We start from the raw sequence: 72,089 nt of genomic DNA, 5'->3' as shown, positions 1-72,089 counted from the left end.
ACATGAGGAAGTATTACTGTTCAGAAAGGGTGGTCAGGCACTGGAATGGATGCCCAGGGAGGTGGTGGAGTCACCAACCCTGGGGGTGTTCAAGGAAAGGCTGGATGTTGTGATGAGGGACATGGTTTAGTAGGAGCTATTGGGAATAGGTGAATGGTTGGACTGGATGAGCTTTTAGGTCTTTTCCAACCTTGGTGATTCTATGATTCTATGATTCTATGATCTACTATTCTACTGCTTTTTGTATGACAGATTGTGCATAGCAGTTCTGGGGGGGGTTCATCAGGGAAGTTTCTGATTAAGAAGAAATATCTGGCTGAAATGAACTGTTATTCACTGCTGTATTTACAGATATAAAGGTTTGGAGGGTCTGCATTTGCCTGCTGTTGTATGTTAATGCTAATTTTAATTTGGCAGCTTTCCACTCGGACGTGACTTGAATTTTCGGTTAATATATTTATATTTATTCTACAGTATATAAACCACCTTTTCTCCTCACATTACCCTGCCCCTACCCACTGCATACAGCATCATCGTTGTTAATAATTATGAATGCCTGCAATGGTGGGCAGTCTACTTTGAAGATGAAACTTCTTACAGAGGTTCTGATTCAGCTTATCAGCTTGGTGTTCTCATTATCATACAGATATGCTAGAGTAGGGCAGGATATTGACTTCAGGGCAGACTGGAGGTTTTGCAGACCATGTTTATTTCTGACAGTTAACTTGCTGTGTGTGTGCATTTTGGTACTGGTTTTCAGGTATTGTCACTTAAAAATTATGAAAAATTCTGAGGCAGCCTTCTACCTTGTTTATTTTGAGAGAAACACTTGTCTATCTAGCTTTATTTTCTATTTAGAGTGGTAGAAACGAATTTTTAATTCACCAAATCTAAAAAATATTCATCAAAAACATTTTTGAAGCTCTGGATGTATTTGTATACTTTCACCTTTTAAATGAAACGAAACTATTTTCTTGTCCAGAGGTATTTATTACTTTTTTCTTTTTTTTTAAGAGATTTATTATATAATTCCTGTCACATTCATCATGCTTCTTACTGCTGCTTCAAGTGTTTCCTGTGGAGCAATCTGACTCTCACTACCTGTGGTTGCTTTCTTGTTCTCCCTCAATATCCAATAAGATAAATATGTCACTATTATTAAATGCATTATCTGGTTCTAAGGCTGTACATGTCTGTGGATCATTTAAGGTGCATAAAATTTGCTATTGATATCTGTGGCACTGCTTGAGTAAACTAATATGCTATCTAAATTTGTGCCTTTTTATTGCACAGCAGAAGAAATGATGCTATTTCTCCACTGTGCCAAGCCTGTTGACAGAACCTTTCATTCGGTTGTCGTTTGAGGTTGGCCTCTTCTCCAAACAAACTGTGTTCATATGAAATTTCTGAGTTTTCCTCTTTTGGGCTGAAAATTTCACTGCAAACTTTAAATTTAAGTAGGCATTTGCCTGTTTGGGAAATATTTTTGAGAATTCTTTTGCCCACAGTATGAAGGTTTTTTTGTTTTTTGTTTTTTTTCCTTAGAGAATGTAAATTTGATTGATGCATCAAATTAAAAAAAAACAAAAACACTTTTCCTAAAATCCTTTGTGTTAAAATGAAAATTGTCATCATATTTCTTGAAAAGCCAAGAAAAACAGTGAAGATCATTCGAAAAAGGAATTAATCTTTCAATAATTAATTCTTCTATGTGTTCTTTTTTTTTTTTTCAAAATGAAGCGCACAAGCTAGAGTTTTATTGTAGAATATTGTATTCTACAATATTCTACATACTGTAGAATAAATGAGTATTAATACATACGAAAATTAACTAATTTAATTATTATTTCTCAGAGTGAATTTTTATTTTGGAGAGAACTAGAACATATGATTGTAAATGAGCATTCTTTTAGTGTGTTTAACCAGGCAAAAGTAAATGCTTATGTAATGAATAATTCAGACAGCCTATTCATAAAACCATTCATTGAATTTGTTTTTTTTCCTGAGAACGTGGCTCAGTATTTGTTGATAAAGCAGCTTTCTTCCCCACAGATGGTAGAGCTGAAGCAACCCAAGAGCAGGTGAGAAATTACACAAATGTAGGTCTGCTCCATCTTAGGGCAAAAAATACTGCACAAAACATATGCTGAACTCTTTTTTGCTCTAAACCATGCTTCATTCACACTGAGAATTAATGACTGTGGCTTGAAAGTATAAATAACGAATTCTATTTGTTTGGAAGAGGTGGATTTTCTTTATCATATGACACTGAATTGCGGATACTTGGTCTGAGAAGATAAATGAGCATACAAAATCTAGTTTTTCAGTTCTAAAACGATGCACTTTCTGCTTAGCTTTAAGAAATAGATATATGAAAGATAATGGAGGAAACAGTTGAAATTTTACATTTAATATAGATCTTCCTATCCAAAGCATCTGATGCAGTTTCTGTTAAAGTCCCTTCAGTTTGCCACTGTCAGAGAGCATGTACCACGTCTGTAATTGCTGAAGGTGTTAACCTCGTGCGTTATCTGCCTGCTTGGTGGGTGTCTAAGTTGTGGTATGTGCAAATACAGACCAGTGGCATTAAAGGTGATGGAGGACACTTCTTGTCTAAATGATTTGGATAGATAAATGCATCAGCGTTCCAAGAGAATCAGATCATTTGTAGAAGCAAGAGAATGAAGAAGAGCAGAAAGAGAAACTTGTCTTCTGAGAATTGTGGACTCCTTTCACACCTCTGAACCACTTCAATTAAATTGACTGGTATTTGCAATTTATATTCATAATCTGTATGTAATCTCATACAGGTTTTATTAGTGTGTAAAGGTATACTTTATATAGACTTTTTTTTTCCTGGCAGAAAAATGTATTTTCATTAATTGCACGACTCATCACGTCCATGTGCTCCAGGGGAACAAAAGTAATTTTATAAACATCTGGCAAAGTTACAATGCTTATCAAAATAGTAAATTATTGGGGCTTAGACTGCAAATTCAGGGTATATCAAATTTTTGCATCACTTGAACTTTATTTTAAAAAATAGTTGCATATTTTTTGTGAGCAACATTGGTAGAAAAACGTTTTTCTGCTATCTCAAGTTGCTTTTTGTGACTTCTTAAATGTTATAAATAAGGTAAGGGCTATTTCTGCTAATGCAAATCAGTTTTCATTTTAGAGAGCCCTTTAATTAGGGATAATTCTGGGTGGATGTAAGTCTTGGTATATTGTGGACCATTTATATAAGGCAATCTGGCGGAAAGAGGAGTTGTGGTGGTGAGAATATCAAAGGCAAAGTATGCTGCAGGGTGATTGAAAGCCTTAAGGTGGATCAGCAATTAAAGTCATAGTTTAATATTTGTCCAGGGGTGAAATTAGTGCAGAATGGTTGCCACACTGCAAATTGCGAGCTTCCCAAGAAAATCAACCCTAAGATGCACTTCTGTTCATGTCAGCCCACTAGAAGCTGAAGTAGGAAGCCAGGAAGTAGGAAGACATCCATACTCTGTAGACTGTTGGCGTCCACCTTTCATAGGATCACAGAATGGTTTGGGTTGGAAGGAACCTTTAAGATCATATAGTTCCAACCCCCTGCTATAGGCAGGGACACCTCTCTCTAGCTCAAAGCCCATCCAGCCTGGCCTTGACTGCCTCAAGGATGGGGTCATCCACAACCTCTATGGGCAACCTGTTCCTGTGTCTCACCACCCTCACAGTAAAGCATTTCTTCCTAATATCTAGTCTAAATCTTCTCTCTTCCAGTTCAAAGCCATGTCCCCTCATCCTGTCACTACACACCCTTATAGGAAGTCCCTCTTCAGCTTTCCTATAGGCCTCCTTCTTGCTAGTATCTGAATCTGTTTTCTGAAATTCAGTTTTGTTTCTCTGTCAGAACAGCGGCATCTGGGAAACGTTGGCCAGAAACAGAGCTTATGAGGAACAGTGAAAAAATATTCCTGATCTTTTAGCTGGCAGAAGGATACCTTCCTAGAGAGGATTCTCATCCCTAGGATGTTAGATCCAGGTGAAATCTACATTTTTATTAGCTGGAATATTTATTTCAGTTTATTGACAAATTAGAAACAAAAAAATCATTTCATTTGCCTACTCAGTTTTTTTTACTGCAATGCCAAATTAGAGTTTCAAAAGAAAAGTGGTCATTATTAAAAATAATTTTAAGAAAAGCTTATTGTTCTTAGATATTTTAATGCTTTCTTGATAAATTAAGACTTTGCAGTTAGTCTTTTGTTTGAATAACAAAACATAGGCTGAAATTCACTTCCACTTTTCACTTTCAGCACTGGGAAAGAACTGCTGAGACTTGATTTCAGTTCTTCGGAATAAAAGCACTTGTAACTGTGCTTTACTCTTCCTCCTGTTCTCTTTATGACTGATTCCACAAGAGCACGAGTGACATCTCTGTTCTTTTTTTTTTTTTTTTTTTTACAGAATAGTTTAAGACCATTAAGATGATTTTTCTTGGTCTGTGGCTCCAACCACTGCAATTCATCTTCTAGATTTGCAAGTGCTACCATTCACCAAATTTAATTTTAAATGATGGAATATATTGCCATTCATTTACGAATAACAAACAACTGCTATAAACCCAGAGGGAAAATAGCTGGAAGAAATTGATGGTGTAATCATGCATATGCCACTCCCAGCCTCTTCTCCTCAGGCTGTCTGTGTGCTTTTCTGCTGTACTAGTCAATCAAACAGTATTGCATTGGAAAAGCTTCTTGAGATATTAAGCAATGCACTTTAATGATATTTTTATGGCTTTTACACATACAGAATGGGCCAGTGCAGCTTTACTGAGTTTCATCATTTTTTTTTAAGTGCACATTCTTGCAACAGACCATATTAATCAGAACATGAAGGTCTAACAGTTCAAACTGCCCAGCGTAAGGCCGTAAGGCTGCATGTTCCCTTGATATCCTGTTTGACTCCAGTGTATCACATAGGCAAGCCTTTTTTTTTTTATAGCAATCAGTGAACATAGAACTTAGAACAGATCCTGATTTCATTTTCAACAACATAAAAGGGAAGTTAACTCCTTTGAAGTATGTAGGTCTATACTGGGCTCTGCAAACAGAATGATATTTCAAACATGGGAGAATATTACAAGCTACTTGTTATCATCATGTGGCTACTCAAAGGTTGCAGGTTGCCTTTTGTTCTTGGAAGTCAAGTTTGAAGGTGCTGCCTTTTCTTGTGATCCAGTATAGGACCCAGATTGCCAACCTGACTATTTTAAAGGCATTGTGCAAGTCTGAGTGAAGGCTGTAGCATCTGAAACCTGGATACTATATCCAGTAATGGTAAATATAACTTTGCTCAATTTATCAGCTATTTAATGTGTTTAAAAGTTAAGAATCCCATGAATTTCAGAAAAGAAAAGTCCTGGTTCCCACTCATTTTTAACACAAGCAACTGCAGTCAGCTCACCGGGAATCCGATCCGGCTGAAAGCCAAAATGTGAAATATGTTGTACATGGCTGGGGAGCTGCTCTGCCTCCTCGAGAACCAGAGTTAAGTTTGTGAACAGGCTGTCTGCGTAGCTGCTGTAGCACTACATCTGGTGCAGAGCATGTGAATGTTCTGGAGACAGACTGATTATTCTAATTTCCAACATGAGAATTTTTCCTTCCGACCTCAAGCTGTAACTGTCCTCTTACCACCTGGAACACTAAAAGCAGCTGTGGATGCATAGGGCGCCTTCCTCAGTGAACAACCGCTGAAAGAAATGGCAGCACAGACAAAATGTGTTGGGGAGACTTTTCATTGCCATTGGTGGTCTTCACATGCATTCTGCTTGCTTTATTTGGCTCAAGTAGAAGAAAACAGACAATGTTGTGGAATGAGCAGGAAACAAGTTTTCTTACCATTCCCTTCAAAACTGTAATCAAATTCAAAATGAAAACATATCCTTTGCCATTGGTCATGTTAAAATTAATACATAGACTTAATAGAAAATACATTTTCTGAAGTATTTTTTGAAGGAAAAGAAAAAAAAAGTTTCTTATTTCTTAACTCCTTTTTCTTGCTGTATTTATGTGCTAGAGTTCAATTTTTATTAGAACAGGGCCAAATCCCTAATGACCTCTGCTATTTTTTCTCTGAGATATAAAAAGAAATGCTTATGGTGCTGTAAAGGTTAGATTGAGGATTTTGAATTCTCTTTCCACTTGGATAGGTTTTACTATAATATTGTTCCATTGCCTTCTGTGCATTTACTTTTGATTTCAAATTCTATGTGAGGAAATTGAGGCCATAAGATAGAATGGAGGAAGTGAGGCAGCAAAAAATGCAGTGCTGAACTCTTCTCAGCAAATGATTTCTGTTCCTAGACATTTGTGATTCCTGTTGCGTGCCATAAACTTCAGATCATTACTAATGTAGTTATATCAAGAATCTTATTTTCATTTTTCAGATATGATATCAAATATTACGCAGTAGAGCATCAGAATGTAGAATTATCTCTAAGCCCAGACTTAATTCAGCTCTTGAAAACAGTTTCTGTACAGTTACCTGAGTGCAACACCCTACTTTTGCTGATTTACCCACCTGAGAAATCAAGCTGAGCTTTTGAAGGTTCTGCTCTTGACTGTCTTCATTCTATATAGCAACAAATTTCAGTAGCCTCTTCTGTGTTCCATTTGCACAGTGAAAGATACTGTAAGCTTTGTATGACAAAAGGACTTGGCTTACATCTCCAGCTCTTTTCCCTTACCTCACTCATAGCCTTTCTTTTTTTTTTTTTTTTTTGGTAATGGTATTCAGTGTTCCCTTCAGTGCTTTTTGATAGTGTCTAGTGATTCAGTCTGGAAACCAGAATCTAGTTGTCTATAAAGATCAAGCGATTCATTTTCTTTGCCATCTAGTAGGATGCATAGGTATATCCTTCCATTAGCAAAACAGCAAAAAAAGCCCACAAACAAAGCAAGCCAAAAACAAAACCAAAAACAACTTGGTGGGAGGAGGAGGAACCCAAGGCATCACAGAAAGGAGATCAGATCATCATTTTAGAAGTTAGTTACAAATAGACCTCCAGCTTTAGTGGGAATCAAACCTCAAAACAATCTAGCATGCAATAGAATGGAGTGGTGAGGTAGTTTAGGGAAAAACTCACCTGCAGTAAGTAATCCACGCTTCTCCTCCAGTTTTTTTCTCCTAACATTCATCTTCATAACTGCATTCAGTTCTCGGGGATTTGTAGTGATGGAGGGTGTGCTAAGAATAGTTCTGATAAAATCAGTATTTGTAAAGTTAGTAAGATATAACTGAACTACATTTCTAAATGCTTCTATTTTGCCCAGATTTTGTAAGTAAGGCCATAAAATGTACCAGAGCTGACTGCATTGCATTGACTGATCTAACTGCATACACAGGTGTATATATTACATACAGGATGCAGGCATTTTGAATAATTCTTTTTCTTATATAACATTCATTTGTTTTCTAAGTTTCAAGGCTGATGACAGTAAATGGCTATCATGCCATTCTATGAGTGCTGCTCCAAATGTAATGCCTCCTGTTTTATTTTGTTGGCTCACAACAGCAGAGGCAGATATAGGTGGTATGGCAGTAAAGGCTGAACCTTCCCAATGGCATTCCATTACGTGTTGTTGCTGGGTGACAGATAGCAGCAGAGAGGCACTCTGACAGAATTGCACCTGACAAGGAAGTGTGGATGAAGCAAAGGTGTGTCGCTGAATTCCTCCATGAGTCAAAAATTGCAGCTGCTGACAATTCAGCGATGCTTGGTGAATGTTTATGGAGACCAAGCAGTGGATGTGAGCACAGTGAGGGGTGGGTGATGTGTTTCAGCAGTGGTAGCAGAGACAGGTGTCCTGGTGCAGATCTATGTGAATGTGGCATGCAGGCTCTTATTCATCAGTGGGGAAAATGCATAGTTAATAGTAGTGGCAATGTTGAAAAACAGTGGTTTGCAGATGAGGTTTTTTTTTCTATCAAATAATGTTATTGTGCTCTTTGTATCTGTAGTGTTTTCCATGGAAATAAATAGCAGCACTGCTTTCAGGGCAATATATGTACATAGGAAGGTCATTATGAAGCATACTTTGTCTATGTAATTGCACATATTATTACTCTTTTCTGGTAGAATGTATTTCTGTCATTTTCTTCATGTACAGTCACTTTTTATACAACTTTTCTCTGCAGTCATGTTGTCTAGTTGGGAAATGCTATCTGAAATTTATTTGGATTGCTTGAACAACTAGAACTGTGACGTCTATCTGTGCCAAAAATGGCAAAGTAGAACATCTGGAGTGGCTTAGTTAGAAAACAGACTTTAGAAATTTAATTAGGAGAAGGACCTGACAAAATAGCAAGACATCTTTATGGCTGAAAGAATGCACAGTATTTTTTCAGGCTGTTGAGATAGAGGTCAAATAAATCTTCTTGAGCTCAGGAAGGCATTTCTGAGACTGTGTATGAATGCATATTTGGTCTAACTTTTGTTTAAGTAGAGCAATAACTGGGCTGGAATTGCCTGTATTGCAGGTGATGTACTGGGCTCTTCTGGCAGGATTCCAGTATTTGGATACACTGAAGTGTTTTAGTTTGATATTAAAAACCTCAAACTCTCACTTTATTTTTTTCCATCATACCACCACGTTTTGTAGAAGAGATTCATGTTTCTCATGTAAGATTTTTCTCTACAATCTTGTTTCTTCAGCAAGATTGTGTTGTCTGTTCAGATCTTCTCCAAAGTGATAGATACTGAGCCATTCTGATAGTATTAGTGAAAATAAATTGCCCGTTTATTCTGGTAAGAAATAGTGATGACAAGGCTTAGGCTACTGTGGATCTTTAGATAAGCATTTTCTAAGAAAGAAAAAAAAGTTCTTCTGTAATTAGGTTAATGGATAAAATAATCTACTCTATTTGCCTTTTGCTTGTAATGGTCCCGATTAATCTCACCCTTAGTCTGGTTCCCGAAAAATATCAAGGGAGCATAAAACAGGAACAAAGTATAGGTGAATTGGACCCTATATATACATATATATAAAATAGGAGATTTTGTCTCCTAAAGTTGTTACAGAAACGTGGGCATAAACTTTCTTTTACAAAGATTACACTACTGAGAAAATACATTTTTCCATCACAGTAATATTTTTCCCTTCTTTTTTCCACTGTTGTAATTTAAAATAGATAGGATTGCTACACAGAAAAACTCCCACTAGTGACTTTTTGGGTTATTTCTGTACTTGCAGTCTTTCTTTTCAGTCATATAGTTGTTGATACATGGATGTGCCAAAAGTTTCCTGCGCTGGAATCTCAAAAACTCAGCTAATGCATCAGAAGCAAGTTTGTCCTTGAGGATGACTGAGCTCCACAAATTAACCGGGCTGCACGTTGAATGTAAGAAGCAGCTTTATTCTTAGTGCTATTGGCTTGGGGAACTTACTTCTATTTAAGAAATAGCTAGATTTCTATTTGTAGCTCATTGTGGTTTAAAAGAGGGAGTAGGGTTAGGAAGTCAATTTAAGTAGACACTACTTTATCTTTTTTTATGTTTTCTTGTCAGCGTTTCACAATTTTTACTGTTGGGTTGTTTTCTAATGTCTTGCTTAAGTCTTACTTGCCTTCTTACGGAGTGCAAGAGTGTCCTGCTCACTCTGAACACAGATAATAGACTATTTTGAAACAGCAGGAAAGAAAAGCAGCAAACTGAGATTTTGAGAAAAGGAACACTTGGGGCTGAGCAACAAGACAGGTAATTAGTGAGTAGCAGATCAGACCTGGGCTGAGATTTGGAGAAGAGCTGTCAAAATATACTACTCTGTAGGGAATTTTATCTTACCCACTTGCTTTGCTGAAACTGGAACTCTTCTGCTGGTTTGCCATCCTTAGAATTCTCTAAGATTATTTTCACAGTTTTGAGGAAGAAACCACTTCATGGAGGCTTAATTTTAGAGTGAAAAAAAAAAAAAAAAAAAGGCTGGTAGTGAAATCCTCTCAAGGCTAAGGAAAGAAAAATACCATATTGCTGGCTGTCCTGCAATATGTTGCCTGCTAAAGCATGAACAGAAGCAGAGTTTTGTTACAGGTTGCAAATTTCTTTTTATGTCCTTGAAAATCTCCACAGCAGTGCCTACACTGTTCTTCATTTACAAATTGTTAAAGACATTACCTTGCCAGTATTGCCTTATCTTATCCTAATTTCTTCAGCTTGTAATAGCTGTGGCCTATTTACTTTAGAGGTCTAAATAATCATGGTTACCTGGGGCAGTTTCTATTCCCTCTGGAAGCATGCTTTTATGACTATGATGTTTATAAGCCTCAAGCAAGTTGTTGGGAGGGCAGTGCAGCACTCAACTCCATTTGGCCCAGTTTCAGCGCTACCAGCATAATTTTTTATTTTTATTTTTTTTTCTTTTATACGAACATCCAAAACTTTTATTTTCTGCTGAGGTTTTCCTTATTGGTTGTTTCTTTCTTAGTCAGCGTGACCTTTCAAGATGTCGATGTCAAGGTTGTTTGCTGAAATATAGAAGAGCTGAGTAGCCTGTAAAACCTTTAATGCCTCTTGCTTTTTTGGAAGCCATGAGAACATTGTCTGACCATTAGAAAACCAAAGTAGTAACATTTTTGGTTTGGCTACTAAGTCAACGTGGTTTGCTAAACTTTGGCTTAGGAATTCTTCTATTTTGTATGGTCAAATACAAGAGACTTATGCTGAGGATGGGCTAATGAACTAGAAATATTTTCCCTGCAGCTCATGCTCATCAGTCTTCATATTTTATTACTTTTCTCTGCTCAGTTTCGGTCCATTTGAAAGTAGTGAAAACCTGTTCAATCCTTGCACTGTTGTAAAACATGCCTGTGAAGAAACAGGCTGCTTAAAAGAGAAGTGGTGAGACACCACTACTGCCATGTTCTGGGAAGAGCTCTACGTCAGCAGCACAAGTATAAGCATGATGCCAGGTGTCCTGAAAATTTCCTTGGGTCCCTCTTTCTGAAAGTTCAGGAGTGAGAGGAGCTGATTTGGTTTAAAAAAAGTGAGCTTTGGTCTCCTGAATTTTAGTCTCATTTTTCTTATCTCCCTAACTGCTATGAGCTCTAACAATACTGTTAATGTTATATTTTTGCCTTTTTGAATCATATCAACTCACTGCCCCTTCTCCAAGGGAAAGAATTCTTTACACTCTCCAGCTGAAGTTCTGTGGACACTTTTGGTATCTTTTTAGCAGGTGTTTACATAGCATGTCAGTTGCAGTCGAGAAATTCATCTGGCATTCTCTGTGCAGTTTTATTTCTATTTATTCAACTAGACGAGTTCAGATCTCAGTCACAAATGCAGTGTATGTAAGCAATTTCTTGCAAACAAGATTTCCCAACTTCTCCTTCGTTTCATGGGATAAAATTAACTTTTTTCTTAATTAAATGCTGAAAAAAATACATTGCAATCCTGCAATGCATGTGGCAATAGATTACAAGCCTTGTTTTCTGTATATTAAAATATTTGCTGAATTGGTAAATTGGAATTTCCATTTGAATCTGTGTTCAGCTGGGTGACTCTGTTGTTCTTAGTTGTTATCTCTTGTTCCTTAATATTATGTCATATTATCTTCAAGTAACTACAATGAAACCATAGGACTCTGTATTTTTTCCTACATACACTGAGCATTTGCCTTATAGGTCAGCTGCAAACTATAGATCTTGCATGGGGGCACATTTAGTCTAGGAAGGGATTTACAGGCATGAGGTTCTTAGTACCCAAACAACTCTGTCAGCTGGCAGACATCATGTTCTTGAAGAGTCCACTAAATTCTGGATGTCACTCCTTTTAAAGTTTTTGTTCTTTCTGTCTGGTTACTTTTTATATAAAAGCCTTGTGCTTCAGTCTCATTTATCCTACACGTTAATGGCATAGTATTCCATAGTTTTATTGTGTTTAAATTTTACTTGTCATTGGACCTTTGATTGTTATCTCCTTTTTTACCCTTTACCTTTCTGATGTGTTTTTTTCTTCTTGCTGACTGGAAAAAAGCACTTGGAATTTTATCCCATATCAGTCCAAAGACTGAAATGTGCCTCATTGTTTCAGAGTGTGCTTTAATTTTCAATGAATACCATTCAAAGTATTTCTGACAACCATTGGGTGTTGATGGTTTTAGCTGGGATTCGTATTCATTTGGCACTATTTCCCTGTCTATCTGTGCTATAAACCTCCTTTGATTTTAGCTTCATACTTTAAAAAATGAGTAACATGGATTTGTTCCTTGGTTACAGTTTATTAAAACTTTTTAAGGAAAGGATCATATTGCTTAGCTCAAAGAAGTCACCAGCTAAACAAACTGAGGTAGGCAAAAACAAACGAAGCAACTGTTAATTACTATTAGTATACTTTGAGTTCACTCCTCTTCTTACAACTCACTTGAGATAGATGGCATACGTAAGTATTCAGTCAGTATTTTCAATGAAAACACAAAATATTGTTTGCAAAGAATGTCTCTGTCAGACCAGACTGTTAGGCATTTGTTATTCAGTGATTTCTCACATGTCTGCAGTGTTTGCATTGATTACCTAGGTTCAGCAGCAAAATATGGTAGATGAAGGAGATGTCTAGCAAATGATAAATAGGTTAAAGCAAGGAACACAATTCCCTTTCAGAATTAAGTCAGAGACAGCTTTTTAAATTCTCCAAATTCTTTCGTGTGTGTGCGTGCGTACGCACAGGAGTGTGAACAAAAACAATAAAATACATTGCAAATGTAACCAAATTATGCAGTCCAAATTCTTTTTGTGTTTACACAGAACGAGCTCAGTAGCTGCCTAGCTTTGAAAACCAGTTCCTAGTGGTGTAGTGATTTTACACTATTGGGAAATTCAATGCTTCCAAGTCATCTGGTACTAGCCACTGTCACAGAAGCTGTTAGACCAGATGGGGACATCCTCCTTTTATTTATTTACTTCTCTATACAAAGGCATTCTTTGAAGTTTAATTGAACAGGCACATTCACATGTTAGCAGTATGCTCCCTATAGAGTGCTGAGATGAGCAGGGACAGATATACACATGTAAGTGTATATAAATTCAAGATGCTGACAGATGTGTTCTTTATTTTGGTATTTCAAAACAGTACCTTTTCTGCAATAAAAATGCAAAATGATTGCAAGTGTTACTTGCAAGTAGACAGGAAAAGCAAAACCAAAGACAAACAAAAACAAACAAACAAAACCCCCACAACAATATATTCATATTTTTCCAATGTTTATGTGGGCAGAATATTGTTAAGTATCTTACCTGCATGTAGAGCAAAGACCATAGGCTATTTTGACATATTTTGGGTTATTAACCAAGGTTTTATTCAGAATCTACTGAATACTCCAGCAACTTACGCTTTGATGTGAAGGGCAGTAGTATAGTTGGCTTTTTTATAAAATTTATTTAATTTTTTCCTCCTTTGGAACCTGATTTTTGTAGATAAGCTCCGAGAAGTCCTACTGTGGTGAGTCCTGCAGGTGGGCCAGCTCAGTGAATACTCTGTGAATCTCAAAGAACCGTTTTCATGGCAGAAGAAGTCATTGCCACTTGGCCTTCTCAAAGTGGGATGCATAAGGAATGTCTGTGACAAACATAGAGATGGCTAGGGAATTTTAATCGTCCAAACTGAGAGCTTGATAAAATTTAAAAATGTGGAAGTTCAGATGTTACTTGCTTCAAATTCAAATTCTAGAGACTAGAAAGCACATGAATGGAGTCTTTAGATTTCACAGTTTTGAACTGGATTGCCTAATGTGATCCACGGGCACTTAAAATCCATTCATGTTATCTGAGGATCAAATTCTTATTTTTGGTGAATACTATCCTGTGATTTATCCCAAGGAAATATCCAGAGAGTATGCTGATGTTCAAGGAGTTTCTCTTTCCACTGAACTCAGATATTATTCTCATTCAGAAAACAGCGACTGGTGGAACCTGCCCCATTTCACTTGAAACCTGCCTTTAGGTAAAGCACATAAATTGTTCTGTATAATTAAATACTGATGGCAGGTAATCAAGAAAGTTGGATCATAGGCATCTTCTTTGTAAGCTGGTAATGATCTTAGTCCTTCTCACTCCTGAAAGTCTTGAAACGTCTACTTACGAGCATGGGATTTTACACTCGAAGTTGCAAAGCAGTTGTCCTAGGCTATGTTCACAGCTAGAATTGACATTTGACCATAGCTGAGCACATTCCTGAATATCAATCTCCTAAGTGTCCTGACTTTCATGCTATGAGATCATGCTATGAGCTTTCGCTGTGCTTCAATGAAGCTATTTAAATACCAACACAAACATGCAGTGACTCTGCAGAAGTTCTGACTGCATACAAATCCATCTTTCCAGCAACAAAATTCTGCTGGTCTTTGCACTCCCTTCCTCCCAGCATCATGGTATAAAATTACGCTTACTTTTCCTGCAGGATACTTAGTTAATCTGCCAAGAGTTTAGCCAACCTGAGGTAGATCTACTGAATTCTTTTTGCTCTGTCTCTCAAGGAGAATACAGTATTTGTGGCATGATGGGAGCTTGCTTCTCGACTCTGAACACACACAGAAACACTGCTGAAAGGAAGATTGCAAACAAAATCCTTCCGCTTTTCTAGGTGTGTTCTCTTGGTGTTGGTATCCTCCCAATTTGGTATGAGTGAGCTGTCCTTCTCACATAAAGATATTCCCCTTTTCCTCTCAGGAATTTTTGAGCAATATTGATTTTGATGAAAGTTAATTTTAAAATGGACTTTATGAATTGTTTCAGCATATTTTTCAATCTCTCTCAATCATAATTAATAGTAACTCCAGCATGGAGGTTTGATCTGTCATCATGCAAAATGCTTCACTACTGTATTAAAACTTTTCGCCAGGTCAGAAAGATTTTCTTGTTAAGAGGGCAGGAAAAGAGCACAAATACAGTCAGTTCCCAGTCCTCTACTAGCAAATGTTGGCATTCTTTCCTGTGGTAATGCAGTCACTTCTGATCAGTGAACGTACCTTTAAATGCCTAAGTCTATTAGTGGATTAAATGCTGGAAGATTGAACACCTTTTCATAATAATTTTTTTTAAATGTGTACCAAATTCAAGGGGAATTAACAATTAAATTTTCTAACCCTTTAATCATCCATGGGTGATCCTGTCAGTTCTTGTTGCTGCTGTTCCTTGTACAATTGTTTAAGGAGCATTTTAGAAACGGTAACGGCTTGACTGTTCAACAGCAGCATGATTTCTAGAGGTCAGCACAAGTTGTCAGTTCTGCTTGCAGTTGTCTTGTGCCCACTAGTCTCCTCTGATTGCACACAGGACTTTCACAGTGTAGAAAAATCACATGACATATTCTGATTGATTAAGAATCCATCACTGCATGATTGTTTTCACACTATTATTATTTTTTTAATGTTTGCACTGCAACCAAAAATTTGCATTTAAAAGGCTGCTTGTGTTTAATATTGTGACATGTACATTATCATTTACTTTGCAGTGCTTCCAGCTAAATTTAGGAAGACAGTTTTGGGTCATGAAGTCTAGAGAAACGTTTCAAATACTGAAAAAGAAGAATTTGTACAATTAATATGCCATGTATGAATTTATGTGGATAAAATTTGAAATAGAAATTGCTCACTATACTCCATCTTGGCATATTTAATTGTAGTGGATTATTCATTCTTTTGGTTGGAACGTTACACATGCGCACGTGTATGAGCACACACAGCATTTACTAAATGCAGTTGTCCAAGGCTGGGCATCCTGTAGTGTTTAGGGTGGATTTAGTTAATCAGCATTGATTTACAGAACTCAGCTTGCAACAGGAAAGGTCTGCTATGTCAAACAGAGAATAAAGTTAACCAGAATACCATCCTAATTTTTTATCTGTGGCACTTTTATGGTATAGTTAGAAATTGTGTTGTACAAGAAATAGTTTCTACGTTCTCAGTCACTGTAATTTATCTGCAGAGAAATAGGATAGAACAGAATGTAACAGAATTAACTGAACCGAGAATGGTATCAGTACTGAAATCAATGCTGAACTGACAGTGGCATACGGAATACAAAAATCAAGGATGGCTGGTCAAAACTTTCTGGGTCATAAGACTTACAGTGCAGGTAGCCAGGGAAGAGAATTGGGAACTATAAGGTTTCCACTGAAAATAGTTTCCTCTAATTTACAAGAGTTTCATCAGTCTCATAAATGCAATGGTAATAATTACTGGACTTGTATTTAGTTCGGACTAATTTACTGGAAAATAATGATTTCTCCTCTCTTGTTCCTATCTGTGTACTATTAACACTTTCCTTAGATTTGTCAGCATCTTTTTTTCATAATGACATATATGCATTATTTTGTATACACATGCATACAAGCACAAATATGCACAAATGTATATCTATGTACACAAGTATATATATATGCATATTAACCTAGGCACATACACTTCAGCCCTTCATATTTTTACATTTGGGGATATTTCATTGCCTTCTATACCTTAGAAGTTTTCTATGCCAGTTATAAAAATATGTATGTATATATATAGTCAAATTCTACAAATGAGATATCATTATCTCTAAATTGGAGAGAGAGAGACTTGAAAGCTATATAAAGTCAATAAATAATTGGTTGCATGGTCATAGTCAGAGAGCTGTTGTTAATGGCTTGATGTCCAGGTGGTGGTGCAGGGCATCCATGAGTGGCGTCCCCTAGGGATCCATCTTGGGACCAGTGCTCTCCAGTGTCTTTGTCAACAACACAGACACTGGGATTGATCGCACCCTCCGCAAGGCTGCTGATGGCACCAAGCTGAGTGGTGTGGTTGATACAGTTGAAGAGTGATAGGACAAGAGAGAATGGGTTTAAACTAAAAGCGGGGAGATTTAGATGTCAGGAGGAAATCTTTTACTCAGAGGATGGTGAGGTGTTGGATCAAGTTGCCCACAGAGATTGTGAATGCCCCATCTCTTCAAGCATTCAAGACCATGTTGGATTGAGCCCTGGGTAGCCTGATCCACTGTTGGCAATCCTGTCAGTGGCAGGGAATTTGAGCTAGATGATGTGTGTGATCTCCTCCATCCAAAGCCGTTATATGCTTCTGTAGAAAACTCTAATATAGAAGGCCTCTTGCCATGTTTTGTATGTTCAATCGTTTCTCATATGCATGACCATGAGAAAAGATCTTCTTTGTTTAGATGGATAGTACTCAGTACAGACAGTTAGGGAGAAGCTGAAATTGAAATAAATTTCAGCTAACTAGCTCTGGCTGCTCTTTAGAGAACATCTAGTGCATTTTTCTTACTTTGAGAGCTGAAGTGAATCATGTGGCTTTGAGTTGGTTGTTTTTTTTTTTAAAAAAAAAGTAATTTATGAGCTCTAGAAAGCTCAAAAAAAAAGTGTTCTAGATTACAATAATCCTTGTATCTAGTAGTAGAAGGAAATGTCACGCACTTACATTCCTAAAACTTTCAAGTTGAGTCTGGAAGAAGAAATCAGGCAAATACATACTGTAAGCTAAGATTTCTTTATTCTAGTAAATGGTAGTTCTCATTTGCATACTTTCCTTTCTGGGTGTCGGTCCGTGAACTGAAGCTTTCAATTATTCATTATTTTAATATGATGAGTTTAAACTTATCAGTTCCTATAGCTCATGAAACTTCTGTTACTATCAAATACCAGTGTTTTAATACTTAGAACTGTCTCACTGTTTCCCTCTGCTGTTCTACTGAGACATTGCTTGTTTTTCCAAGCTAAACTCCATGACTGGGAAACACCTCCTAGCTGTTTGAAATTTGATTTGGCTTTACTTTAAAGCCAAGTTATATTATTTTCGTTGTCTGCCAACATCTTGCAGAAGATCTTCAGAACGATTAAAACATTCCTTATGATGTGTAAACAATACAGGAACAGAGAGGGAAGTAGAAATGTAGAAATACATAAGCAGTAAGCAGAGGATGGCTTTTTTTGAATCATATAGCCAGGAGTGATGGAGATGTTCCAGTTGCTTGGTTAAAACTTCCTTCAACTAAAATTGAGATGTGCTAGGAGGAAAGCAGAAAAAGGAAACACTTTAACTGCATGCTGCTTTTCCATTAAGGGCATCTGCAGATAATCATAGCCTAGGGTCTGCAAACCCCTGTGAGAAGACAGAATGGGATGGGAGATGACAGAAGAGGAATGTTTCCACATAATTCCCCAAGATCTGTTGCTGTGGATTGAAACTTTCAGATTTGTCTTCTTTCTTTTCAGTAGAAAAGAAAATTTTATCGGAGCAGAATAAAAATATCACTTAGCTTTATTTTCATTAGGGAAAGGATAAGGTCTTCAGAGAAGGCAGGAAAGTTAACCATTACTTAAAATAAGCTTTGATTTACAAATGTAATGTTTAGGTTGGGCGGTTTGCTAAGGTTTACTTTACTCTATCTCATCCCTGCCTCTGCTGTCTGAGATGTGTAAGTTGTTTGTAAACTGAGGTAATTCATGAGTTAGCTGACAACAGAGCAGGTTTTATATTTCAACAGATGTCAGTGCTAATAGTCTAAAAATATTTGAGAAGAGATTTTTCCAAATTCTCTTGCGTTCTTAAAAAGAAAAATAAAAAAACCAACAACTTTTTAACCTAAATAGAATATTTTTCAGAAGGTGTGCTGAGCCATCTTTGTTTTGCAAATCTAAGTCTAATTTAAGAATTTAACTGCCAATCAGTGCACATTTAATTCTCTTCAAAATATTTGGTGAATCTTCTTTTAAAGGTGACAGAAATTTAGTTTGGCGTAGATATCTGTCCTATATTTCTTTTCAGTAGAATTCTACTTCTAAAATCAACTTAGCTCCAACACTGCTGCATTTTTTCTACTGCAAATACAGTATTTTCTTTTTAGCTTGACTATTTTAATTTATTAACCTATTTTTCCTCAAAACAACTAAGTTTACTATAATGATTGTATTTCAAAGCATCTTTTTCTTTGTTAATGGCATAGGGCAATCCTATACATATTTTTACTGATAACTCTTTTCAAGAGCAGGTTTTTTTCTGGTTTGTGTAAAAAGTCAATGATGTTTGCTTTTTTAAAGCAGTTCTCTGTCTTAGTGCTAAAGGATTTTTAAATAAGTCTCCAAATTTCCTTTTTTCTTTTTAATTGAAGATAAATAGATGTATTTCAGCAAACAAGCTGCCTACAAACTGTGTGATACATTACTTTTTTGTGTGTGTAATTTCTGTTAGGATTTAGGCTGCAATAGAGCACCTAAAGCACAAGGTATTACTATTGTGAAATTCTAGTGTTAGTACAGCAGTGCCACTAATGCTAGTTGCTACAACGAACTCAAGGGTGCATGCTTCTGATTTCCACTCTCCACAATTATCTTAATGATAAGTGGGACAAGCAATAGCTGGGGGCTAGGAGGAATTTGAAAAACAAACAAACAAGGTTATGTCTAATATTTTACCAGAAATACCAGGATAAAAGCAGACTGATCAGACTTCCTTTAGGGTTGTATTCCTGTCTCTGACTTTCACTCTAAAGATATTCAGCCTCTGCATATTTATTTTTGACATCCTTGTCTTTATTCTATTCACCCTTCCTCAGTGTCTTAACACTGGCTGTTTTACACTTTAGTAAATACAAAATTTAAAAAAAGAAAAAAAAAAAAGTTAGAACTTGGGACTGGCAAAGACCAAGAGTGGCTTAGTGTGCTGCCTCAGTAGGAGATTCTGTAGTGCTGTACACTGTTGGCTAAGAAGTGTTTTTTCTAATGGAAGGATTCCACTGTGTTCTGTGATCTTTTCCAAAGATAGGACAGAATAGAAGAGTGAGAAACGTGAGTATTCAGAAAGTGGAAACAGTTTTATGAGCATCTAGAGCACGAGCAGATCTTGTTGAGGCATTTGTGTGTGAGTTAAAGGAGTTTCTTATCTGTTTCTTATTACTGTGTAAAGTGTCTGGATTTCATGAAGTTGTAAGTGGTGACATCCAGAAGGACATTTTCAAGTGCAAATAAGAGACATTGTTTCAGTATTTTGTGACTCAGGAAAATGCATCCGTTGGGGTGCCATGAAGAAGGAATATATCGATGCTCATTTTGCAGTGATATGCAGGATGTTGTGTCTGCCCAACAGTCTCTGGAAGCGACAGTGAAAAAAAATCTACCTTCACTGAAGACTTGTTTTCAAGACCTGAAATATCTAAGCAATACACGTTAAATAAAACAAACATAAATAAGTGACTAAGAATTAGTGCTGACTCTTGTTCAACCAGCCACCATAACTTTTTGCTGTGAACTGTATAGAGAAATGTGTGCCAGAGAGACAAAAGAGTCAATAAGAACAATAGAGTAACCAAAAAATAGGAGGGATTTGGACTGAATTGCTTATGCTCTGTTACAGTAACAGGGGCACCATCAGTACATGAAAATTCCACTGCAATGAGAAGCAATTTCATGGTAATTCATGCAAACATTGCTCTCGTCTTCTGGCAAGGTTATCTAGGGATAAAAGTTATAAAAAGAAGGTATTCAAATGAACTTCTTGCTTTAATTGACTGGAGGTCCATACAGCATCTCTTGTACTTATCTCTTTGCATTTATACTTAAAAAAAAAAAAGAAGTATTAAAATGAGGATCTTTTTTTTTTTTTTTTGCATTTAGTAGTCGAGAAGAAGCAAAATACTACATTACACAGTGAAAAATTAAAGGACTGAATTCTGAATGATGACTTATGCAATGCTATACATATATATACAGAATATACATAATGTACTTGCAGACATATGCATAATACACACGTGATTCTGAAGTCTGTGTTTTGGGAATTGATTGTTATTAGATCACTTGATCTACATGATGCCAGTAAAACTTCATGTAACTGATTTGTTTTATGAATCTGCACAGTAGGTTTTGCATACTGTGAAAATCACACCACTGTAGATTTGCAATCAGACTGGCTTTTAAAGACTGTCTACTATAGAAGCTGTGGGGAAAATGGCCAAACTTCAAACTCTTGATCAATTCTTAAAATATCACTTTGGTTGCAAGTTAAAACAAACAAACAAAAAACCCACAAAAGCAACAAAACCAAGACTAAACACATTCAGATTTCTCTTACTCTTTGCCTTTTGTGTATCCTACTGCAACTGTAATCCCAAATTTTCACCTCCTCCTTCACTTCTGAAAATATTTGTTTGGTGGTACTCTTCTGCTAAAAAACATCTCTTGATTTTACCAAGAGAGAGCATATGAGTCTTGATATTTATGCAGAGAAAGTTAAGAAATATCATTATTTTGAACACGACTCTTAGCAAGATTAATAATAATAATTATCTATGAAAAAGTCACGACTGAGAGAAAGACTCCTGCTAGTATGCAGTAAATAAATACTTCTGTCAATTTTAGATGGGTCTTGACAGTTGTTTTTTTTCTTAGTGTCTCCATCTTAAAAGAAAAAAAATATTTAATACTTCTCAGTCTATTATCTGCCAATCTTAGGACTGTTTATAACTACAGAAAGGCATGCTTAGAATACTAGATTTCACCAGATTAAAAGCCTTTGTGTTGCTTTGTTCACAAGCTATTTCAGAAGATGAAATGAACCTGTGGTAGGTGTTCATGGGATTATTTTACGTTCCTGCTACAATTTATATGACACTCTCAAAGCTGAAGCATTAAGGCATATGTTTCTTCTGACAAGGAATTTTAAAATGTTTTACTGTGAAAATGAAGAAGGTTAAGGCTCTAATTTCCCTCTTTTCTATCCTCCTTCTGCTCTTCTTTCTATTCCTCTTGCCACTCTTTCCTGTTGTTTATCTTTTCATTGGTAAATAATAACAGCTTATCAGCATATTTACTTCTCTTATGCAAGTTACAATGGCACAGGTCATTGCCAGAGAGCTGTTGCACTAAACCACTTAAAATAGCAATAGCAGTAGCAGAGCCAATACTGTCAATATTTGTGGTGTTCCTTTGGGATTTTGGCTTCACATGGGAGAAGTGTGTTCTGTGTGGATGGCAAATACGTCTTTGACAAATTGACTATCTTCCTTTTTAATGTAGGGGGAAAAAAAAGCCCTGAAATGAGTATCTGTATCCCCTGATTTCTATTTCCATGTAATTACTCAGTGGCACAAGTATTCTGTCTTAAACTGCAATTTAACTTTCAGAAGGAGAAACAATCTGTATTGTGAGAAGAGGGAGCATCTACAGTAACTTTGCCATCTTTCAGCTTATTTGATATGACTGAAACTACTGCGCTCTAGGCAAGTAGCAGTGCTACCCTCTGGCAGTATGTGCATTCAGGACTTTACCCTTCCTCCCCTTCATGCAAAGCTATTGATCTCCTATTCAAATCCTGAAATGGGTCAAATTAAAAGACAATGAGTGACTTCCTTGCTAGGGAGGATCTTGGGGCAGGGTGGCTGCAAGGTTGGTTGATGATCAGTGTGCCCAGGCAGCAAAAAAGGCCAATGACATCCTAGTTTGTAGAAGAAGTAGTGCTGCCAGCAGGAGCGGGGAAGTTATCGTCCCTCTGTACTTCAGCTCTGCTGAGTCCTCACCTTGAGTACTGTGTTCAGTGTTGGCAGGGCAGTGAGGCTGTGAGGGGTCTGGAGCACAAGTGTTATGGGGATTGGCTGATGGAACTGCAATTATTCAGCCTGGACAAGAGGAGGCTCAGGGGTGACCTTATCTTTCTCTGCAACTACCTGGAGAGAGATTGTGATGAGATGTAGATCAGCCTCTTCTCTCACATAACTAGTGGTAGGACTAGGGGAAACGGCCTCCAGATGTGCCGGGGGATGTTCAGGTTGGTTATTCTTCTCTGGCTGGAATTTCTTCTCTAAAAGATTGGTCTGGTGCTGGCACAGGCTGCCCAGGGAGGTGGCGGAGTCACTGTCCCTGGAGGTGTTCATATGCTGAGAGTAAGGGACGTGGTTAAATGGGAAAGTATAGGTGGTGGGTGCATGGTTGGACTAGATGATCTTGGAGATCTTTTAAGACCCTGGTGGTTCTATGATCTTCTACCAAGCACCTTCTGCATTTGTAAGGAAGGGCTAAGAAGCGTTAGCTGTAATTTCCTTAAGGATTACCCTACCTGGGAGAAATGAGTCTTCAAAGACTTTCTTATAGGAGTATAAGGATCCCTTTGAACTTTTCTATTCACCATACTTAAGGCATTTTATATGTAATACTGAAGGTGTCTGATGGGACCAGTAAAACTTTACATCTGCTCTCTAGAGCTACATCTGGCATAGGCTGGCAGAAATGACTGACATTGCCATTTTGCCCAGATCCCACTGTTTAATTTTCACTCAGACTGTCTGGGCTAGTCTAATGCCTTGAGAATATCTAAGACAAGTATTTAATTAGAGTGTGTCTTTCTTCGGGGGAAAAAAAAAAACACAGGAGTGGTTAATGAGACCTCTTCGTTGATCCTTCAACACTAGTAAAGTTGCTTTACAGTGATTAAGACTGAAAAACAAGGAGTGTGAAAATATGCTGAGGAGCTGTGAAAGCAAGAGTTTCAAATATCAAGCATGTTATGTCTGGTGCTGTATTGAAGTAGGCCACCTGTAGAAATGGCAAGTGCGTTATGAAACATTAGTAGTAATTTTGCAGGAGTATCGAAAGGATGAATAATCCAGCTACTGAAAGTGAGCAGAGATGCCCACTTACATCCAGCATTGTATCATACAGAACAATTAAAATGATAAATATTGAAATTTTACATGAAAGGGAAAATAAGTCTGAAAAAACACTTTAAAACACTTTTTTTTCTCCCCCCAACGTTTGTGATACTTTTGAAGGCATTACTGAAGCAATGTCTGTTTAAAATGAAGCAATCCAAGTTAGCTGAAATGAGCCAGTAGTTGACTGCTTACAGCACTTCTGTTGGTCTTCAGGGATTTTGCCAGCTTTGCAGGTGGCCAGATTACAAACACAGAGTTAATGTCATCCTGTCTCAGCAAATATGGTAAAAACAGAGAATCTTCCCAACAGAAGAGCCAAAAAAAAAAAAAGCTTAAGGAGACTTTTAATTTTTTTTTTTTCTCCAAAATTGGCAGTGAGGAATTCCAATGTGGTGTGTTAATTGCCTTAAATACTCTGACTCAGAGCAGTAATACATCATTAATTTTTACTCAGAAGAAAAAAACCCTAAAAAGCTTGTGTAAGTTTTACTTTCATCTTGTGTGTGAGCATTGGTCTATAATTATTTTTGTTTATCTATTCTGTGGAAGAGTAGATATCTAATCTGTACGATCCCATCTAAGTTTTTGCCTTTTGTGAGGCAGAACTGATACTCAAGTAGACAGAGTCTGAGTCTGACCTAACGCTCATTTTAGTCAGTGGAAAGACTGACGAACTCTTTTTCATCAGAGGTTAATGAGAGGAAAATAATGCTCTTTGGAGTCAGGGTCAAGAATCGTGTGCTGGCTGTTCCCTTCCATTTTCAGCTGGGTTAGCAGTACGTATTGCACTGTTTTTTTTGTTTCTCAGTTATTCCTTGTAATGGCAAGATTTTCAGAAGTTCCACAGTAAGTGAAATTAAGATTCTAAAGATATTTGACTTAGATATTAGTCATCTCCATATTTTTTTTTTGTTAATCTAAATTTAGAGGGAGGTGCAAATAACTTTTTGTAAGCATTGTCCAGCTTGTGTATATAGTCTAAGAACTCTAAGACTATGACAGTTACAGCAGTAAGGCATCAGATTGAAATCAGACTTTTTATTTTAGTCCTACACTGCTCTTTTGACATGATTCAAAATATCTGAGAATACCTTCTTCGAGTGGACAGAGGTACTTCCACAAAAACGTGTGCTATTGCCAGAAGGATGAAGCAGATTGGTTGGTAAGTGTGGCTGACCCGTGTTTGGTGCAAATGTCTGAGGGAATGGGAAGAGAACTGACTGTTGCCCATACTCATGCTCGTTTCTGAGGTGAAGCAGGAGGCTCCTTGGAGAGGTTCTTGCACCCAGCCGTATGCACCCACGTAGGGTGAGAATGGCGCTGCAGTTTATAATTTCATGCAACAGTCTGAAATGCCTTTCATACAGTTTGCAGTCATATACTGGGCTGAGGATGGCATTGAATTCATATTATTTGTAGAATCATGTAACAGCTTGGGTTGAAAAGTACAATAAACATCACCTGGCTTCAACCCTCTTGCCATTGTCAGTGATACCTTCAACTAAATCAGGTTGCCAGAAGACCTATCCAGCCTGGCCTTGAACACTTTCATGTTTCTGCTCTACTAATGGAGCTATGGGGATAGCTGCTGTCAGCAGAGGACAATGCAAACAGTGTATTCTTTGAGTGCATGAGCAGGTGTTAGAAAAGCTAACATCAGTAATTGGCAGTGACTCCAAATAATTCAACTCTTGAAGGTCAGCTGGATGGAGAAGAAACTGGGCAGTGATATGCCTGACAAGGTAGCACACTGGCACAGAGCAGAATTACCTCATCGGCAAGTAAAGGTCTATTGTGTTTAGTTGTCATGAGTCAGAAGCATAGAATTAGGTTTGTATACATAAGAACTAGGCTTACTTTCTCTAGGTTGAAGTTTAGACAAATCGCATTGCATTCTTTTTCTTCAGCCAGTGTTGGAATAATTTTCACTTTCTATCTATTTTATAGCTACGTAGATTTGGCATTTAATGTTTCCTGAGAGTATAGTTAATAAAAATATAACTTAACATTTTAAATTATGCGGGTGTAGAAACTGGCTCTGAAATGCATTTATTGCTACTTTGGTGATTTTAAATAGTATCCTCTATGTCAACACCTCAGTGGTTGTTGAGGTGAGTGAATAAGTGCAATCAGGGTCAGGAATCTCCTGTAATGAGCAAATAGAAGTCAGTTTCTCAGCAGGAGTATGGTCAGCTAATTCACTTAAAGCTCTGACATAACAGCACTCAGTTTAGAGAGCTATTTCAAAATTCGGTTTCCTTAGTGGTATTTTTCAAAGAGAAATGGTCTTGTATTTTCTTAGCATGATAAGTTGCCACGTTTTTGAAGCTGAATGCATTATGCATTAATTCCTGCTCTATCTTAAAGAGTTCTAGTCTAATAATTGGCTTTTAGAAAGGTAGCTAAGAATTTGGTGGAATAGTACATACTTGGAATATCTTCAGGGGAAGTTTCAGAAGCCACTGAAGGTTGTTTTGTTTTTTCCTTCTTGAAAGAAAGAGTTACTGAATGGGCTCTGTGAACATTTTCAAGAGGGTGCATAAGTTTTTGCTACTCAAATTTTTGCAGTACAGTTCAGTAGCTGACATTCAACTAGAAGGATTCTACAGTAGGGAATGGTACAGAAGATGTTTGTTCCTCTTTCTCACAAAGCCTTCTGAGTTGCATTATTGAAATGATGTAAAACTGCTTCTTGTGCTCAAAGAGCTAAAAAACAGAAAGCATAACAGAAACCCAAACAATAAAAAACAAAGAGTACATAAATATGTAACTAGATTTGATATGATCTCAAATGAAATGAAAGGAAAAATGTGCTATAACCAAGTGTGATATTGTTTATATTATTTATGGACTGAAAACTAGTCAAAATCATGACAGTCAAAAGCAATTGGAAATATCTGACCTTCTTTTAGACATTAAACTAATTTTTCACAGTCCGTCCTGAGTGTTCAGGAATCATCAGTCAACTGACACATTCCTCTGAGAAGCAATAGGGATAAAATGTTTTTCAAAATATATTGTCTTTGTTTGGTTGTTTGTTTTTGTTATTTGCTAAAAATGTGTTGTATATACAAAGAGAGCATTACAGAGCTACAGTGATTTCAAATAGAAAGGATTAAGAGAGTCCTAATTCCCAAACTGCTATTTACTTATTAGCCAATATCACTTTCATATGATATGCACATTCTAACCAGAATCCCCAGAGATGAGGCCCAGAGGGAGCAGCTGTCTGTACAAAATGAGAACCAGTAGCAGAGTTTGCAATTAACCTTAGCTTCTTGGCGGATAATGAAGTTTCATACATTTTTTATTGTGAGTTATTAATCCAAATATTAATGTCTATGGGGAATACAAGGAATCGCTTCTGCTATTAATTTTCATTTTCTTTTAATTTAAATTGTTGTCATCCCATGAAACAGAGCAATTTCATGCAATTTTGATGATGAATGACAAACCAGCAGTAGGAAAATACTGAGAGAAAGCTGCTTGAAATCAATTCTGGACTGAGAACTCCTTGGTGTGTATAGCAATATGTTTATCTGGAGAAATTGTGATCCTCTAACAAATCATTTATAAATGGAAAAAGAAGGCTGAATTGGTCATAAATATTAACAACAACAGCCCTTCCAACCCACTGTATTTTGTTCTGCAGACATATGGTATTCAGGTTGGATAGCTGAGAATAAGAGCTTGGTTTTCCATTAGAAATGGTCTCTTGGCATTGCTTTAATATCAGAATGGAAAGTAACCTGGCGAGGGCTATGTACTGGAGAATCCTTGCTGGGAAAAAAAAAAAACTATGAAACAAGACTGAAACAATTATGGCAGATTGTGTCTGTCTTCCCATTGAAGACATTTTTTCACACAGTGTGACCTAGAAAAAAGGGGCTGGCCTGAGGTTCATGTAACAATCACTGATGGTGACAGCAGATTAGAATGTCTGTGTTTTCCTTGTCATGTGGTGGTCTTTTTAGCTATCTGGAACATATTCATTTGACTTAAAATAAGCACCACAGTTTTTTAACATGCATATACAAAAGTTCAGAGTGGAAGTATGTATTGTATATATGTGTGTGTGTACATATATATATATAAAAGGATATACTGGGGGATTGGAAATTTTGGCATGTTTCTTTCCAAAGTGATTCTAATCTGACTACAGGAAAAATAAGTGTCTGTTAAACGAAGATATCACAGAACTGATTAAAATTTCTATTTTTGAGCTGTTATTACTTAGCAGTCCAATCCAGTAGAAACAAATTCAGCTGTGAAGTCTAAGGACATGCACACAGGTAACAAGCTGGGAAAACCATTATACAGGATTCCCAAATAAATTTCGTTAGAGTTTGAACACTGTGCTAATAATATATTTTATGAAGACTAAAAGTTCAGAAAGACGACAATAATTCTGAAAATAAATATTATTTTAATGCCATTGCCAGCAGGCATTTAGCAGTGTTTATAGCTACATTTATGTTGAATCACTTTAATTAATAATGAAAAGCATCTCCTAAGCATGTAGGAAGTGCAATTCACAGAATCATAGAATGGTTGGAGTTGGAAGGTACTTTTAAGGGCCATCTAGTCCAACTCCCTGCAGTGAGCAAGAAAACCTGCAGCTCAGTCAGGCACTCAGAGCCCCGTCCAGCCTGACCATGAAAACCAGGTGGGACATCTACCACCTCTCTGTGCAGCCTGTTTGAGTGCTTCACTGCCCTTATCACAAACAAACAAACAAATAATTTTTTTTCTGAATTTTCCCTCTTTTAGTTTGAAGCCTTTTTACTTAGTCTTATCACGACAGACCTTGCTGCACAGCAGTCTCCTGCTACACAACAGGTGTTTTCACCTTATGCATTCCAGTACTCGTTTTGTCTGGGGGAGTCTGATAGTGCAAAGCAGGACCAAATAATACATTTTCACTGATGATTTTTTTTCTGTGTATTTTGGATAAGTAGGTTCCAAAGAAATACCTATATTTAACTGCAAAATTTACTTACTTAGTACTTTTCTGGAAAATATCATGCTATCTACACCATACCATTCTCTCAGGGTATATATACTCCTGTGCATACATATATCACTTAGCAAAGAAGACAAATTACCATGATAAATGAATTCCATGATCAACAAAGACAGTCCTTTTTTTTTTTTTTTTTGGAGTGCTAGAGTGGTAGTTAAAGTATACTCTATACTTACATGTCTTATCATTCTTTATTAGTGGAAAGATTTTGTTTCTGAGAAAAGCGGGGCTTTTGCTGAATTTGGAGCTCAGTAAGAGCAAGAGATGCTTTTGATCAGATTCCTTATCTCTGGATAGGCAGTGATTCCTTATGAACAGCTTTGTTTGTCTCTGGCCTTGAATCATGGCTATACACAGCATACTGAAATGCGATTTTTTTTGTCCGGAACTCTCACCAGATCCCTCAGGTATTCCATGACTTCTGTTCTTGAATTTCCTGTAGATATCAGCTGGAGCTTTCTCTACTTTAACACAAATATGTGAAATAATGTGTGTTTTTGGCTGTTCGTGTCTGACCTAAGAGGTTCTCTCGCACTCTGTTTCTGAGAATGTAAACATCCACAGTTATACTACAGCTTACGCATGTCAGTGAACGGATTGCCTTCAGATAGGAATTATTTCATTTGACCTAGATACCACAGATCTGGGTCAAATTTTAATTAGTGTGAATTAGTCACTGATTCTACAAGCCATTTGCATTATGCTTGTATTCAGACTTATGTGTGCTATTAATCCCTCTGAAATCAACTGGTATTACTCAAGGTCTCCAGAGTGTAACTACTGGTATGATGAAAGTTTTGATGGTGCTGGCAGTTTGTAATTATTAGTCCTATCAGCATCCTTTTTCCCCCCCAAAATGCAAACCTCAGAGAAGGAAATTCTGGGTGAGACCATTGGTCAGAATGGGGGTGACAGCAGAAGGTTCCATCTTGCATTTTGATGAAAGGTTCAAGTCACTGGAGATGTTGTATCATAGGCTATACTGCCAGTCTTCACCTCTGCCCTATGTAGCTCTTTTGGCATGGGGGCAAAAAGCCAGCATCCCAGAGGCCCTTACAGAAGATGGTTATTCAGGCTTGTTTGCCATCAGAAGAAAGGTAACATCAAAAAAATAATTTGAACAGAAATAATCATTTTGCTCTTTTTGTAGTGAATTCATCCCATGTTTAGAGGATGAGAAAAAGTGTGAGAGTTTGAAAGAAAATTGGACTAATAAGTTATGACAGCTGGCTTGAATAGACATGGAAATCACTGAAGAGCACATATTCATACCACGGGCTATGCTGTACTGTAAGTCACAAAGCGCATTCGGTATAAAACTTCTCTTTGGATCAGGAGCTGATTGACTGAAAAAGAGAGCAGTCTCTTGCTGACATGGTGGCACAGCCAAGAAATTAATTTAGTTGTGTAAAAGTGAGTAGACTGAGAATAGGGGAAGTGGAACGTGTCAAGATGTGAGAGTAAGGTGGTGGATGGTGCAGAAGTCAAGGTGAAAAAAGCTGATCTGGATTTCATCTTCACCAAAATGAACAGATTAGAGATATTATGTAGAAAGGAATAATTAGCTTTGACCTCAATATTTAACACTAGAGACACTTAAGGGGAAAGTTGAGCCCCTTGTTAAAATCTCAGGTACTGATATGGTAACAACATCAGCAGTTTTTACTTAGTTATTGTTGGAGATTCAGAAAACAAATATTTTCCTGAGCTTAAAAAGACTGGAATAATATTTTGTCATTGCATTAACTCCCAACTTAAGAAAATGTTTTGATAACAGAATATAAGAACTTAAGGCTACCATAGCAGGTTACCTAGGAGCTTCCTAAACATGTATGTGGGAGAAGGAAAATAAGCTTCAAATTTTTCCTCTGAAGTATTTTCATTCTATCTCTATGACTCCAAATAATCAAATTATTATTAGTATATGCCTCATAAACGACAAAACTGTGCTCCATAAGCAGATTAAAACATGCAGGAATTTAAAGGGACCAAATTTTTCAGAGGCACTGTTAATACTTTGGACAGCCTCTCATAATAATAATAATGTGAATTTATGATCATTACCTGTTAGTTTTAGGAGGGATGTCCTGTTGCTTTTATAGTTTTCACGAGACAAGCCAAGCAGAATGATGATTAGACTCTGCATTTGCTCTGATAGACCATGAGTTCTACCAAATGGATAAGATCAGTTACAACAATATAGTTTCAGAGAGAGCGTGACTTACATTAATATATATGTATTTGTTGTTGGAATATAACCATGCTTTATTCATGTCCTAGCCTTTTTTGTACATTTCCTATCCTTATTATCTATACTTGATCTTTTAGATTTCCCCATGAAAACTTGCTCTTTTACTTGATAATGTCATAGGGCCTGGCACTGATTTGTTTGTGTACGTTCACAATGAGACATTAAAGAGGCATTATGATTCTGAATGACTCATCTGTTGTCCAGTTTTAAACTGTTACCCACTTGACTCCATGGCTGTCAGGTACTTTTCTGTTTGAGTAGATGAATTTTCTCCAGAACAGCTGAGCTCCTTAAAAGAGTTTGTATGTTACAGTATTTGGATACCAGGAGATATGGGAACTCTAAAATCTGGCAAGGAAAGTCTGAGTGAGGGCACTATCTTGTGCTCGACTGAACGTGAAAGTGCCACGCTTCAGACCCTAAGGTGTTTTCTGGTGACATGATTAAAGTGACATAAATGGGCAGAGCTGAAATTATGCACAGTTTGGAAAAGTATTGCTATTTGTTCTACTCCGTTTTCCATTTTGTATTCTTAGTAAAATTATCTTTCTGCAGATTACAGATGAATTATCAAAATTACTCCTTAGGATCTTCTGTTTTTATCAAATTAATTACTATTTTGAATGAACCTGTGACTTGTTTCCTCCAGATAAAGTTGTTTGCTTAGCCACTATGACTTCTTGCTTTACATAGTCACTTCCAAAGAAGGATTTTCCTAAAAGATTTTCAGATAGCTAAGTGCTGTAGTCCAATGTTAATTGCATTTTGCTTATTTGCTGTAACGATTTGGAAGAATTCTAACATTTCAGTCAGGAAGCGCTGTTATCATAAAACTTCTGCAGCTGTTACTACACAAACCTTGTATTTTCAGTATGCTTGTTGTCTGTATCCCACAGAACTGGCTGGCATATTTTCCTTTATCATTGGTATTTTTTTGTTAATGGCTTCATACTGTATTCTCATCTGATATTAATTGGCATAATTGAACTAAATCAATAGAGGTATGCTGGTTAGCACTCACCGAATTGTTAAATTTGGACACTTGACAAATTTCTTTATACTCTTGCTCCAGACTCGCATAAGGTAAACCCCGATCTCTGTAGAGTGAAGTGTAATTGGTTACAATTCTGGCACCAATACTTTGTGTTTTAATCACACTGGTTGAATAGACATTTTTCACTTTTACTGACATTACCAGTTTGCTCCTGGCATTCACATAGGATGGTGATTATCTTCTGAAGTTCTAACATTTGTGGATGTCTGCTTGGCACACAAAGAGCCCTGGACAAAAGTAGGGACTGGTGACAATGTTGGATTCAACTTCCATGTGTACAGATATATAGACCACCAGATACCTTTAATTAGGAAATGAGTAACAAGTATACATGTTAGAAGTCAGCAAACGTGTTTCTACATGCTGTTAGAGGGCAGACTGTGAATTTATCTCCAGTCATCCTCTGTTCTTCATTTGTAATTCCATAAGGAAAGGAACTGGGAGCTTGAGTTCCCAGACAGTGGAGATGACATGAGGTACTTAGAATGCAGAACTGTTGAATTATAGATTATCAGCAAAAGATGGTGTGTGTTTGAAACTTCAAACAGTAGCCAGACACTCAGAAAGAGTTGTTGATCATCAGACTAGTGGCAGTTATTTTGGTTGCTACGGCAGACAGAGATTGCAAACATAAATGATTTATGTGGAGAAGAATGGAGCCTGAGTACCCTGAGAGTACTCAACCAAAGGGATGCTACACGACTTGGAAATTCTGAGAATTTGCTTTTGGTCTTTTAACAGAGGACAATGGGAAGAAAAAAAAAAGAAGAGCAATAACAGAAGCAAACCCTATGCTTAGTTTTGAACCTGAGAAGTGGCGGATTAAAAAGTGGTTTGACATTGATGGAACAGAATGGGATATACAGAACAGCACTCTTGAGCTGAGACTACTTTCTTTTGCAAATTGGAAGTGATCTCACTTGTCTGTGCAACCAATGGAAAACTATATCTCCTAGAAAGGATATGAAGTGTTACTCTAAGGATCAAAGAGAATTACTCATTGAAAGTGCAAAGATAGGGGTTCTTTTTGACATTAAGGACCAATATTTTAGAGAAAATTTAGGAAGACATAGGATCAGAATGCTTGTCTGCAACTTGATGAAGACTGTATTCGTTATGGCAGCTCTATGACAAGAGTTTGAGCTAATACTTGCGCCAAGTTTCTAATTGCTCGTTTGCTAACTGATGCTCTGACTCCAGGTTGAAGAGTTCCAACTGTCTCCCCAGGCAGTGAAATGTTGGCACTGTGCAGGAGAGGACGGAAGGGGAAAGAGACTGGCTTACACTCAAATTCCACTTCTGTAGACAGTGTGGATGCAGACACAATTAAGTCTCTGAAGAGAATTCAAGTTTAAGCACAGTGTCCAGGGAGGTTTCAATGTAGCCTGTAATAATGTGTTTAGGAATTGGATGGATTTGGCTTGTAACAGGCCTGAACTTTGAGGAAAAGGTGAAACCTCTTAAATATTTGAAATGTGAAGGATTATCACATTTCAGTCAATCTTCCCTAGATTTTTGTTTAAATAATTTCTTTTATTAATATGATCATTTACAGATATTGCCAATTGTCCTTTCAGTGAGTATCTTAAACATCAGCAAAATTGTGATGCACTCTATCAAAGAAGTAACGATTTTTTCAGCTCACAAAAAGTTAATCACAAAGAGCAAGCCTTTCAGCAGCAGTATAATAGGAGAGTAAGCCAACACAGATTCTGTTATGATGTTGATATTTGTCAGTGATAAGATTTTAAAAAAGAGATGGAAAAATTAAATCAATTTTTTCATGAAACAGCCCTCTATCCTACATACCATATGGTTGTGCATCTCTTCAAATTACAAAATTGTGTTAAGTAAACAAAATCATTCTACCATGGGTCATATATCACATTTATTGAGAGAAGAGCCTTGGTGACTTTCTTTAATGTGTATTTGTAGGCTTACAAAAATCGAATTTTGGTGAAAACCTGTTCAAAACTAAATAAAACCTAGTGACTTTGTCTCTAATGGAGCAGTTAATTGTGGTCAGTAGATGTTTGTATACTCAGAAATCTTTCAGTGAGCAATAGCAGGCAGTCTATAAATGCTTGTATAATATATGTTGCTCTTCTAGGCTGGATTTACCGAGCTATATAATATTTTTTAAGTAATCTGGGATCGGTTAGATCACAGAAACATTTTGCTGGTCTGCAGAGACAGTGTCCAAAGCTAGTTTTAGGGCTAATAAAAATGGGAGAGAAAATTAACATAAGAACATGGATGTACTTTGTTCTGTATATAAGGAGTTTTGAGGTATTGTGCTTAAGTAATGAATGTTAATTTGGTTTTTGTGCATGTGGCTCTCAGATTTTCTGATGAATAGTAGTGTTCCATATTTCTACTAGTAGTCGGACAGGTGCACCAACCATTTTTACACTTCTGGAATTTTTAGTGCCCATGCATGTCCCTTGTCAGTTCTAAGGACTGTTTTCAAAACAAACAAATTTGCCAAGACAAAATGAGGTTCTGCCACAGAATGGATATGGACTCCAGTTCTTTGGTTGCTCTTGAGGTTTTAGCCTGTTGGGTTTGATTGGGCCTACCAAAGGGGGGAAAATAGACAATGAAGAAAGGGGACAGCTGTCAGAGAAGGATCCAGGCCTCCCTTCCATCAAGAGCTGGCATTAATTGTGCAACTGTACAAAGTGATTTGCCTGTAAATTTTTCCAATTCTTTTTATGCTGCTATAGTTACTGTTATCCAAATTGTTTGGCTCGTACACCGACACAGAAAGGTTAATGAATGTCCAGCTGTATAGTGGAGGTTAATAATGGAAGTAGAAGTTGAAACATGCTTTAACTGTGAATCTTCAGTACATTATGCAGCTATGGAGTTCTAAAATGCCATTTTAAAATCAGTTTTCAGATTAGAATAGCATGTTATTCTCTTGATAAATTTGAACTCAGGGATTGTGACTTTTCTTTTAAATGATGATTTTTTTGGTAGAGTTTAAGGAGATCTTGATCGTTGTTGGGAATTGAAGTCCTCTTGGCAGCTTCTGTTGCTGGCATGTTTCACGGTCTATAAGGATTTGTTTTTATTTTCAACCTCTTTTTTTTTTTTTCTTCTCAAATTGTAAATTCTTTGAACAGATGGTCTCTTTTTTTTTTTTCCCTTTCTATTTTTATACTACGAAGAAGTGCATATTATTAAAATGTGTTGCCAAGAAATCTAGCTAATTCTAGGTACCTAAGAAAGATCTTACCAGGTTAGATGGAAAGTTCGTCTTCCATAGCAATTCATCTGTGACAGCAGGCTCTAAGGTAGCAGTGGAACCATTTAACATTGCACAAACAAATTTATTGTGTATAGTCATGCAAATTTGTAAGATTTGTGAGATAGGGACTGCTTGAGCTACAGACAATGCATTTGGTATGTCTAAGTTAAGAAGTACAAGATCTTAGTGTGTCTTGACACCCCAGAACATTAAGGGTACAGCAAAAACAGGATATAAAAACTAACTTTTGAATCATGCATTGGTTGGAAGTCTTGTTCAATGTTTGAGAATATACTTAAGTGTATGAATATTCTGAATATTCTGAGACTATGCCAGCAAGACCTGTATGCGTAACAGAACAGCTGCACTGAGCCTCGGCAACAGTGGTGGAAGAGGTGTGTGCCAATGCTAGGGAGAGAAAAATAAAACCAAAGTACTCGGACTCCTTTTAAATGACGTGACCTGAATATCAGCAGAAACACATCTGTGTTCAATATATATATATTTTGAAATACAGTCTGACTGACAGTTATATCTCTTGGCAGCATTCACCTGTCTTTCAAAGAGTGGGTTTTGTGTAGCTACATTATTTGTGTAAAATTTTGCATTTCATGGAGTAAGCTGTCTAGTTCTGTCTGCCAGGGTGATAAACAGCAGTAAAGCTGCATCTAGAACTACTGAGCTGACACTGCTTCTCTATCATTACATTAATGGAAAATGGAAAACATTCAAGGGGTGGTCCCACTCTGGTGTTTCAGCCTCTTCTTTCCTATTTTGAAAACTGTAATTCCTGATATTGTCTGCTTACTTGACCCAGCGACTGATATAATCTGTGAATGTTGTCAAATAGCTACAGAAATGCAGAAATAAATTTCTACTTAGGGGAGAGGGCTTCAGTCAGCAATTGTACTTCAGAAGGATTTTTAGTACTGGAGGTACTTAGGTCTTGACATCATCAACTGTCCCTTAAATTATCTGAGTGACTAGATTTCTTGTTTTGCTATCTTTCTAAATTTAAGAATTCTTTCTCCTATTACTGAGAAGACCTGTTAGTTCCAATAGAAACAATATTCCTCTAAGGTGTATTAAGAAATGAATAAGGTATCGGGAACATGCAATACTGAATAGATACTAAGTCTGGACAGAAATACTATTCGTTCACAGTTTAAGAAGACTTTTGGTTGGTTTAGGGTGGTTACCAAGCGCTACGTGTTTGAGGTGCATGTTCTCTAACCTAGCTATAGTGATTGTGACCTTCTCAAACTCCCTGGTGGGGAGTTTTCTTAATCCTCAGTGGTCACATTCCCTGCCATATCCAGTAAAGGATGGAGATTCTCCATTGCCCTCCTCTTACTGTTAATGTATTTGTAAAAAAAGGTTTCCGTTCTCATTTACTACAGTGTTCAGGTTGACATCAAGCTTGGCTTTTGTCTTTCTAATTTTCTCCCTCCATATCTTAACAGCTTCTTTGTACTCTCCCCAAGTTGCCCGTCCCTTCTTCCGCGGGAGGTAGACTCTTTTTTCTTCTGGAGTCTCAGAAAAAGTTCTCTGTTCAGCCACACCAGTCTTCTTCCCCACTGGCTCATCTTTCAATAAGCAGTATAAGTTTGATATAATATAGATAGATAGGTATGTTTGATGCAAGATAAGCACATTTAGGAAAGAAATACCAGTTTACTCACTTTGCATACTGTTAGAATTTAGAGATATAAGTGACAGCTAACTGAAACTAATTTGGCATGCTGATCTTAATCAAATGCTTTATATTCCTGAAACTGTGAATGGGTTACTGCCTGTATGATGGAACTTGAACTCAAGCATTTTGAATGTACAGTGAAAACAAACAACTACTGGTGTGGAACTGTTGTTCCATTCCCTGCATTACTGCCACACAGATTCCAGTGGACAAATCCTTCTTTCTTTCTTTGCCTTTGTTTTTCTTTATAAAAACAGCACTTCATAAACCTAGAAACTGTTGTGCTGATTGTTTCAAAAGTAACCTAGTAGGAAACGATCTCAGGGAAATGTAACTATCTTGGGGAATGTGATCAAGGAAATGAGAGTCAGAAATTTCAAACTCAGGAAATTTTTCAGTGCACAAAATGAATACAACAGAGTTGTAGGGGTTGGAAAGGACCTCAGGAGATCATCAAGTCCAAATCCCCTGCTAAAGCAGGTACCCTATAACAGGTCACACAGGTAGGCATCCAGACAGGTCCTGAATACCTCCATAGAAGGAGATTCCACAACCTCTCTGGGCAGCCTCTTCCAGTGCTCCGTCACCCTTCCTGTAAAGAAGTTATTCCACAGATTAGTACGCAATTTCCTATGTTCAAGCTTTAGAGCATTCACTCCTTTTGCCTTTTGATGTTACTGTATTCCTTCCCTTATCTCTTGAAAGAATGTGCAGTAAAGATCTCTTGAAACTACGGCTTGATGTTTTCAGTGTTTGATTTTTTCGGTGTTGGAACATGCTGTCTGACTTCTGCAGTATTTTATGGGAAGATTGTAAGGATTTAAATAATCTCTTCTGTTGCACTTGAAAAAAAAACAACAACAACACAGCATTGCATATGATTATTATGGGCTGTTTGTTTTGAGAATTCTGAGGATTAAACTTAGTGCGTAAGCTTGTGAATAGGCTAAATCAGTACAGCATAAATAGCAGGAAATAAGGAGATGGCTTGCTATTTTCAAACCAGGCTGTCCAGCAGGGATTACCACCTACCCTGTTGTAATCTTCACAGTAATAAACAGACTGTCTTTTTTGGACCAAGAGGAAGAAACTGTTTTGACACTGACTGTCAGAAATTCAATCTTAGAACATTTCATTTCTGTACCACTTTTAAGTGATCATTGATGGAGAGAGAAATCACTTGTCTTCATCTATGGAGAATTTTCAGTGTGTGTGTCTCTTTAGCATATGAACAGGATAAGCATTGTGTCCCCAGGTTCTCAAAATATAGAGGGCAGAGCATGTGCTCCATTTGTGTCATTCAAGTGGAGGAAAGAAAGCAGAACTTAGCTACATGCACTTTATCAGGCATCTCCTTGTCACACCACACAATGCCTCTAAAACCTTAAATGCATAAAAAAATGTGAAAAAACAACAGCAACAACACACAAGCAAACAAACAAAAAAAGCTTTGATTCTTTTGCATTCTATTTCCTATCTCATAGTCCTGTATTCTGGCACATGAGCATCACAGGAATAACTGATTAATAAAAATACTTTTTTTCCCCCTGAACTCACTGCTTCTTAAGAAAGTACTGGTTTTCAATACTTAGACCGAGTTTTATACATCTGTACATAAAATGGTGCATATAAAAAATATTTTTAAGAAGGGGAATGAGTGAAAGTTACTTGAATGGGAGAGTATGCCCCCATTTCATTATGTCAGTGGTCACTAAAATACATAATATTATGGCTTCCTGGGGAAGTCTTTCTCCTAGAATCTAATTAGAGTGACTAAGGTGATCTGAATTCTTGGTTTTAGGTGACTTAAATGTTACTTACAAATTGATTCAATGGCTCAGGATGCTTGACAGCTGGGTCACAAATCCTTTTCGCGTGCACGTTTCATTTTCTCATCCTAAGTCATCCTATCTTGCTGCTTCACAGAAATATTAAGATGTATTCATTGTAGTCGGTGAAGTGCATCAGAGGTCTTCAACGTAGAGTTCGAGAGCTATTGTTAAAATGACAAAGCTGACCAACTGAAACATAAATGCCAGTACTTTCATAGAGAAAGAGATCTTCTCTTTCCTTCCTTTATGCCCTTTAACTTTAGGGCTTTCCTTTTTATTTTATTATTGCCTCTGAAGTATATAAAGCTTGATTCAAAAAACAGCTAGAATTTCTACTGCCAAAGGCTAAGCTATAAATAATTCTTCCCTCATTAGCTTTTTTTGAGTTTAACAGCTGGAATAGGTCTGTGAAGCGTATGCCAAAGTTACGTGTTAACTTCCTCAGTAAAGAGGAAAAAATGTGCACGCAATTTACAGTTCCTAATGAGGAAATGAATTCTTGATTTATACTTTGGTTGAAACCTGAATGTCATTAACATTTTTTTAACATTCTTCAGTATTTGTAATCTACATTCTTAACCTATTAATGAAAGTGAAAATAATTCACTGGGGACAAATATTAAAAAGTAACTTCTGCTAACTGAATTTTCAGCTAATTTTCATGAGTTTTCTACTTTCTCAGGAACGCTAAAGCCAGCTTAATTAAAAATACTTTATCTCACCTTAAAGTATAGGATTGCATGCAATGATCAATCTACGGACAAACCTTATTGTGAATCCCATGTTGTCTTCTACCATCAACTGTTTGACGTGAATTAACTCTGTATTTAAACTCTTGTCTCTACCTCCAGTAGACAGGATTCTGCTGCAGTATGTAATCACAGCTGCTAGTGGTGACCCTGAGAGAATTCTAGTGTATTAATTCATATGCAGAAATAATCTTGCAATTTTGGGGTCAGTGGTTATGGAATTTGGAAAGTTCAGAGACTGGACCGTGTTTCCCTGCTGTCCTTATCAGTTTGATGAGATAGGAAGCTTACAGACCATATTAAAAAAAAAAAAAAAATCAGGAAAAATACAGCATGACTTGATCTAGTGGAGACAATTTTCTCTTATATTCTACATTTCAAACCAAATGTAAGGTTAAATGTGTACGGAGGGGCACTAAGCAGTGTCTGTTTTAACCAGCTTATGAAATGTTAGATTTTCCATTCTTTCATAAAGAAAGTGACTAAATTTATAATGCCTGGATAGTTGTCTGCACTTTATGACAACTTGTTTGTTCAGTGAAGCATTAGAAACCAAAGCCTAATTGCCCGAATATTTTTTTTCTCCTTGAAATTTTAACTGAATGATTTCCTTATCAAGAACTCTGATGTCCAGTTCAAAATACCAGGTAAATATTAAAACCATGCATAACTCTGACACTAATTTTAGAGCATGTCAATTATCATTATTTTTTAAACAAATAGTACATAGAAACAAATAGTAAATAGAAACAGGAAATAGTATTATTTCAGGAAAAAATGTTCTTTGTTGCTGTTTTTTTTGTTTTGTTTTGTTTTTCTTAAACTATTTATAAGAGATTTTGGTTTCAAAATATGATGCTTCAGTGCCTGATGGAAGTTGACACTTGGGATAAGGCTGGTTGTAGCTCTTCCCTCTCTAAACATGGACATTAGTCTGATTAAGTTCCATAAGTTGCTGAGGGGAATATGAGCTTACAAGAGGAAAAACTGTAATCCCCACTGAGACCCAATAGACATCTTCTAGGACTGGAAGGAGACATTAGACAGCAAAGCCTAACAAGACAAGAAGAGCCTGCCAAATCTGTTCTTATTTTGTTTACTGCTGCCAAAGAATTGAGCACAATTATAATCCTAGGTACTCACGGTTTAGTTTATAGAGCTTAAAAACAGCACTTATGACCCTTCTGATCAATCTGTGACTTAACTTTCTTTTGCTTTACAATGGAGCAATAGCTGTTAGCACCACCGCCTACCCCATAGAGAGCAGGCCTTTAAGAAACTGAGCAAACAACACAAAAGGAATTCTCACTAGATGTGAAGAAGGATGGATCTATGCGTGGCAGGGGAGGAGAAAGTGCAGAAGCTATAGAGAGAGAAAGCTTAGTAGCTTTGGGAATTTCTGCAGAGTGATTTATTCAGCCAGACTTTTAGACCTAGCATTCCAACAGATGTTGCATTTATTTATAGTTCAGGCACTGCAGACAAGGTAATTCATCAGATGGAGTCAGAAGTTAGGGTGAACGGCTGACTTTCAGTTCATAGAAATGAATACTCTAGACCATGGATGACTGCATTGACATGTTCAGTGATAACTGCAAACTGCATTCAGGATTGCAGGGATTGAGGAAGCATGTCTGTCTCCTTTTGGTTAGTCTCTATTTAGGGTGTTCAGAACATACTCCTTACTTCGTGGCCTTGCTGTATCAGATGTAGGAGCCCAGAATGTTAAGAGCCCGGCAAGTCCAAACACCTTGCTGTAGCTCCTTATATGCTCCAGTGGGAGGATTATTTAATGTGTTCAGGACTGTTCTAGGAAAGAGGGCCTACAGGAAGTATGGAGGTAATATTAAAGTAGTGCTTGCAGGATTGTTGTTTGTGCCTTTTGCAACTGTGATGCACTGATTAGATACAGACACCGTGCAAGTAGCATGGTGGAGGTTTGCCTGCAATCTTAGCTTACCAGTCACTGTGGTCTTTCCGAGCTGATGCCTGAACTTCTCTCCTTTAAAGAGCATGGAAATGGAGTGAAAAAAGGGTTTTTTGTTTTTGTTGTCCTACCAGAGCCTTGGGTTGCTAACTACAGGATCTAGAACTGCTAGGGGCTATCGTTTATTTAGACATCGCTATAAGAACAAAGCTACAAAGGAGGAGTGAAAACTGAATGGAAGAACAGGCATGCTGCTGAGGTAGTATGTATCACTGCCCTATTTTGCTTTGGCATCCTGTGGGGTGTTGCTTTTTCCCTTTAAAATTCTAAAACTCAAGACACTAGGCATACATCTTGCTGACATTTAGGTGGCTCATCTAACTAAAAAGTTAGATCATAATTTATGTGTAACGTATGTTTTTAACCACTCTCAATGAATACTAAAATACATACCTTTATACTAATTAGAGTTATTTTTGCACAAAGCCTAAAACTCAAGGTGTCTACTGGCATCTGCGTGGTCTCTCACACTTTTCTGAATTGCTTTAACATTTATCTTGTGGATTCTGACTTAGGACTGGAGAACAAACAGCAGGTAGTAACTGTAAGGTTTGGAGAGTGCCAAGCAAATGGTCCTTAGCAAGCTGGATGTGAAACAGCAATCTACAACAAGACAGTTCAGCTTCATTAAGGAGGAATCTGATTGAATAGCTTTTCCTTGTAGCTATTTCAAACATTTATTTAATAATATATTATTAGAGGCATGAATTGTTTCAGGCCCATAAAGAAGAGCTTAAGAACAGAAGAGATGCTGGTCCTTCCAGGCCAATAATCTCTTCCTACCAGTCGAAAAGGAGATTGGGCATCCAAACCTGTCTGTTTCTGTGTTCAGTTCCCCAGCATCCTTCACTTCATGTGTTATGAATGTTTAAAGATAAATCTCTAATCCTTCCAATATTCATGAGAGTTTTGGATATGAATTTTTCTAATTCTTCTTGAATTTGCACATAGTGTCAGTCTCCATAACTTCATAGTGCATCCTCTCACAACGCATCTCAGATGTTCATTACACTGTGTACAAAACAGTGTTTTTCTATTTCCAGAAATAGCTGTTTCTTTTTCTTTTCTAGCTGCAAGCATTGGTATTGATCTGATGGCTCAAAGAAGGAAAATCATAGTGTGTTCCCTTTCCTTTTCTCACTTTTCCTCCCCTCTCTGCTCCCTGCCGACCCTTGGTAGCTTTGAGCATTGTATATTAGCTCTGCTGTTTTCAACAGAAGTATAATGTGGTAAGAGGGAAAAAAATAAAAATAGAAATTCCACTTTCTTCTATATCTGTAATGTTTGTTTTTATTCTATATCAATAACAATTTCTGCTCCCATATCAGTAATATAGTGGTTTTCATTCTATGCTGAAATCAAAATCAAAGTGTGAAGTCCTTATCTGTCTGAGACACTGTTGACAAGGTAATCTGTACCAAGATAAGGAACCATTTTTTACTCATCATTGTGACACTGATGCATAAATTTAATACTTAAGGTTTTCTTTGTTTTCTGACTGCAATTGCTGGATCAGTTGTACGAGATGGACGGAGCTGTTTGATGTAACTACAGATATAGAGTGCATTGCCAACTTTCTCATCCATCTTTCCTAAAGTGAAAAGAATGTGTTGAGATATGGGATTTAGTGGTTCTGCTTCCCCTTCCAGCTCATTCTCTGATCTCTTTGCAGGAACTGCTGCAAGGAAGTCAGACAGTAGAAACAGTGAGCATAGTCTTTATAAGTAAAAAAGCAGCTCAACAGGCATAAGTTTCACAAAAGATCTCTATCTTCTGTAATTATCAGTTAAGAAAGAAGTCTGATGGTATTTCCATCCAAAAGTTTTGTAATAAGAAATACAGTGCTCAGAAATTAGAAATTATTGTCTCCATGTTTTTACTGTTTTTCTCGCTGCTTATCTGAACTTTTTTTTTTCTTTCTAGCAGTTAGTCAGAACTGGCAACAACCAACTCTTTATATTTCTATTTGTAATAATACTAATAATTAAAGTGCTGTTGAATAATATTCATATGATGTCTTTCATCCAAAGATTTGCAGGTGCCTTTCATTCATCAAACTTCACTGTAACCATGTGAATTATAAGGCAAAAAATTGTCATGTTTTGTTTTCTATGCATAAGTGCATGTGATAGTATATGTACAATTATAGAAACATGAGCATTTGGCAAAGGACCCAGATTTGAATAGCAATCTAGGCAAAAAAACAACAACACAAACCCACAACAATATTCCCTAAAAATTCTTTCTCGATTTATTTACAGACTTAATGCTTCAACTGGTATTAGGCAGCTAACCATGATAAAATAATTTCCTCCACTTTCTTTAATCAGGTAGTATTTCTTTTCAGTTTTCCTGCAGTTTGCTTTTATTTTTGAAGGAGATTATTTTGCTACAGAATAAAAATTGGTTGGGTGATCTTTGGAAGAGCCGCTTTCACTGTTTGAGTCCCACCCAGAGTTAGCTTCTGAAATGCTGCTGTGCAACAGGCTATGCTATGTAAATGGGCATCGTACAGTAGTAGAGTTAATGGACAGCACTAATGAGAATGAAATCTATGGTTACTTTTGAAGACAATCTATTTATAAGATTCCAAGACTGCCAGTTTGTGCAGAAAGTGATCCAGCGCTTCCCTGCTGTAACCTTCCTACCCACACCTGCCACTGCATCTCCTTTTCCTTTTTAAGAGATCTGATCAGAATCAGGTCAGACTTTCATATATTAATCTGCAATCTGCTCTAACCTCTCATCCTTTGCCTTCTGTTCTGCAGCCAATAGAGTAGACAGTCTGTCACCATGTGTTTATTTTGTAGTGGGGGTGAGGCTGACAAACACTTCTGTGACATGTAAATTGAAATTCACTGCTGGGTTATCCTATGCCCGTTGAGAATGCTGATTGTCTGTATTCCACAGAAATTTCTCCGTGCTTAACGTGCATGGCTTCTTTAAATCCAAAGTGTTCTTAGAAAAGGAAGCGTTCATGTATTCCAAGAGTAGATTTTAGGTCATCTGAAGAACTGAGAAATATGTTACAGTGTGCTCAATTCTTGCAGACCTGTTCAAACACAGTCTGTGACAGAAAAGTAGCTTGTAATATTTTATCGTACGACCAGTGGAGAATTTCAGTGCCCGTTTCTTCTGAGAGCTCCTATGAAATCCTATAAAGAAAGCAATTTTAGTTATTACATAGTTTAGTGAATTTATATAAATATTTTAAGTTCATAATATAGCTACAATTACATTGCTTACTACATCTTAAAAATAATGCAAAAGGGAGAACTCTGAAAACCACCATAGGTATGAACTTATGGCTTCAGTGCTGTGTTGCTAACAACATGTTAACAGAGCACAGTGCAAAATCCATTCCTTAAAATTCTAAATTTTGGTAAGCTACTAGAAATAATGCAGAAAAAATGCAGAGGTAGTTTCTTGTTAACTGACCTTAGTGATGGATATTGTAATGATATCTAAACTGGAAAAACATTGAGAGCATTTGTATTGATAACCCTTTATGATTAATTCATAGGATGGAAATGAAAGTACAAAGATAGAATGCTACCTCGTTAACATTGAAAGCAGAAAAGCCCAATTGATTAATGCCTCTTCTAAAAATGTAACTCGTTAATCTTCTCTCTTCCTAGGGTCATATATGGTCAGAGCTGAATGGATGCAGCGTTTTCAGTTGATACACATCCTCCCATTCAAGTACACATGATTAGCACTGTAATTCATTCAGTTGAATTTTAGGACATGAAGAAATTATGAAACTTCTTTGGGAGAAAAGTAGAAAAATGTGCCGTAGGTACAAGCTTGCACAATATAGCAGGATGAGAAGTTAATTACTCATCTAACCCACGCTTTCTGTTTTGTGGCAAAAAAACTGCTTGTACCAGTGCATATAAGAAGGATGTGTCTGTTGATGTGAACCCATAGCTTCATCTTTAGTAACTTGCGTATGGCTCTGCAATGTCTGAGTATTAGTTGTGTATGTTTGATGGGAGTAAGCTTACTGTGTTTTTCTGTTTCTAATATGCACAAGTACTGAAGGTTAAAATAGAAAGAGAAATTGTACTTGAACTCACATATAAGCGGTATTTCTCTCCCTCTACTCTGCATAAAGTCACATTCTCTTCAGAGTGACTATTGCCTATGTTTGTGTTGGAAGTTAACAGTCAGTTTTCTTTAGAGACCTACGTGATTCATATCAGGACTGTTCCTAACCAGCATTGAAACAAGGCTGCTGTTTATAATCCCTACACACAGCCAGAAAGACTCTATCTCTGTACCATTCTTAACCTGTTTAGAGAAGTACTCCATTGGTTTTCATTTGAGAGGAGAGAAGTTGTATTTTTGAATTTATTTTCATTACTTCTCTAACTTATTTTTGTAAAAATTGTTTCATCTGAGGAAAGGCTATGGTACGGATGGGTTCCAGCCTCTGTCTGCTTTTGAATGCTCATAAAGACTTTCCTAGTGGAAGATTTAGATGCACATGCAACATATTTGCTTTTTATAATTACTTTTTTTGTGGATCCCTTCTATAAATAGTCCTCAGGTTCCTGGAAAAAAAGACTGCAAACATAAAACAACTGACTACAGCTCCTTTATATCAAAAAGGTTCAGATAGCTGTTCAGGGCCTTTCCGGTTTTAATACAATAATGCAATTTTTTCTTGGTTTCAGAGTATTATCTAAAATAATCTGATTTGTTGTTCCATTCAAAAAAGGAAAACGCATTTCATAGTAATAACACATCTCCTTTGTGTCAGGAATCCAAATGACTATTGTTCTACTTTTGTAAATGGCGTGTATTAGCAGCAGCTGTATATTGAAAAATCATATTTGTAAGATTGTTAGATATACGTATACATTATATATTCAAATTACATAAATCTTGTAAGGAACTCTTCATTTGTAATCCACAAGAATAGTTAAACACGGCTCATTCTGTAATGAAACTGAGGGGATTTGTTAAAATCCCAAAAAAACAAAGCATTTGTTAACATTTGCTCAGTTTAGACTTGACTAGTATTTGTGTCCTCTTTTTCGGTGTGCTTTTTTATCCTAAAGTATTTTAACAATGTATTGATTCTAAAAAATATTTAGGGAAGTAAAATTGTGCCCCAAGTTAAGAGTCTAATTTAAGAAAAGCAAAAATGTTACCATGACTATATATAGAAAAATCCTTTTGTTTCATCAGATGGCAGTTTTTTTTCAATCTTTTTTATTCCAACCTTTTTTTTTTTTTTAAGAATTGTGTTAATCCAGTCACGGAATAGATGAGATCATATTTCTCTCATGTATTCAAAATTTCAGTAATGAATGAATGCAATAATGAATAAACTTCTATGATGGAGACGTTTATTCATAGAAATCACTAAAGTAGGATTCTTTGTGACTCTGGAGGTCCAGTGCACATCCTGCAAGAACAGGAACGAGTAATAGAAGCAAGGCAACATGTGGTGCTGGCATTCAGGGGAGAGTGGCCAGGAGGACAGATTCAGAGCCCATCATGGTCAGATGACTAAGAACGACATTGATGCATTCAGAATTGAAATAAACATCCCATGGCCAGCTGATTGATATGGAATTATTTTTAGAAAATGTTTTATGTATTAATGAAGCAATGTGTATGTTCTGGAGTTATACCCATTATTAAAGCATATTTGGGTTGATAATAAGAAAAATCCTTGTTTACACAGTTGCTTCATTGAGAGGATGTTTGCATGACTAGGCCTTTATACTTATAGTTGATTATAATTAGAAATTCATAACATAGAGTTACTATTTGATTCTTCTCTTGGAATAGCAAACGTAATCCCTTGTCAGCCTCATTTTCAGGGTGAGGACTGTATTCGCTAATGCCCAGCTTTATTCAGATGGAAATGCTCTGTATTTCCCTATGCAGATATTAATCTTAGTACCCTTGATACTTATGAGAATGGAAGAGAAATATGAAATTTTCCTACCTGTAAAGGACAACGCATTATCTTAAAAGCATTTAAGATGTTTAAACAAGTAGTTTTAAAATATTTCTTTGCTGTTACATAGTGCACTAAGCATTAAACACAGATCCTGTCATGAATTTTTACACGAACTTGGTTTGCAGTACGAGCAGCATAGCATAAAGAATGCAGAATTCTTAATCCAGGAGTAAAATGTATGAAATGTGTCATGCTGGTTGAGACCAATTATGCACAAGGATTGTGATAGGAAGGTCTTGCTGCGCTCTATTTGCAGAAGGAATGGATTTATTTGTATTTGCCCTAAAAGTGCAAGTGGTTCCTGGGGCAGCTTCTCCCTGAATGGACAGCCAATGTTAGATAGCAGAATGTTTTGAAGAAAACTGTGTTCTATGAAGTCCCATGTATTCTCAGCGTTGCAGTCAGCCATAATATGATTTAACTGGAAATAGTTCACTTAACTATACAGCACAAGGGATTGATTTCACAAATAACTTCATGCAGTGCCTCTGCATTCACTTACTCAAGGCCAAATCCTGGAAATGAGTACTTTGTCTCAAGAGTTGTACTGTAGTGAACAAGTTTTCCTCTGAGGTTGTTTTGTCCTCCCTCAGCTAACCTCCACCCTTCTATGTAACTAAATGAGCAGTGGTACGGCTTTAAACCTGGTCCATGCAAAATGGAGACTATATCTACACCTTGTTCTGTCTTCCCAAAGAAACCTATTGCCCCCAGAAATGTGTTTGGTTATGCTATTTTCATACAGGAGCATTTACTGTAGGTGTGAGGTATGACTCAATTATTATTATTATTATTTTTTACAGCATCAGTTAATGACTTCTTTCATCAAACAGGATGATGTATATATAGAAACAATTTGTACTTACTACTGTTTTGATACCTGTCTTACCTACTGCAACTGCATATCACCGTGCTTGTGTAAAGTATATCTCAACTCCCATTATAAATAGATATGAAAATAGCAGGAGAATTAAATGCCAGGGAAGTCCTCCGAAAAGCCTTTTTGGAAGGTTACTGGAAGCACAGAGCTGAACAAGGAGAATGTGTTCTGTTCTGAATTCTAAAAAAAGTGACAAATAGCAAGCAGTGGTTGAGTGGTACTCAACAGTGGATTCAGTAGTCAAGTAGCTTGTTACAGCATAATCAACAGATTTGAAGTTTCTCTAATTTACACCTCATTCGATCCCTAAATCCTTAAAGAACCATTTAGAAGGGATGCTGCCGTTCTTCTTGTGCAATTTAACGTCATTCGTGGCTGACAGAGGAAACATTCTGAGAAGTGGAAATCAGTAAAAAATGGAAAACAGGATGAGGGTCTCATTTTCCTTTGAGGATGTCAGGACTTGGATTTTCTTTCCTTAATTCATGCTTAGTTGCATTAGATCCCTTCATAAATGGATGCTAGCCGCTTTCTTTGACAGCGATAGTTCTTACAAGCTTCTTTTCTGGATGCATGTTGACTTTTTGTTGAAATGACCATGGATTTCATTCTTTTTGTTCCTCGTCTCCATGTGCAAATAGTTCTCAGGGCACAGCATTTTCACAAACATTAATAGAATCCATGAGGTGGCACCATCTCAGTGTTCATCTGTGAGAAATATAGCTGAACGTGTTACGTAAATGCTTTCCTGGAAACACATGGAAAAGTTAGCAAATGCTTAAGTAAGCTCTTGTTTGGGAAATATTAAATAGGGCACTAGTTCACAACAAGCTAAACATCTGCAACAATTACTTGGAAAATCTTTGCCATGTGTTATTTCTAAGAAGCAAAACAAAGCAGCTGTAGCTCTACTATATCAGTTTCTGTGGATTTTTTTTTTTCTCAGCTAAACGACTGAATATGGAACAGGTTCTTTCATTACTTTGCTTACAATCCTCTTAATCAAAGACACTCTTAACACGACAGTAAAGGCGTGTTTTACATCTGGGCTAGAGATAGGCCCCAGTTGCAAGCCCATTTTGGAGATTGTTGTGGTTATGACATGTCTAGAAATTTGGAACAGGTTTTGAAATCCCAAATTTAACATAAATGTCCTTGCTATGATCATATATGGAACATTTCTAACAACGTACTCTGAGTTTTAGATGACGTGTATGCAACATGTTTATGCATCTTCTAGAAGAAATAGATAGTTTGTCACTTTAAGAAAAGGCTAGACTGGGCAAAACCATTACTTTTTTCTTTTTTTCTGAACACGTCATTCTTCTGACACCAACTGCATGTTACCTTCTGTTAACCCAGTTTTAATTTAGTAAGAAATATCAGAACCAGGAATTCTGGAACTTGCAGCAAATGTGGGACATTAAATATTTCTAAAAGCAAATATTGAATATAATCAGAGCCATTGTACATCCTACCTGCTATGCTAAATCTTAAATGTATCGCTGGAATAAAACCTGTCACTCTTTAAGGCAGTGTGCAAGGAATGGAAAATATGTAATATGTAGTGTTACCTGCTTTGTATTATAAAATATGTGTGGTTCAAAACACCCTTCACAAGAAAAATGCATTGGACTAAAATGTCTGATCTCTCTGAGAAACAGCAGGCATAAATTCAGAAGAAATACGAGTAATAAAAGACATACCTTAGGGCATGACATGTAAAAGTTCAGCTTCAAATACTTTTTAAATACTAATTAATATATTGTCTGAGATTGGATCTGGCTAGTTGAGAACACTGCAGTTGTATGGTTGATTTGCTTGTTTTTAAATTGATGTAAATTTTCCTACAATATGAAAAACATTGTTATGGAACCCCACTACATGGTATTTCTTAAATAAATGTTCTCCAAGGCCTCTGAAAGAAGGAAATTAAATCAGTACCATCAGCGTTGTTATTCATAGAATCAGAGAATGGCCTGGGTTGAAAAGGAGCACGATGATCATCCAGTTCCAACCCCCTGCTATGTGCAGGGTCTCCAACAAGCAGACCAGGTTGCCCAGAGCCACATCCAGCCTGGTCTTGAATGCCTGCAGGGATGGGGCATCCATAATTTGGGGCAGCTGAACTTCAGCTTTGTAGCAAGCTATCACAGAAATGCCTCTTGAAACCAATATCTGGAAACTTGATGCTGAAAAGATTTTCTGAATGGACCTGGACCTTTTTGCACTACGAATGCATCCCCCCTTGACTTGTGGAAGTTTGCCTTTAATGTAGTAAGAACCCATCATACACAAAAATTTGAACATAGTCTATAGGTATCTTCTAGAGAAACTTTGCTTCTCTGGAAAATTTCAGTAATGGTACAGGAATAATTATGATGGCCAGGGGAAACACAAAGGAAGTTTCTCACTGTATTGAAAAGAATACAGCTGAAGTTAGGTGAAACAACCCCTGGTGCAGGACGTAGTTTCAGGCATTGACGCTGGCAAAGCATGATTTATGACTGAACTTATAAGAGATAGTGGACTTTTCCCTTTAAATTCTCATGTCCAAGGTGGTTTTCTATCATAATTTTTTGGTTTATTCATTTTGGAGGTAGAGACACCAGTCAAGGAGTGCAATTGCCATTTTTTATTTATGGGAGCAAATTTAAAGGCTGTTTCCTTTTCCTTTTTGCATGATCTCTAAGCAACACAAGATAAAATAATCCTTTGCTAGATTCAGATTGTGAATGTAATAGAACAAAATGACCTATATTAGACATCTGTAGCATGAGAAAAAAATTCTCTAATGCATTTTGTCTGATGCATAATTTGGTTTTGGATACCTTCCATTCATGGAAATGAAGATCAGAATGAAGCTGTCAGGATCTATCAGAACATATTTTGCAGAATTGTACTAAAAAAAGAAACCGTAATCCTTAAGTGATCTGGGGAAAATCTTTTAGAAATAGGGGGGCAAGGCTTCACTTGTATGATCCCTGCAGTGACAAGAATGTTATCAGAATTCTGCTTCCAGTTCCAGACATCAAAAATGAGGGCAAAATATCCAAAGGGATTTTGGAAATAGTTATTAAAAAGCTAAACTTCCAGAAAATTGGACTTATAGTAGTAGATTAAACTTTGTTCAGTCTTTTTATTCAGGAAAGAATAAGAGATAGGTTGATGACAATCAAAATGTGTCAGTCTCTTCTGAGAAGGGCTGAAATCTGGCCATGTTCATATATTTTATTGTGTTTTTACTTTTGAGCTGTAACAGCACCTGAGATACTTACAGCATACTATTTACTATATACTATATTACTAGAAAGTAATGTCTCCTGAATTGACCTTTCTGTCATGCAGTCAACTACAATTCAACTGTAATTTTGCCTTATAAATTCATTTTTAAGAGATCTTTAAGCAATTTGTGAGAACAGACTATAAAGGGCATTTTTAATGTAATTACACTGTGCAACAAGATTGTGTTATTTCTATCGCTGAAAGAAGTATTTTCTTATATTTGGGGTGATATTTCAGTAGAATCAGGAGAGTGTTGGCTGTTTAAGAATACTCTGATTCTTGATTTAAGTGGGAACAAGGAAAATGTTTATTATAAATTTTGGTTTGTTTGTTTTTGAAGTTCTCTGAAGATTACTATTATCCCTCATTTAAAGAACTGCTAAAAACTTGTAATCCAGCAATCAAGAATGTAAATCTAAGTACAAGATTGAGTTGGTGCTTCAGAGTATACACAAATTCATGCATTTTCTGAATCATCAAGCATAATTTAATCCCTCAGGGAAGTCATGCTTGACCAGTCATTTTGATGAATATGCAGAAATGCTGATAAAAATAAAAGAAATAACTGATTTTGATGTGGTAATGTTTTGGATGTTTATTTTTAGTTTGTTCTGGTCACAGTTTGCCAAGATTTACTAATTTCAGACCTTGGCATGCGTTAAAACTGCTTTTTCCTTAGCTTTAGATACTGGATTACTTCTATTCACACATTATATTTGCTGTAATCATTTTTCTTTTAAGAAATTGCTTTGGTTGTTAGCCAATACATAGAAATTTTAGGGATAACTTTTGCTAAGTGGGACATCAGTTCTTCATACATGCTTTTCTCCTTAAAGCTGTTTCTGCATTAATATTTTAGAACATTTTATTCATCTTGCACTCAGGAATGACCTTTGTCAGCTGTCACTGTCAGCTAGGCATCGCTGCTCCTGACAGTTACTGTCAGCTCTGAAGAGATGTAAATCTCTATGCTATATTCCACAGGGCTGGAAAACTGAATCTCTCTTAACTGTGGAATACATTGTGGAATAAAAACAAGCACCCAAGTACACAGCAAATACAATTTCTTCAGAAAATAACTTCCCCTTCCCCTTCTCCTTGCCCTTCCCCTTCCTTTTTTGAAAGACCACAGAGTATGTCCCACAGCCACAACTCTGTCTCCTTTTCCCTTGTACAGACATGCTTATTTATTAGGTTTCTGGCAAATTTCCTGCTGCCTCCAGCAGTGATAATTTGTTTGCTGTGTACAGCGCTGGGCACTCTTTCAGTTTGAAAGACCAATTTGAGGTGGTGATATTTCAAAATTTGGATCTCTATCTCATCTTCTGTCAGAGAGAAGGCCTGCTTGAACAGAGCTGCTTATCAATACTGGTCAGAAAAATAAAAAAAAATTAAAAAAAAATTAAAAAAGAAGAGATTTTTACAAATTTAGTCCAGTATTTTTCCTATATATTTAAGTCTTTTTTTAAGTTTGAAACAGACTTCTGATATAAATGAAAAATGTATATTTCCTTTCAATCATTTTTGACATCTCTCAAGTTTTCTGATTATTCTTAGACAACCCAGCTGTACTTCAAACAGCTTTTTTCTCTTGACATACATGTATAAACAATCTGAGAAAAAGAGGTAGAAAATAGGAACTGAAAATATATCAGCAGAGAAGCAATGATGCTACTTATAACAATGAATTACTTTGGTAACTATGGTGCTGGCAATTTTTTCCTTGTTGAAAAAAAGCTACAATGCTGCAAAAGGCACTTAAGAAACAAAATTTAAAGTGGGGTAACTTTCAGACTTGATTATAGCATTAGAAGAAATTCAGACTTTCTCTTATATTAGTTTGTAACAAAAAAAAATCAATCAGTATTAAAAAAAAAATAAAATTAAACCTAGAATCATTTAATAAAAATATCCACATGATTCATAAAAGAAAATTTCAAGAAGTCACAGGACATATTCTTGTAGAATGTATGGACAAATTGTCCTCTAGGGATCATCTAGCCTAGCTGAATAGTCAATGGCCTTTGTATGACCAAAATGACAAACATTAGGTTGAAATTCTGAAACTGAAACTGAAATGTTTCCCGTACTGCATTTATTCTGTTTATTCAGCAGGCATTTCTCTCCTTAGCTCTGCCATATTTTTTCATGTTTAAAATAGTAAAACGAACATAAATAAAATTTTCTCTATTGGTACAATGTTGACACCCTCGCTCATGGTGTAAATCTCTTCAAGAAAAAAGACACACCGAACCTGCTGAATGAAGGCATTGCTTTGTGATTTATAAATTTGATTGGATAGATTCCTTATGTCATCTTCAAAATTTGGGTTTATGCTTTACAGTGAATTTGTCCCTGGGTGTAGATACCTCACCGTTCTGTAGTGGCTATTTTAAGTAAAACAGTTGTGGTGCCTGAATCAATGTGCTGAAAGTGGGGATAATTGCGTGCCTGTGGTACTTAATGATGTGCCTTGTTTGGGTTAATATCTTTTGGGAAAGACCTGGAGGTTCAGAGTGCCTCTCTGAACTATGCAGCTTTGCTACAACATGTTTTTCTGTAAGGTGAACAGCAATTTGCTGTCTAGCACTGAGTTCAATATTTAGTGTGCTGAAGGTGACATCTGCAAAAATGATTTGATAGTTTCTTGTAGTGACATTGAAACTGAGCTCTGATTCAATTATTGAATGTCCTTGATTTGTCTTTCTGCACTGCATTGGATTTTCTGTTGCAGACAAAGCCTGAAGAAATTGTAATATTTTGATAAAGCCATATGTCTGGCAGATATTGAATGAAATAAATGCACCCTCTTAGCCAGAGCCTGCACAATTTCTCATGCTAGGGGATTCTCTGCTGTTGCTAGTTTATTGGTCATTTTGTCATCGTGTTTAAGAAGCTATGAAATTAAGATTTCTGTGATAATGTAGGTAATGAAAGTCATAAACTGCATTTAACGCTATTACTTTAAAAATCAGTCGTTAGCAAGTTCATGTATTGAAAGATCTCTTGGTTTCTTGCTGTGATCCCCATGACTATTTCCAGGAATGCTAGACTGGTTTAGACAGCTTTTGAGGTAAACATTTCAGATGACTCTCTTCTTCTATCATTGAATGTGCACCAGTTCTGCTGGTTAACCCAAGGCAACTGTCACTTGTTTTTCTTCCAGATCAGTTGAGGTGACTCATTTTCACCCATCTTTAAAAGGAGTTCAGAGCTTTGAAAAAGGCTTTCAGAATACTGAATCACAAGAGAGAAATGCATTTTGAAATATAGTATTATGTCTAAAATATTTTCCTATTCTAAAGTCTAATAAGTTTTATTTGCATGTGGTCTTTTGCATCTTGGTGAAGGAATTGCAACACTTTTTTAAAACTAGGAAGCCACTTCTAACTCCTGTGTCACTTTGGATGATAATGCTATTTTCTTTTTCTTATACAGAAACTGTTTTTCTACAGCAACTATATTTTTATGTTCAAATGCATTTCTTATATGCTCCAGTAATTTTGTTCAACTTCAACTTGCACAATTCAATTAGGATAATGGAATATTTTAATACCTTTTTTAGTAACCGTGGAAAAACATGGATGCATCCAATTAGACTATTTTTATCTGTTCTGCAGAGTTACTAACAAGCTGAAAACATTCTAGACCTTATATTATAGTCATATCTATAAAATATATCCCAACAGTTTCCTTCTTCTTGATATAAATGGTCTAAATGCTTCAAAAGAAGTTACAATATTGCTTCTGAAAACAGATGGGGAATAATGTAACCCACATTAAGTCACATTGAATCTCCAGTAGATTAAAATGATTTAGAATATAAACCTTAAAATGTGAAGCTTAATGACTTCCTGCAATTTTATTATTGCATTTGTGGATGTTTACATAACTGTATATTTTCGTATCTTTTATTTTTTTTAATTTTGGAGTTCTACAGGTATTTCAGTTTTCCAGTTTTCCTTTTTACTGGATGCTCCCTTTGCATTGTGTCATAAAATATAAAGAAAGGGGCCCTAATTTTACTTTCTCTGCACTGCTTATCCTATGCTGTTCTATTATGTCTCCTTTGCTCATTTTGATCAGTGTTCTCTGATATTATCTCTTATTGAATGTATTTCTTTTAAAGAACTGTGCAGACCAATCCATATATGCCTTTACAATGGAACAGGATGATGGATAATGGTAGAACCTATTATATTGTCATCATAGCATCATTTCACTTTTTAATATATTTTTTTTCTTTTCTATTGCAGCTATTTTGGAAAGATTTTCTACAATCATTCCCCAACTTAATTTTTTATCACGTTTCATCTGAAAGTCAAGAAGTTGAAATCTATGGCTGAATGCATCTCCCAGAATCGCCTGTTAGGTATGTTTTTCTTTTTTACAGTTTGCAAACATGTGATAAGATTAACATTGCATATGATTTAGAAGTTCTACTCTTGAAATGCGTATTGATGTACTTAAATTCTGTGTCAGAGTGGTTTTTTGGGAGAGCTGTGGTTCCACTGTGGTCTAGCTGCCTGTCTACTTCAGGGCTAACCAAAAGCTAAAGCATGTTCTTTGGGCATTATTCAAATGCCTCATTAACACCAACAGGCACAGGGCACCAACCATCTCACTAGGAAGCCTGTTCTACGAGCCCTCAGCTTGTGCTTCCAGCCCTGTCACCAGCACTGGTGACTCCTCTGAGCACTTCAGAGGTCCTTCATCCCTTTTTTGTATTTTGGAGCCCAGAACTGTACACAAAATACAAGGTGAGGCCAGATGCATGCTGAATATAGTGGGAGAATCAGCTCTTTTGACTGGCTGTACCTAATGTGGTTTGCCCCGACTGCCAGGTTATAATGATGATTCTTATTGAGCCTGCAAAAAGGACAGACTGGATGAAGGAGTTGAATACCCTCAGTATGCTTGCAGGCACCAAATTCTCAGGTAGGAAGGCTCAGATGGATCTGGATAGGCTAGATCAATGGACTGAGGCCAATTGTATGAGTTTTAACAAGGCCAAGTATGTGATGCAACATTTTGGTTGAAGAAATCCTATTCATTAATACAGGCTTGGGGCATGGAAGAAAAGGGTATGGGGGTGCTAGTTGACAGTCAGCTGAACACAAGCCTGCAGTGTGCTCAGCTAGCCAAGAGGCCAGTGACATCCTGGCTCGCAGTAGAAATAGAGCAGCCAGCAGGAGCAGGGAGATGATCGTTCCTGTACTCAGGACTGGTGAGGATGCACTGGTGTGTTCAGTTTTGGGCTCCTCACTAGAAGAAGGACATCAAGGTGCTGGAGCATGTCCAGAGAACAGCAGTGAAGCTGTGAAGGGTCTTGGAGCACAAGTCTTATGAGGAGTGGCGGAGGGAAATGGGATGGTGCAGTTTGGAGAAGAGGAGGCTCAGGGGAGGCTTTAGTGTGCTCTACAACCCTGTAGGTGCAATATAGGTTGTGATGAGGTGGGGGTCAGCATCTTCTCTCACATAGCTAGCAGTTGGACTAGAGGGAATGGCCTCAAGTTGTGCCAAAGGAGGTTCAGGTCGGATGTTAGGAAAAATTTCTTCTCTGAAAGAATGGTGATTGCAACAGGATGCCCATGGGGGTGGGGGAAGGTGGGGAGGAGGAGAGGGTGTAGAGTAACCAGAAGTTTTCAAGAAGGATAGTTTTCAAGAAAAGGGTAGATGTCATACTGAGGGTTGTGGTCTAGAGCAGTCAAAGGCATTGGTTAATGTTTGGACTAGGTGATATTAGTGGTCTTTCCAAACGTAATGATTCTATGATTCTCTGAAACTTGTATTTTGGAAAGATAATGTTTTGTATTAACAAGAGGTTTTATTGTAATTTGTTTCCAAAAATTGCAATATCTTCAGTGTCAGCATAGATACAACCTTAGTGGCAACTGAATGATAATCTGTAACTATACTCGATCATTTACTGAAAAAAAAAGAGCATACTTTCACTTCAGCGTGCTTATGGTAGCTTGGAACATCCCACTGTTTATTTGTTCCATTTTAGATAGTCCTTATCTGAGGAAGGAGATGAGAAATATCTCCTTGTGGATTGCAGATTGCAGAGTACTTACTCCATAAGCAGATTGCAGAATACTTAATGAAGGATTCAAGGTATGAATTTATATTGCATACTTACTGGGATTATTTCAAGGTAGCAAAAACAATCGAATTGTTAGCAATGATTTAGGAAAAGAAAAGCTGTTCTCCTTTTGTGTTTATGACTTCAGAACAAATCATTGCTTTCCATCTTGAGGAGCTGGTAAGTAGATAAAACTTTTCACGACTGTAGGGTGCACTGATACTCTACTGATATGAAATATAAATATCTAGCATCTAACTCTGGGTCTGCGTTGTCTATGCAAAGGCAAAGTCTGATTCAAATGGGATTAGCAGTGTGCATGAATTTAAGCATGTCCATAAATGTCTGCAAGGCTTTAGTTATTCAGTGCACTCATTATCTCAATTTGTTGTTTCGTGGAATTGTTCCAAGCATCTCATCTAATCAGATCCTCCTGCAGGCACAACATATGCTCACAATAATGTTAGCTATATATAGCTCCTTCCACAATTGTGGAGGATCAATGGAATGTTTTTATTGCCAGTGCATGTACGTGTCTGTGAATTATCCTTTAGGAATTACAATCCCTCGATGAGATTATAGTGTGAATCCTAGTGGTTATAAAGCTGATGGCAGAAGTGTAATTTCTTAGATAAAAACATTATAATTAGATTTAGTGTATACAAATATACAGCAATGCAGTAGAAATACTATAAAATGGATGCAAGTTATATGATTTAATTAAAAAGCAAGCTTGACACTATTGCTTGTATACCAGTTGCACATGCAACCCATAAATAAGGAAAAACAATGTCACTGTGCTGAATGAAAGTCAGCCAGATGTTCTTCATTGAAAATGTTTACCTCAGTAGTAAAGCATGTTTATTTCAGGCACCTAATGACTGACCTTTCATATTTAAGCTTGAAATGCAGATGGCAAATAGCCCAGATAAGTCTGTTCTCAGTAATGCTGTTGTAAATCTGTTGTGTTACTGTATATTATGGAAAGTAGTGTACAATGTGACAAGAGGTTATGGCCCATTTCTGCTTTCTTTGTTGCTTTCATCTACAAAGGCATTCATAGGAATCAATGAAAGTATGTATAAAATATTACTTGAAATGTGTAAGCATGTCAGAATTTGACTCTTTAGAGCCTGAAAGCATTTAGTAGTATTTTGCATTTAATTTACCCATCCTATTTAAGTGATTGTCAACTACAGAACTAAGAAAATTTTAGTCTTGCTATATAGGTGATTGTAAAATGCCAGTGTTAATATTACTAAACTTTACCTACTGAATGGATTCAGCATGAAGCAGTTGAAAATTAATTTGATAGCGTATGGTTTAATCAATGTTACTATCTTTGTTTCTAGATACATAACTCCCTTTTGGCTATGCTATTCAATATATTATTTTGATAACAGTTGGAAAAACTGTGCTGTGAAACTGAGTATTAAACTTTTTTTTCCTTATGATCATATGCCACTTTTAAATTTCTATCAAAGCTCAGGATATCTAGATGGAAAAATTCAAATATTAGGACTTTCAAACAGTGGAGCAGGCAATTTCAGATGAACTTAATGCATCCAAAATGCCAGGTGCAACATAAAGGATTGGAGGTGGGAGAAATTAGTGAGTTTTATGTTTGTCTTAAATCTGAACATCCTTTTTTGTTTAAATAATATGTGTGGTCTGCATGCATGCATATGCATACACTCACCTTACTGAAAAGACATTGATTAGATAATGGAGTCAGTATGTACTCTCCATTTTTTCAAGACAAAATTCAGGTAGATTTTCAACACTATTTCATTCAGGAAAAATACTATTGAAGATGTAACTTCCACTTGCTTCTTTATCTCCTCTGTGTTTCTTTGAGGGACCTCAAGGATCATCAAGTTCCAACGCCTCCTAGGCCACAGGCAGGGCCACCAACAATATGGAGAGGTATTAGTGTTACAGCTTACTGTAAGCTAGCTTTGCTCGTCTTTTATTATTTTATTATGATCCTTCTTCTTGGTGAAAACTGAATAGATCAGCATGTCACACACGATCATTGGTTTGAAGGAATCTTTGCACCATAGGTTGTAAAAGTCCAGCTGAATGTATTACACTGTGTGTAATAGAGAGTGTCCCTACTGTCAAGGGTGTAGTAACATAGACATAGTAACAAGTATTTCATTTTTATGGAATGGTAGGCCATTTGTAGTATTGTATTTATTTGATATCTGTATCTGAGGTAGCAACACATATCACCTGAGTGAATGACTTGCCTTGGATTTGTTTACTGCCAAAAAATTAGGATCTGATTTGACTTGTTTGATACTGTTTTTTTTTCTGACAAAGTACTGGAACTTTCTGGATGAGAACTGAGTTTTGTTGTCACTTACAGTCTTTTTAGTCTTCATGAAAACAGCAGTCTTCAGCTTTCGTGTTTGCACTGAATTAAATTTTCTTGCATCAGTATTTCACATGATCATATGCTGCACTTTACTACTCCAACATATGACCTGAATAAAATTAAATTTGATTTCACTTTTCCTATACATCGTTGTTGACCGTTTCACAGTGTTTTCTTCCACACTGGAGGACCTCAGTGCTCTCAAATTGATGTTAAGAAGATAAAAAAGGTCACTAAGTTCCATGGGTCTTCAAAGAGCTGCCTCAATTACACATGCACTCTACTGCTTAGCTGGGTTTCTGTTATTTTAGAAAGAAAAATTTAACACTACTTACAAGTCCCTCATGCTGCTTAAATAGTATCTCTTCAGCTTCTAAGTTGTTGCATTTGTTGTCTGTATCGTCAAATAATTTCATTATAATTGGTGCAGAAAGTCTGTGAAAAGCATGGCACTGGGAATAAATATCTTTTTGTAGGGATGAGAAAGTGATTTTGTCTAACTGAAATAATCATTGTGGAAAAAGACATAATAACAAGGTGGTGAAACTAATGTGTTTGCCCCCTTCTAATTTAAACCAGAGGCTGAGAGGTGTTACAGAACATAATACCAATTTGTGATGCTATTCATACTCTTATATTATGCAGTTTTTTAAAGCATTTGGCAACTTTTTGCTCAAGGTGTAATTTCATCTGAAAGAGAAAGAGAGAGAAAAGATTTGTGTTGTCATTGTGAAAACGCTCGTTAAGACATTCCTGCAATTGAATCTCAGCCACAGTTTTTGCTAGTTATAAAAGATTATTGTAGGATAGGCTTCCCTCAAGTCCAGCTACTACTGTTTCTTGAGTATGATACATTCTATTTTCCAAAAGCCTGTGCTGAATGATGTGCAATGATTGTGTGATCTCGTGATGGCTGGAAAGATAGTAATTGTCACCAGTACATCTTCAGCATTAGGATATGCCACTGTAAAATCAGATCAGTAAGATTTGGTAGATGCTCAAATAATAATTTTGGTAACTTTCTTGGAAATAACACTTAAAATTGAATTTGGAGTTCAGTAAAAAAAATTACAGCACACAAACCATTGAGAGTCCAGCCTTGAAAGGACACTCTGGTGATTAAATACCATGCACATTCAAAATAGGGAAAAATAGGAATAGAAATAGGCTTATTATTCAGTCAGGTTAATTGCTATTTTTTTTTTCTCCTCAAAGATGGTTTATTTTGGGCTTATTAAAGTAAATAACAGCGATAATTTCATTTATCAGTTGCTATTCTATTTAGTGACTTTATTAATTAAACATAATTCATGATTTTTATGAAAGGCTGTGACTGCCCTCATAGGAAGGACTAAAATCAGGAGAAATAGGAAATATTAGTTGTCAGTAAAAAGAAAAAAAGGAAATTCAATAAAGATGTAAAGATAAAAAAGAAAAAGAACAGAGTCCCCTTTCACCAGCTTGAATGCAGTTAATAACAGAAACCTTTGACAGGAAATTACATCATGGGAGGTTAAAAAAAAAGTAAAAAAGGATAAAAAGCCTTATTATGTGAAAAAAAATATTTGACAATGGCTACTATATTTACTACTATGAGATTTTTTTGTCCCTGCTTTCAGATGCTGGACTTGAAAATCCTTTGTTACGTTATAGGTGTAGGTGTTATGAGTTAAGTTTTGCACATTTTCTCTTTGAATCATTGCTTTACTTGGAAGGAAAATAGTAGAATGTGGCAAGATTATGTTCTAGGCATTCTAGATGCTCCCTCAGCAATTCTTGTTTCCTATCATCAAATGTCTTGACGTTTGCTTTGGTGGGGTTGAATTACTGCAAAAGGAATATGAGGACAATAATTAATCTCCTACATTTACTGTATCCACTGGGATCTTCATCTTTGCCTTTCATCAGCTCTCTTGACCTCAGCTCCCTGACCTGGGAGCAGCTACTGGGTACTATGCAGCAAGCTGGTTCATTTTTCTCCTCCCCTTTTTCCTTTTATTGTGAGTGACACATGAAATTGCAAGTGGCTGGTATGTGAGTTTCTTTGAGTACTGCCTCTTAGATCAGCCTCATTTTTCTCACTGTTTAGTTTTGCTGAGAAAATTAATAGTTCTTTGTTTCTCTAGAATCGGCACCATCTTTGCTTTTAAAGAATGTGTGGGTCTGTGTGTTTCTACTTTGTGAATGAGGCCGGAATCTCTATTAAGATATTAATTTCAGCTACCTTTGGTTAGAATAAGGATCAGTAAGAGCATAATTAATTATGTTATTATAGAATGTATGTAATTAATTATATTCATACGTTGATCATTATAATAAGCGTTTCAGCAAGAAATTGCTATGTTTTTCTAAAGACAAGGTAATGGAAAATGGTAATGGAACAGCAGGGATGGCAACAATACCTGTACTGCTCTCAATTTTCGTCTTTAGTCAGGATGCATTAGTGAATACAACTGGTTCAGGACTGAATTGTGACAACACAAAGTCTCTGGGTAATCTTGACACTTAACTTGAATCCTGATTGACTTAATGTTGAGCAGAAAGCTAATCTAGTAGCTTTAGTTCGACAATACTGCACCCTTTGTAACTCTAGCATTGTAACCCTTCTTGCATAGGCGAGGAATCAAATCTGTCAAAAACATGATTAGTCTTGGAAAGGTCTCAAGGATACGTTTCTAATAGCGGATATTAAATCCACTTGAACCTTTTCAATATAAATACATACACCCATTTATTTCATGGAAAGTGTAATACCTTTTGTTGATTATTATTGTACTTTTCATCAAAAAAGAAAAAAAAGTTCACAAATGTCTCTACTAGAAAGTCATATTTCAATTCAGAATCATATTTCTATTCAGCTTTTATATTTCTTTTATTTATTTTTCTTTAAAATAAAACTGATGATATGTACAATTCATGCTCACTGTCCTGGGTACTACCGTGTACTACAGGAATCCAATATTTTTATTGGAAGTAAGTATTCTAGAGTGGTCCCATTTGATTTCAAATCCAAATGTGAGTGGTCACATTTGGATTTGCTGAAGCAAAGCAAACTACAGTGCACATGAAAACAGTGAGTGAAAAAGTGAAAAGTTAATTATTTTCTTAGTAATTACTGTTGTATTTTGTTATTTTTAGCCTAATCTGAGTTCTCTTAGTCATGAGATTTAGTAACCCCAAGAAGAATGACTAATGTGAGTTGAAAATAATGAACCATTATCCAAGAGAAGAGAAATGTACTTATCGTGCAAATGAGAAAGGGCTGTTGGGGAATAAGACGAATGAGCTATAACTTTAAAATAATATAATGAATCCTGAGGGCAGCTTACAGCTTCCCAGGAAAACTGAACTAGCTAGGCATGTGACAAACCACAGACCTTTGTTAAATATTGTAGCTATTTACAGCTCAAGGTTGCAGTTTGTTCGTTTTGTGTGTGTGCATGTTTTATGTGGAGAGAGGGAGAGCTAGAGGGAAAAAGGTTATTTTGTTTTATGCTAGGATATTTGTAGACCCTTACCTTGAGATCTGCATACCTGATTTACAGATATATAGAATTCACTCTAGCTCATTTGTGGTTTGCTTATCATACCACAGCCTATTCAGTTTGACAATCTGTACTCCACATTCACTCCATCTTTAGACTGCTAATATTTTAGTGATATCAGCTCTCCCGTGAAAAGTGGAGATGTGTCATCAAGAGTGAAGAATGTTATTTAAAGGTTGTCATTCAGGACACCATGGAGTGAGGGAGAAGATTCTTTTTCTTTAGCAGCCACAGGTAGCTGGGACAAAGTCAGATTTGAAAGCTGTCACCCAGAGGCACTGGTGAAATACAGATTAAAAGCAACACAATTAATACTTCCCTTTCTCTTACCTCCTTCAAATTTCAGATCAGGAATAGCAGCTAGCAGTTTGCATTCTCTCACAGCTTCCCTTACTCTTCTGCAAGCAATCACATTGACTTCAGACTAACACCAAGAGCGCTCTCTATTGAATGCCAAGAATTGCCTGAAAGAGGTGATTCCTTTGAGATCATCCATGTTGAAGTGACTCAGTGCAACCCCCATTTAGCCATCTTCTAATAACTGCACTTGGAAATCAAGTGTGGGAATTAGCACTGCAAGTCCTTTCAGAAACTAGTTTAAAATTAGTTTAGAAGATTTTTGTTTCCCCTCCCTCTATCTTTTCTTTGCAATTAAAGATTCAGTTGTGTTTTTCTCTTGTACTATCATAGCATCAGGATCCTAAACATTTTTGTAAAATGGTGAACAATCTACGAAGAGTTTATAAAGTGAGTTTATAGAGATTATGTGACTTGTGTGACTTGATATAGTAGTTCTGTACCAATTGTAGGAACTGAAGTCTGTATCTGTATATCCAATTCCATTATTGGATTTTTCCTCCTCATGTTAAGTAAGTAATATGTAGGCCACTCTGAAAGTAGTGCCTTGTGTTAATTTCTGTGGAAACTACAACAGATACCAGAGGCACAATAACACTATTTGATAGAGCAAATTCTCAGCTACAGGCTACTGCTTTTCAACATGGTTCCTACCGTTAGCTTTATGTTTTCAACAGCAATGGACAAGAGCCTGCATGCCTTGCTCATAAAAATCTGCATGGCCAACTGGAACATGGCTTGTATTTCCCATCGCTGTCCCCACTGCTGAAACACACCACCCACTGCTCACTGTGCTCACATCCATTGCTTGGTCTCCATAAAAACACCACAAGTGTTGCCATTTTTTTTTCCGCAGAAAGGGATTCAGTGACGCACCTTTGCTTCATCCACATTTCCATGTCAGGCACCATTCTGTCAGACTGCCTCTCTTCTGCCATCTGTCACATGGCAGCAAAACATCATGGGGTGTTGATAGAAGGTTCAACCTCTACTGCTGTACCAGCAACATCCACCTCTGATGCTGTGGGCCAACATCGTAACCTAGGACGTATAACTTTCAGAGCTCCTTATATAAAATTAGGAGTTAACATAGAAATCAGGCTATTGGTCCCACCAGCTTTTCCTCGTGGTAAGGCCTCTGTACCTGCAATACCATGTCATTTGTGAGCTGATATATCACTGTACAAAGGCCAGAGAGATGGCTTATCTGTGCAGATGCATGTCCTGAAGTATGATAGGCATTCCTTTGACAAAGTGTCTTTATGCTCTCGTTACGATTTTTCCTTCTTCTGCCTGTCTTGGCCATGTGCAGCATTTGCTTTCTTTCAAGGCTGACATCTAGAATTCAAATAATTCTATGTATTAAGAAAGCTCCATACAATTTATTTGTTATTCACAGGCTGTTTGTGAAGTAGTTATAAATGTTTCTACTTGAATTTGGTAGAGAAATTGTGTTCAACTTCTGCCGCCTTCTGGCTCTATTAGGCATAGCAGTGAGAAAAGTGCTTGAACTCAAACTGTGTTATAATATAATGATACTATATAATCCTCTTAATTTCTGTAAGTTAGCAACTGCTTTTTGAGATAATGCAGCACTGACTTTCTACCCATGCTTTTGAACAGAAAGGAAGCAAATTATCATTTACATCGTTTTTGACGATTTATTTTTTGAGCACCATGAGCCCCTCATCTACAATTCCCACAGGGTTCTGCAGAAGGCTCCAAGTATCCCAAATTATACTGTTTCTATGGTTTAATAAAAATAATGTCCTCATTCGGTTTTTAGATGTAATTCTTAATTGATGTATACCTACCATTTTTTGTTTTGTTTCTTTTAAATCATGGACATTTGGTGTGATGTACATATACATAATTGCAGTGCAGCTTCTAAACAAATGCTAGTGTCCTAATAATTCTGGCTTTGACAGAATATGAGCAGTGTTGTTCTTTTACCACGCTTTCTATATACAGTCACAAACATGAGGAAATCAGTGGTTCCTGTTGTGGCAATGCTGAAGTGCTTTGTGTGACATAATAGTGAAAAGGATTTTCCTACTTTTCTCTCATTTTTACCACTTAAATGATTTCATGTCTGTGAAAATGCAAGAAAAATGAAATCAGCAGTAGCCTGTGGTCCCAACTACCCAGGATAAACCAGTAGCCTAGACAGGAGAAAATTTAAACACATTCTTCACCGCCTGTCTTTCACAATAGCTGGTAAAAGTGTATGAATTCACTGAATGTCAATAAGAAATGGTGAGCAAAGAGCAAAATGAAACATTTTAATTTGGTCATTCAATAAAGAGTAATCAGCACTGGGACATAACTGTTGCACTACCTACTGCAATAATTGGAAAGATCAGGAAAAGCTAACCTGGCTCAGTATAACCAGACAAACAGAACCAAATTCGTTGTTTTAAGGGTTCTCATGCATTTCATGTTCTCTTTCCATGAGGCAGTGAGTGACCTCACATAAAACTTAACCTTTTTATTAGGAACAGTAATGCTCCAGCAGTTCCTTTATGGTCAGAATATTTATTTCCATAGATTATAGTTATTTTTCCAGAGCTGCTGTATTCCGCTCTGTAGAAGTTTGTAGAGACTGAAATTCTGTTCTTCCTCAGACAGTTGAAATCTACTGATTTCAACTCATAAGCAAAACACAAATAGTCAAGTGGGAAGTGGATTGATTTGTAATGTATTCAAGATATTTACTATATTTTTACAATCTGTTTGAAAACAAAGTCAAAAAGAATGGAACGTGGCACTATTATTTATTTTTTTTCCAGAATTTACAAGAGCTTTTTAACTTCAAAATTAGCATTGGCAAGAATGAGTTGAAGCTTTGCATTCTTAAACCAGGTGAAAATGTGATAGCCAGAATCCACTGGGCTGAGCTGTATCTGAACTCACTAGAGTAGCTGGATCTGAACTCACTAGAGTAACACCTAAAATCTTTTCTTCAAAATAGTTTATCTAATGCTGAACTGAAGAATTAATCAACACGTGGCCATCTGTAAATGAAATCTGGCCAAAAACGTTTATCATATGCTTAGATCTGCTTTTGGTGTTACCATGGAATTCACTAAACAAAACAGAACCCCTTTCCTTTTCTCTGCTTTTCCCCATCTATACAGAACGTACGTGGATCTACCTCTGAATTCATCCAACTTTACAGATTAATTTTTGAGCCCAAAGGCATAACTAAGATTTAAGACATGAATTCTACAATCTATCAATGAAATTTAGCAACGATTGAAATGCTATTGCTCATTGCTTATTATTCATTCATATTTTAAACTCCCAGCTGGAAATCTCTTGAAACAAAATATCAATATTCTTGGTGATACCATTAAAATTTTACTGATCCTCTATATGGGAATTATAAGATATGCCAAAATGTGTATGGGAATGTTATGCTTTTGAGACTCACGTGGGAGTATAAACATAATTGCTGTTATCCCAGTTAGTCAATCTGTCAGCTTATCCTGTGGAACAGAATTCATTCAGTGTACTTTTCTCATTCTTCTTTACTGTTGTTTTGTTGTTTTTTTTTTTTTCACTGAACTTCTGTATTGTATTGTTCTGTTTTTTTTTTTTTTTTTTTCTTGCAGGTTCATACTTTCTTTTTTTTTTTTCTTTCCCCAGCATTTTTAATGGTAGCAATTAGTGACTGCATTAAATATTATATGCAGTATAATTCCTTTTTTCCATCAAGGAAGGAAATTGAACATTTTCAGTTTGTGCGTTTTTGTTTTGTTGGCAACAAAAATGAAAAGAAAATAGTGAAATATTTAACCTTGTTTTGTGAAACTAATGCATGATGGAAGTGGTTGCAATTCTTAGTGAGCTCTCAAGGTGTTCATCAGAGAGTTTTTATTTAATTTACGCTTCCTGTGCTTTTTCCTTGAAAATAGTTGTTCACAAATGTATGTACTGCCAAAAAACAATGACACCAATAAGATACAATTGTGAAGCAAGGGATGGCTTTCTCTAGTAAGATAGGTCTTATAGAAGTCTAGTAAACAGACATGGTCAATTTTTTCTTTGGGTTGTATGCCAGATTGCAACTATACATCACATCTGAAAATTTATGCTAACTGAAAGTGGAGTACCAAAAATTGACGACTCTTTTTTTTGAAACCTTGTCACCCATTCTCAGAATTGAAAGAGAAAGCAAGTCTGCATATTTTTCACTGTTCACAGGGCTGTGCTTAGCCAATGTATAAAAATACATAAATTTATTTGCCAACTTGAGCTTGCCATAATTTGAATTTCATTTTGAACTCTGATATGGTTTGAAGTAGCACAGATTAGTTAGTTTTCCCCTGGAAGATGCATGTTTATTTCATTTTAAATGAGTGGTGAAATCCAACAAAAGAGCTAGATCTGTGAGTTATCTCAAAACTAATTGGAAACATCACAAATTGTTTTATACTTGTTAGGAGCCTTTTGAGACATTGAAAAGTACAAAATCTGTCAGCACCACATAAGTACTGTGGAAATTTCTTCCTTAGTGAAGGTGTTAATTTATGAAATTATTTAACAAAACAACACAAGTCCAAGTTTAATAATTAAATAAGAAAACTCACACGTCTGCTTCATAACAAAAAAGCTTATTTCTCTTCAAGCCTTCAGGAATTAGATTTTGTACAGTCGATTTCTGTGCAGCCAGTTGTTTCCTACTTCCGTCTGAACAGCTGCATGTGGAAGCAACCACCTTACAAACTCCTGGTGTTCTGTGTCCTTGTAACTGATTAGTGCCATCCCTTGTTTGCTCGAGATTTCTCTTCACAACCATTGATTTTCCATTTCTCCTTTTTCAGTGGGGAGAACTGAGGTTATAAAGCATTGTTATACAAATGTCCTCACCCACTATATGAAGGGAAGGACTTGTCACTTAGCATGGGGTAAGGGTAGGGGTAGAGAGCTGGAAGGAGGCAAGGGCTCTGATAAAAAGAAGAAACGCAAAAGGAAAAAGCTTTCTGCAAAGCCTTTAAGAAATTCTGCAAGAAAAATGACAAAGCTTAGTAGAAATTAGCAACAATGAACATGAACAAGTACAGACATGATTATGAATATGTTGCACCAGGTCCGTCTTTAATGGAGTCAGTTTTCTCCATAGCAGTTTGTACAGTGCTGTGCTTTGAATTTCTGGCTAAAATAGTTTTGGTATTTGGCATTTCAGCTGTTGCTGAACAGTGCTTCCACAGCATCAAGACTTTTCCCTACTCCTCTATCGGTGAGTAGCCTGGGAACGGGCAAAAAATTGGGAGGAGACACAGCCAGGACAGCTGACCCAAACCAGTCGAAGGGATATTCCAATGCCATATGGCTTTGTGCTCAGCAAATGAAAGTTTAGGGAGCAGAAGTGCTTGGCTTTCCAAGTAAGAGCCGTGTCTGCTGAAACTCTGCTTTCCATGAAGTGGTTAAACATCTGCCTGCCAATAAGAGGCAGTGAATAAATTCCTTTTTATGCTTTGGTTGTGTGCACAGCTTGTATTTCACCTATTAAACTGTCATTATCTCTATCCATGAGTTTTCTTGCCTTCCTTCTATTTTCTCCACATCCTGTAGGAGAGAGGAGTGAGTAAGCAACTTATGTGGGTGTTTGGCTGGGGTCAACCCACCACTTATATATAAATATTTCTCATCTTATATCCTAGATTTTGATGCTAGTGAGATTGCTGTATATAAGAATATAAAAATCACATTATATTTACAAAAATGTTTTAGAGGCACATCTTGCTCTCAAGCTGTACTGTTAGATCTGACTGATCTTTTCAAATAAGAATTAAAAATAGGAACATGCAAACATAGTTCTCTGAAAACCTTACCGTTTTACTTTCAAATTTTTGCTTGAATTACAAAGCTCTGAAATCATATGGTGCAGGATTCCATCATGACAGTCACTATCATAATTTAGATGACCACAAAATTAAAAGTTCAAAGACTTCTTTTTTTTTTTTTTGTAGAAGAAAAAGATTCCATAGTTCATTAAACGTGGTAATAGAAGTTATTGTTCTATGTTGTTTACTGTAAGGAAGTTAAAATGTCTAGAGATTAATGCAGAAATGCTCTAGGGTATCAAGTAGTTTTAAGACAAAATATTTACTAGTCTCTGGGTCTCAATTTTCAAAATTTCAATAACTTTTTATGTGTTATGTTGTATTTAAAGCACATTAGAATTTTAGAAATGATAAATGTTCTGTTAGCAATCACAGTCACTTGCAATTCTGGGACAAAGGAAAGCAATGGGCTGCTTTTTCTTAATTTTTCAGTATCTCTGTTGTGGCATCCTTCAAATATCAGTAAAGTCATCCCAAGACCATGCTCTTCAGAGTGGATAATTAATGTATGTCTGACCTCGCTAAGGCGCTGGGTGCAAGCATTAACCTCGTTGTATTTCATAGGCGTACACTGGCTATTTGTAGTTAGTGCAGGAGTGAAAATAAATAAGTTCAGTGAATAAAGTTTATAGAAAGTAAGGTTTAAGCCCTACTACATGGATGGGGGGAAAAAAGAATAAGTAGTAGTATGAAAAGTTAATAGACTGCTCAAGCTGAGATCATTCTTATCCAACTCTGCTCCACTTTACATGTAAAGAACAAACTTTATTTATAAATGCCATCAGTTCATTTCATCAGCAAGAAAAGTTTTTTATTTTCTGTAAGCTGCTGTCTAGTAGAACCTTCAAAATTGATCATAACCATCACATTTATTTTTCCATGCAACTTAACTGTCAAAAAACTTTGACATTCGTAGTAAATTAATCTGAAAAAAACTCATCAAAAATGTCTGTATTTTCATTTTGAAAGCAGTAATTTATATTTGCGTAATTTATTTCACTTCTCTGAACAGCACTGCAATTAACCACAATACTTTCCATGATAAACCTGTTTTCTGGGCAATCATCATTCACATATAAATATTTACTCCACATTCAAAGGGTTGTGTGAGAGAAAGGCATCATGATGTAAAACCAAATTTGGAAGTATCTCCATCCTTATCTAAACTTTAGCCTGCCCGCTGTTATTTTATCACTTTAGTAAATAGTTTTTAAAAAGTATTTTATTATATGGCCAATTAAAGGGATGCATCAGAAAAGTTTTGTTTTATCTTTACCATGAAGAATACAGTACAAGCTATATATCAGCTCAATTAAGCACATATAACCCTGAAGCTCCTATGTTAATTCCTGTGGTGATAAAACAGTAATTGTTCTGAGAGACTACAAGCAAAACTGTGACTCAAGCAAGGACATGTTGTTCTATTTGATCGCAATTACTGGCATATAACTAATTGTTTTCTCCACCATCTTGATGTACTGCTTCATTTTCCCTGAGGATTTCTCACAAGCTCTTTTATCTTATTATTTTTGTGTTGACTATCTAATCTGCATTCCCAACCAAATTGAAATAATTGTGTCTATTTACCTGATGATTTTTTGAGATCTCTATTTATTGCAGTATTTGAAATGTTTCAATTAGTTTCACATTAATCTTTAATTTGGGCATTTTTGAATGCTCAGATTCTATATTCCTCTTTTTTTTTTTTTTTTTTTTCCTTAAGTACAGACTTCTGCTCCAAGTTGGCATAATTAGTTCATACTTTGTAAGGACTTCACTTTGCCATGGGCTTACAGCCTTCAGAAAAGCTACTCTGGACATAGATTTTCAAGAAAATATTTTCCTTAAGATTAAATAATCCTAATAAGATGAAGATATATTGAAGTACAACCAGTTTCTTTCTTTCTTTCTATTTGTAACAAATTAGATAATAACACAAGTAAAAGTTGTATTCATATTTCTCTGGGAATTTCTTCTGAAGCCTGTTGTGCCATTCTGTCACGTTAAGAACTTCTGTCTTTCTCTCCGTCTGGTAATTGAAAATAATAACACAAATCACATCAAAATCACTGAAAAGATTGGGTGCACTTCTGCTGATATTCACTGCAAGATAGTTAGTTAAAAGCCAGATGATGAATATACTTCCTTTATTTCAGATATGCTATCTCATTCAGTGATTGCCCAAAATGTAGACAAATAAAGAATTACTG

Source organism: Tetrao urogallus (genome assembly GCF_951394365.1).
Source record: "Tetrao urogallus genome assembly, chromosome: 6".
Taxonomy (NCBI): domain Eukaryota; kingdom Metazoa; phylum Chordata; class Aves; order Galliformes; family Phasianidae; genus Tetrao; species Tetrao urogallus.
This window is presented reverse-complemented; position numbering follows the sequence as displayed.